Consider the following 72,089-nt stretch of genomic DNA (forward strand, 5'->3'; position numbering starts at 1 on the left):
GCAAGTATGAACCATGTTTAGCTGGGGCTTGTTTAGAAGGTTATGTCCCCACTGGTCCTACAGTGGCAGGTTTACATATATTATTCAACTACACCTGACCACAATTTCAAATGTTAGACTGATTTATGAATTTCATCATATTGAGAAAATCATCTAGTACTGCTAAAAGTTAACATGAATGTAGCAGGTTGCCATTTGCGCGGCATTAAGCAAACTAAGTGAATGAACCTATTTCAAAGTAGCTTGTCTTTATATAATTCAATTTACTGACAAATGCTGAGCAAATTAAGACACATTAGAAACATGCATTCTAAGGAGAAGTTTCAGCACAGGCAGATGTCAAGCTCATCTAACAGGCTGGTTTATGAATAACGTAGCTGAACAAGCTTTCATATCCTGCAGGTATTGTGGCCTCAGCACAAGCTGTCCAGGTTTAACAGGCTGGCTTTGTAATGTTTCTTCAGGAAAGCATCACATATAAAGAAAGCAGTGGATGAGGGAATGATGAATGAACGGATGCAGTGCTGCCTCTTCATCTTTATTAGTTCATATTAACTTGGTCAAAAACAATATTTCTTCAATGTGCCACTCAAAGACCATTCTATTTGTCTTTGTTGTGTTGTTTTGTATTTGTTGGTTCTTTAGTCATATCCTTGAATAATGATTTGATCTTCAAGCACTTGATGAATATATATTAATTTCAACTTGATTATGCAAATTGAAAACGTTTTAGTCCCTTACTTGGTGAGAAAATTGTCTGACCAATGCTCTGGCTGGCTCCAGCAGCACGACACTTATGATAATAATCATTATCATTCAGGTCAGAAATGGTTAGCAATCTATTCTTGACCATCATGTCAAGAAACACTACTTGTTTTCTTTCCTGTCAGTGACATGTATAAGTTTAAAAATCTGCCATGCCCCAAGAACAGAACTGGAAAATGGCATTAGTCCAGCAAAGTCCTGCAGCTTGGAAGAGGAAAAAGCTGTTTGTGATTACCCTAGAAGCAGTCCAGCAGTGTCTATTCAGCTTGGCCATAGCCATAGAACAGGTTTTGTGCAGTCAGAAGTCTGAATAAGGCAATCTTGGACTAGATGTCAATCAGTCCTTGCCCCTCTTCTGCCACAGACAGATAGAGGGCTGCTGCTCAAACTCAGTGTTGGTCAAACTACAAAAAGCTCAGGATGGTTCTTCATACTTCCTCTATTAGGCTTCTTGGTGAAGTTAGGGCTTAAAATCTGTGCTCCAAAGTTTAGGTACCCAAGTTGTTGGCAACCACGATTGCCACAAAAGACAACTGGAGCAGCATTAACTTCCACTTATACAACAAAGCACACACCTTCTCATTAACACCATCCTAATTATTTTGTCTGAAAGCTCTCAGAGCCAAAAATACTGCCCCACTTAGGTACGCTACACAGAATAGGCACTTCTTGATTCCTCCACTGTCCCGCCAAGAAATCTTCATACTTTATCTTATGCACCTGTTTAGATGAGAACATATCTTGCAGAAAATGAACATGCCATTAGTGGGTAATTATGATGTTTACCCTGTAAGAGGTCAGCAAAGATTGGTTGACACTGGACATAACAGACCACTGAGCCAACTTCCCAGCCTGCACTGTAAAGAATCAGTAGCTAGGCTGTACAGGTGTCTTGAGACAGGACAACCCTGTCTTATCCCACACTTTACAGAAGTTTGTCATCTTTGCCCATCTCAAGGTAGTGGTCATTCTGCCTCTTGCAAACTTCAGGCAGGTCACATGTTTCCTCTATGCCACGGACTTCTCTAGGATGAGAAAGGAAGAGCTTGTTGCATCCAAGTTCTTTAACTGGAGGAAGTGAGACTTGACAAGAGCTCCCTCCATTCCTTTTCATCTGCACTCACTGTTATTGCAGACCCTCATTCGTGTTGTCTGCTCATTGGGGATGTTTAACCTTAAATGTGTTCAACAGATTCTGGTGTGTGACAATACTGCTAAGGTACTGATGAGACTGTGGGTTGTATGTCTCTTGCATATACAGCACATCAGTTCTTTTTTCAGTAGAGATTTCAGAGATGAATGCCTTTTTGCACCTGATTCTACCAGCATTAGTGATCAAAGACCCTTTTTTGAGTCTCCATATAAGTAAGATAAGAAAAAAAAGAGGCAAGATGAAATCAGCAGAGAGCAGTAAAGAGTGAAGAGTACCATGTGACCCTGTTACTTAATCAGTGTAGTTTTTTTTCTTTTACATATCTTCCTTTTGTTATTTTTCTAAGAGTATTCTAATGTGCTTTTTGAGTAATTCTTTTCATCCACGAGGACAAACTGCAGTATTTCTTTAATACATCAACAGATCTTATCAGGTGGTGGAGTAGTTTGCATGTTCTCTCTATGCCTGTGTGGACATGCTGAGGTGTGTAATTATAAACTGTGTAACTGTGAGTGTTGCCCTGTGATAGACTGGAGGCCTGGCCAGGTGAACCCTGCCTTTGCCCTAAGTTAGCTGGATAGACTGCAACCCTACAAAGGGCAAAGTGGTGTATAGAAAATGGATGAATAGATCTGACAAACTGTCAGTATCACTGAAGCATTATTCATTCATTATTTTTAACAAGTTTTTAATATTTCTCATTCATAAACTCATTTATTCCACTTAAAGCTCAGAACTCTGTCACCAACAGATCTCCATGATGTGTTCCCTGGTTACTGGTCGTAGCCAGGAATTATCAGTTTCGCTCTAGTCTCTGAAGCCTGTTGCTTGTGAGGCAGGCTTTGTGCCTCCCCGTCTCTGGTTGTCACTGTCAGAATTTGAACTGGCTGCTGAGTGCGTGGCAGGCTCAATCACAGTACTGGTCACGGTCCCAGCCACTGTCAGCACCTGCTGTTACAACAAAAATCTTTGTGTTCCGCATCTGCACACTTGAAACATTTCACTGGCCCTGGTTTAACCATGAAAGAGCCACCACCATGCTTTCCACTCATGGACAATGTTTGTGTGGGCAAATCAAGGAATAAAAACATAACACATCATTCGACTAACAAAAGGCCCCAAGAGATCTTGCAGGAACATGCTTGTAGACAGATGGAGAATACAGAGGAAAATCGAAAAACGGGGACATAATGATCCAAAACTCTGTGCTGCTCACACATTTTACCACCATCACTCACTCTCACCCAGACACTGAGACAAGAGGAGAGGGGAGGGGAAAAGAAAGAAACTCTTAGCCACAAAAAAGTAGTTTTTGAAACCTCCACTGCTCAGCTGAACTTTTGTCACCTCGGCTGAGAGGTTTTTGTGTCTGAAGTAAATGTAAATCTGAAAGCACTGAAGTGGCAAATTTGAACTCTGGCTGATCTGAAAATTTGTTTGCAAGCTGATTACTTGTGTTTTAATCCCAACCGAGTTGTCTGTGTGATCTGACTGTGTGATTGTTCAAATACAACTACTCATAAGAATGATGGCCAGAACTATAGATTATTATTTGGATCTATCCAAACTATATTTGCATAGATCCATTCACTTAAAGGTTTTTCAGTATCTAAACATGTCAACATTGTAAAACAAAGGTGTGGACATCAAAACCATGAAATAACACCGATATGGAAATAAGTTGCCAACAGAAAGTGCAAACAAAGCAACATATGATTTAGATTTGTGAGCGTCTGCACTAACAGGGCTCAGCAGTCCTAGATGTCCACCATTGCCGCCTGGATTACAATGCATGTCCCTGCAGGTGGTGGTGCCACGGCTTCTTCATGATGAGCCCAACCAAGCTCCATGGGCTCAGGCTCGGCCATCAGATGCTTGCTGGCAAACCCTAGTCTCTCTTTTCTGGGCAACACTGAGCCACTCCTGGCTTTCTGATCCACTGAGATCTCTGAAAGGAGTCTCTGCTCCTTTGCATTGAAAGGAGTCAGCTGAGGTGGTTTGAGCATCTGATTAGAATGCCTCCTGAGCACCTTCCTTTGGAGGTTTTTCAGGCACATCCAACTGAGAGGAGATCCACGGTAGACACAGAACTCCCTGGAGGGATTACATCTCTCATCTGACTTGGAAACATCTTGGAATCCCCCCAGGAGGAACTAGAAAGCATCGCTGGAATCGCCTGCATCACCTGCTGCCACTAAGACCTCATCACGGATGAGCAGAAGAAAATGGGGACATGAACAGATATTTCAGTGTTGCATGTTTATGCATTGAGAGCACCTCTGCACACTCTCCATTCTCAACCTAGATTCAAGTGATGATATATTGTTGTTTGTCTTTACTGAGTTGAATGAATCTTAATACCCTAGCTGTATTACTACACTTTTTGAACAAGGACACTTGCCAACTCAACCACTGCAGAACACCATTAATGGTCTCGAACACATTAAAAGTCATGAAACTGAGAAAAGAGTGACCACTTTGAAGAATCTATAATATGAAACATTGTTTCCCTACATTAATCCAAATGCGTTGTGTCATAGTTTAAATGTCTTTAGTTTTAAACTGGAGAAATTAGTCAAAATGAAGTAAAAACCCTGAATGAGTAGGTGTGTGAACTTTTGTATGCAACTGTAAATGAAAGCGGAATGACCCTTTAAAACCTTTTAGTCTGTTATAAAATGCTGTTTTGATGTGCCAAGCACATTATCATCTGTGTGTTTGTGTGCAGTCTCAGTTGGACACCTGAGTCGTAATCCACACTGTACTGTACACTGGCAAACATTCACTGTGAAGGCAGGTTAGTGTGTTTTCTTGTATGCCTCCTCACAGAGTAATCCCACTCTTCCTTGTTGTTCTTCTTTTTTCAGCCTGCAGGCAGAACCCTGGTGTGTGTGTGTGTGTGTGTGTGTGTGTGTTCTTTATAAAACAAGTTCTTACGGTATAATAATAGTGTCTCAACCTCTATATTGCCTCGATTAGACAACCAATGAGAGACATTTAGAATATTTGCATCATCACTTCAAAAACTGAGTTGCTTTGCCATCCACTTATTCACCCCCAGTATTTGCTTTTTAGCAGTCAGGTTTATTGTGTGTGTGTGTGTGTGTGTGTGTGTGTGTGTGTGTGTGTGTGTGTGTGTGTGTGTGTGTGTGTGTGTGTGTGTGTGTGTGTGTGTGTGTGTGTGTGTGTGTGCGCGCCTTTGGTACTGAGCCAACTTTTGGCTTGTTCACACTATGAGTGTGTGTGCACATATAAGTGTGTTATCGCTTACCCACCAGCATGAATGTTCCTCCAGCTGACACAGTGTGGTAATAGAGTCATTTTGTTGTGTGCACACAAACACGAGTGAACCTTTATAGACACATGGGTAACACTTTATTAAATTAAATAGTTCACTTTTATTAATATAAAATATTTGAGGGAACCAAATTCTTGCTTCATTATTCCCTCGATGATGTGAGGCTTTACTAATTCTGAACTGAAAATGTCACACCTCTTGACCGTACAGAAGATGTGTACATCAAAGTATTATTTTCCAGTTTTCCTTGTTTCTTAGGTGTTTTCCTTATAAAACAAGCTGGTAGAGTATAAAAATAGTGTGTCTCAACCTCTATTTGGCAGCTTTAATGAGGAGCTCAGATATGAGTAGTGGTTGGGAGATGCTGTTGTATGTTCTTAGTCTGCCCATCCACTGGGAGCTGTCTTTTTTTACACTGCAGTTTTCTTTTTGTTGTTGATTTTAGTGGAGAGAAGGCATTGTTGTGCGTTCCCTCCAGAATTCAGCTGTGGTTTTAGTGCTCAGAGTGCCAACTGATACAAGTACAGAAATATGTCAGCTTTGAGCTTGTAGAGGACACAGGGGACTAAGTGGCCTGCAGTAGCTAACACTTTGATTAGAGTTGGAAGTCTATCCCTCAAATTTTTAAAACTTTAAAGTACATTGTTTGGGCAACAGGAAATAGTAAATGTCCAAAATTAGATTCACCACTAAAATTTTATTTAACTGACTGAAATAGTGCTATATTTCTGTACAAACTGGTGTTTTGGGCCTATTTTTGGTGCCCAGACTGCATACAACTACACATACACTATAACACAACACACAGCTCCATTCTACATATCTTACTTAGTCCACAATGTACCACTCCAGGATGTGCACACCTAAATAGGGTGTTTTTCTGCTGTTAATGAAAAGGTTGATTATGTATCCTAAAAATAATAACAACATTTATTATTAGGGACTTTTCAAAACACCCAAAGGCATCTTACAGTATCTAAAAACACAGTAATTAAATGGCCAAAAATAAAATCAAAGTGGATGCGACATGAGCAGAATGTATTTTTGTTATCATAAACATGCTGTTCTAAACAAGGGCCTTTCAAAATCTGTTTTGATGTGTACAATAAAATTCAGCTGGCAGACATGTTTGGCAGAATGTTCCAGAGTTTTAGTTGAAAGCAGCTGAAGGCTGGTGCACACTGTGCTGAGTCTAAAACGCTGGAAGGACAGCAGTGCAGCTGAGGAACATTGTAAGACATGGCAATGGGTGTAGGGAGAAGGTCTGAAAGCTATGGAGCAGCCAGATTATGGAGGACTTTGAATGTAAACAATACAACCTTGTCATATAACTGTTGGTGAACAAGGAGCTGAATGAGGCACAGCGAAGCACACTGATGAGACATGAGTATGTTGACACAAATAGAATTCTGACCAAACCGAGGAAGTCTCATCTCGTACTAAACATCATGTGATGAATGATTTAGAACAAATACACATACTTTCACACACCTAACAAACAGCAGAGGGCATAGTTTTAGGATTTGCAGGGTTGTTAACAACTCCTCCGCATAGCGATTTTCCCCTCTAAACAGATCACATGGTTTAATTTCAATAAATGATCCAATGTTTCAATATCTTAGCAAAAATCAAACAAGAAAAGGCCTCAGAGAGCATACTCCGCCAAGGCTGCTCAGTCGTTGTATGATTTCTGATGGATAAGTCCCGATAAGTCTTCAGTGGTGGATTTGTAATAGGATCGGAATCATGTGATCATCAGCAAGCAGCTGATGTATTGTTCATTTGTTGTCATAGTTACAGTGACGCTGTGCCGCTATCTCGCTATGATACAGAAATTTTTTACAAATCCGTGGATCCAGACTATAAGCCGCATCACTGCCAAAATCTAATCACTTGGTCCTTGTGTCATTTCTGACCTTCCCTGAAAATTTCATCCAAATCCATTGATCCGTTTTTGAGTAATGTTGCTAACAGACGGACAGACAGACAGACAGAAAAATGTACGCCAATCATCACATAACTGTGCCACGTTCCTTGGTGGAGTAAAAATGGAGACAAAGTGAAAATAGATCTGTGTAGCAGTTTGTCTGTTGCTTCTTTCCTCTCCAATTAATCATTTGACAGGAGATTTATCTATTATCAGTGTATATTAAACTGGATATAAAGAAGCTGTATTGGTACTTTTACTTCTGAATACTTCTCTCAGCATTGAGTTCACATTGTCTCACATGGGGAGACAGAGTTTTCTCCATTTCTGGCCCCACACTCTGGAACTCCCTACCCCAACCCATCCGTGACTGCACCGACCTGACCACTTTCAAATCACTCCTCAAGACCCACCTGTTCAGAACTGCTTTTATTACATAATACTAAATTATTTTTATGATGTGTTTTATGACTTGTTTTATGATGCTCCTCTATTTTAATGTTTGCTTATTTTATATGTAGCTATGTAAAGTGTCTTTGAGTGTTTTGAAAAACGCTATACAATTAAAATGCATTATTATTTATCATATTATGATTTGAGTGTTACTGATTAAAAACATTTAACTATTTCAATAATTTATGAGTTAATGCTCAACTGATAGAGACAGTAGTATATTATTCTGCAAATTCTTCTTCTGCCTACATTACCCACTATGCCTCTGAACCACCAGCAGCTCAGTCAGAGATTCAAGTGTTTGATGCTAGAGGTGGCTAATGTAGCCTGGAGCCTGCCACACAAATGAGCAGCAGCTACAGAGGTCTGATGAGATCAGTTCTTCTTTTAGCTCCACACTAATGGATTTCTTTCCTTTCCAGACTTGTAGTTTTCAGACATAACTGAATTTAAGTCAAAGGAGACCACTTAAAGACATTTATCAGCTCTCACTGGAGACACTATAGACTTAACACTGCATTTTCACATATGCAGTAAAGCTCCCCAACAGCTGCAGGCACTGTGGATGTGTAAAACCAACGTTGTTTCCCTTTAAGACTTTACTTCTGCTTGAAATGGATAAAGGTCCACAGAACAAAATAAAAGTGCTAATAAAAATCAGACTACTGTGCTGCCTTCATATTGCCCTTTAAAACCATAGTGACTTTAGTAATGACAATGATAAAACTGTTGTTTTATTTTACCACATTGTTAAAACCACTAATGCACACTTTACTTTAGCTAGAACTGTGCATTATTAGCTTGTGGCTAAATCTTCCATTTTTATCCAAGAAGCTATCTCTGACTTGAGCTTCCATTTTTATTTGATTTTGTTTCTTCTAATACTTTACTGAAAATCTCTCTTTAGTAATCATACATAGCAAATCAAACACACTATAAATTTGACATCTTGTAGTGTTAATTAATTGAAATTCTCATGGTGAATATGTATTTTATCATAACAATGTAATATGTGTCAGTACAGCAGCTGCAGCTGCTATGGTGTGGGGTGGAACGGGTTGACGTATACCTGACTTGGGAAGTTCTGTAGCTAAAATATTATGGGATTTGGATGCTCTTCATGTCTTGATTAAAGCTGGATTGAACACATTTAAATAAATACTAAAGGAACACTTCAGCTGGAGCAGCAGCAGCTCATGAAGCAGCAGCAGCTCATGAAGCATCAGCAGCGTGGAGCAGGTCCATATCCCTACAGTGTGACCGCAGCGAGCTGCTCACTGCTCACACAAAGGCTGATGCTAGTTGAGTTTAAGCCAGCTTTTTATGGCTCAGCGCAAAAGTGAAAGCTCCCGGGCATTTTGTCTCCATCCTGCCATCCTCTCATCAGCAGTAAAAGCCCTCCATTTACAGGACACAGAGCTGAGAGGGAATGCAGTGTGCCACAGGGCAGCGGTTACACAGACAGATTACCTGCAAATCCCACCCAGGGGAAACAGAGAGCAGCCACATCAGCAGACTGCACACACACACCTAGACACACACACACACGCACACACACACACACATTGAGGTAAGACTATGACCACACCAGGCCACAGAGAGCCAAGCCTCTTCATTCTTGATGCAGGAGTGAAGCAGGAGGTGCTGATGTGGACTGACTGGCAAATGTAAGATGTGATTGGACTACCAGTGGAGCAGAGAGTCCCCCTATAAGGTCAGGGAAGTAATGGAAAGTCATAATAATGATTGAGTCAAATGGCAAAGGTCCTAATGTTAGTGCTGGACCATCTGCATGCTAAAATCTGACTGGTAGTGGGACACATGGTCCCTTAATACTCAAGCTGCATTCGGAAACTTGTTGAAGCCACTATCACTAAGATCACGAGTGTAGAATTGTTATAAAAGGAGTCAGTCAAAGTCACAAATGTTACAGAGAATGATCATTAACTCTGGGTTCACATTAAACCAGTTACATTTCTTTTTTTATCATTCTGATGCTATACATAACATTATGACCACCTGCCTAATATTGTCTTGGTCCCCCTTTTGCTGTCAAAATCGACCAATTGATTCATGGACTCCACTAGAACCCTGAAGGTGTGCTGTGGTATCTGACACCAAGATGTTAGAAGCAGATCCTTTAAGTCCTGGAAGTTGTGAGGTGGGACCTCCATGGATCGGACTTGTTTGTCCAGCACATCCCACAGATGCTCCATTGGATTGAGATCTGGGGAATTTGGAGGCCAAATCAACACCTCAAACTCAGTGTTGTGCTCCTCAAACCATTCCTGAACCATTTTTACTTTGTGACACGGCACATTATCCTGCTGAAAGAGACCACAGCTGTCAGGGAATACAGTTTCCATGAAAGGATGTACATGGTCTGCTTAGGTAGGAGGCACGTGTCAAAATAACATCCACATGAATGGCAGGACCAGAGGTTTCCCAGCAGAACATTGCCCACTGCATCATACTGTCTCCGCTGGTTTTCCTTCTTCCCATAGTGCACTCTGGTGTCATGTGTTCCCCAGGTAAACAGCGCACACACACGAAGCGATCCACGTGATGTAAAAGAAAACATGATTCATCAGACCAGGCCACCTTCTTTCATTGCTTTGTGGTCCAGTTGTGATGCCTATTGTTGACGCTTTCAGTGGTCCACAGGGGTCAGCATCGGCACCCTGACTGGTCTGCAGCTATGCAGCTTCATACACAACAAACAGATGTATTCTGACACTTTTCTATCAGAACCAGCTTTAACTTCTCCAGCAATTTGAGCAACAGTAGCTCAGCTGTTGGATCGGATCACACAGGCCAGCCGTCACTTCCCACATGCATCAGTGAGCCTTGGCCACCCATGTACCTGTTGCTGTTTCACCACTGTTCCTTCCTTGGACCACTTTTGATAGATACTGACCACTGCAAACCAGGAACACTCCACAAGAGGTATAGTTTTGGAAGATGATCTGACCCAGTCTAACCATCACAATTTGGTCCTTGTCAAACTCATTCAAACCCTTACTCTTATCCATTTTTCCTGCTTCTAACACATCAACTTTGAGGACAAAATGTTCACTTGCTACCTAATATATCCAACCCACTAGCAGGTGCCATGATGAAAAGATAATCAGTGTTATTTATTTCACCTATCAGTGGTTATAATGTTACACTTGATTGATGTATGCTAAAGACTTACAGGTACAGACAGTTTAGGTGTACTAATTCTGTACACACATGTGCTTTACCCAAATGACCCAAATGTGTGATGACAATGTTCACAAAGGCATGACAAATAAGCAAACCTAACCATAATTTTCACTACTTCTAACAGAAAACTCAATTTTTTAATGAAACACTTTATACAAGCTCACATTCAGCACTCAAACCTGTGAATCTGAATTGATATGAAATGTGTTTTTCTTAGGACATAACATCAGTTTACTTTCTGAGTCACAGTTAACCTCAGTGTGTAGTATGGTTTCGATTTGAAGGCAACAGAAGTGCTGTTGTATTTGTGTGCTGCTATTAGTCAGCAGGGACAACTTCCAGGATGATCTGCAAGGTTCTGTTGAAGGAATCTGTGGAGACAAAGAAAACCATATAAAGATCTGTGAAGATAGCAACCGAATGAGAGAGTTATCAGGTAGGGAAAACTGAACAGTTTAAAAAGTCCACCAAATAGATTTTTAGAACTTACTGCTAACTGTTTTTAAGTGACTACATTTTCTTAATGAAATAATAACTTTAAAACTAATACATCTATTCTTTTTTTTATGTGCAACTGAATCTGACAGTCCAATGTATTAGTAACTGTTAGTGACGAGTTACCTAGAAACTGTTGAAGCCACTTTGGTCTGTGGTTGAAATGAATAAATATGTAATATGCTGGTATGCCAGTGAGAGAAATAGCAAATCCGATCCCTGTGTTGATGGGGTCAGAGTACAGAGACAGGAAGACCATGAAGAAACATGTGAGGCAGAACACCACTGGGATGAATATTGGGACCTGTGGACAAGTTAAGAGTGACATTATATACATTATGTACACATATAGAGCAGTCAAAGTGAACTGATTCACATTTTTTCTTTGAAAAATCTGAACAAACTGAAAATCAAAGTGCAATCGTGAAAGGCAAGTGCTGGGTACCGTGGTTAATAGTGCAATATAGATTTTGTGAGGATTTGGTGCAGCTACAGCTGTGTGCAGGTGTGGAGGCACTGACCTTAAAGGGTCGGGGGAGGTCAGGCTTTTTATATCGCAGGTAAATTAAACCCAGCACCACCACACCGATGAATAACCACCGCATGAAGCTCATGAAATTCAACAGGCTGTAGATGTCCCCAACAAACAGCTGGAGCATGGTCATAGGGTACTGCACACACACACACACACACACACACACACACACACACACACACAGAGAGAGAGAGAGAGAGACATATTAGACATAAAAGATGAAATATTAATTTCCCTGAGACTTTCCCGAGCCATAACCCTAAACACTGCTTGCCTTACTGGAACCTTAAACCTGTGTGACTGTAGATCAGTGTGTATGTGTTTATTTTATTGATGCTCACACATATGAAAGCACAAGTGTCTTCAGCCAACACCACTGACCAAGGTGCTGTGATGTTCACATAAGTTATAATGCTATTATTCAATAAGTAGAGTATAGAATCAGGAAGAAACCGCTCTTGCACAAAGGAAAGCTCTGTAGATGGAATAATAACTGTAGGTTTATGTTAACATCTTATTTGCAGCATGGCCACAGAAACTATGCTATGTTTGTGGTTGTCTGTCAGGTATTCATTGAAATACATTATCCAGTGAGCTTGGTCAGTATGTTGAACCACTTGTCAGCATGCAGTCATACAGATGTAACCGTTGTAACAATATTAGTGCTTCATGCTGCATTATGAGAAATGACTTGGCTTACAGAGCAAACAGCAGCAAACATACTGTGATGAGTGGTGATTTGTTTTAAAATGAGATTTTCTGTTAAATGTTATTTGCTGCTGTTGCAGTCAATGGTTGTTTCTAATGGGAGTTGTAGCGATTGTCCATATTCTAAAATAGACAATAGTTAACATGCAAGAGTTATTGACTGAGGTTTTTCCTGTGATTATTGCAGTAAACTGACCAGTATGAGGACAGCAGCCAGTGGAGTGTGTCTGCGGACGTGGATCATAGACAAAACCTCAGGGAGCTGTCCTTCACGTGAAGCCACGAAAAACATTCTGGTAAACACACACATGGGCACACAATCACACATAAACAAATCAACAGGGTGACGATAAAAACTGAGTTAATGTAGATTATTGACATATATGACTAAAACATGCTTATTTTTTGCTTGAATTACATTCCTCTAGTTTGAGTTCCAATAAAGAACCCATATTGTACTATTTATTCTTCCCATTCCTTTAGGCCAGGCTCATATTACAGGACTAATATTTTTTGAAATCAGGTTGAATTACACACATGGATACACCACCAAACTGGAAAATACTGGCGCTTCACACATTGTAGGATATTAATAAGATTTCGTTGCCAGAAGGAGCAGTCTGGGAGCAGTGCACCACCTCACATGGTCTCATGGGGAAACAGATGGAAACAAAGTACAGACTGCGGTGCAACAACTTGCTTTAAAGTTAATAATACTTTACAGGGAGAAATAAACAAAAGCAAAAGGCTAAATGAGTGTCTAAATAGCAAACATGTTTGATACAAATTGATTTGGTGCTAATGAGTCTTGGAGCAGGTCACGAGGTTTCAGACTGAATCTGTAAGCCCTTCACATGACCAAATGATCCGGGCTGAATAGCCAAGAGACTTTTTTGGGAAGGGATTCCTCAAAGAAAAGGGGCTGAAACTGAGGGTTTTGGATGGAGGCTGAGATGCGATGAACAATAATGAACTTGTCAATGAACATAACAGTTAACAATGTCTCAAGTTCACCATCTCAAAGACAAGCAAACAACAAATGGTCCCTTTCTCTGACAGTTTGCTGTATTTGGAGCTCTATTAAGCCTCTGTACTACCTGCACAGACATTTCCCATTAAAAGCCTTTCCATCTGGTCTATGTTACTGAGCAGCCTTTATTGCTCCTTAAGGCTATCATTTGAGATCCAACCATCATTTCAATATCAACTTATAATTTGAGAATTTGCAGTTTATTCAATAGTACAAATGAATCCTAATCTTTCCTTCTGCCACTACATTGCTTACTGTATTGTGTGTAGAATGTGCATAGTAAATATGTGCACAGGGTTTAGTCATTGCTATTTGAACATACATATTATAGGTATGAGACAAACATCAGTAAATCTGTACCTCGACAAGGCAAAGATGCTGCCATTCATGGAGCCATAGCAGGACAAGGCAACAAACACGGGCACTGCAATCGAGAAGTTCCCTAGGAGTTTCTCTGCAAATGTCTGAAGATAAGAGGGTGAAACAGAGAGTTAGACAGAGAGGGAGCACAGTGACAAAACAAGCTTGGCAAAAAATCCAAACATTGTAAGGTTTAGAAACATTTACAAACACAATTTCTGTTGTGTAAAATGGGGAAATATTTCAGATTATGGTCTATCTCTGGACTGAAACTAATTAGTGTCATTGACATTGTTAATTCCTTTTAGATGTCCTTGAGTTGACCATTCAGATAACACAATATGACTGTAACTGAAGTTTCCAGCAGAGCATTACTCACTAAGCAGCAGTGTGATATTGGGAAACCAGATATTAGAATGGGGCTGCAAAGTGGCTTGGTGGATGGCACATTCGCCTTGCAGCTAGAAGATTCATGTCCCGAAGTTCACGTCCCCGCTTTCCCAGGATCTTTCTGCATGGAGTTTGCATGTTCTCCCTGTGCATGTGTGGATTTTCTCCAGGTTCTCAGACTTCCTCCCACAGTCCAAAAACATGCCAATTGTCACTGGTGATTCTAAATTGTCCGTAGGTGTGAATGTAAGTGTGATTGTTTCTCTCTATATGTAGCCCTGTGATAGACTGTTACCTGTCCAGGTGTCCCCTGCCTTCACCCTAAGTCAGCTGGGATAGACTCCAGCCCCCTATGACCCTAATGAGGATTAAGCGGTGTATAGATAATGGATGGATGGATGGATGGATGGATGGATGGATGGATGGATGGATGGATGGATATTGGAATGAAGAGAAAGCATCAGGAGTCAGATTGTTATTCTGAACCAGGAGGATATTATCAGCTTCAAATCATGGCTGGACTGAACCGGGTAGAAGTGGCACTCCATTCTTTAGAGATATGCTCCACCCTCATTGCATCTTTTGTGCAGAAGGATTCATTCCACAGCCCAAACACACCTTGAAGCTTTGCCTTGAAAACCAAAAAAGACCAAGTCATGCTGACTGCCAAGGACTTTCACCCAGTCACCTGACTTCAGCCCACTGAACATTTTTGGTGCACTTGAAGACAGAAAGACAAACATCCCTGGTATGACAGGAAGCTCAATGGAACACTGCTACTGTTATTGAAGCAAGAAGAGGGTATACAAACACTGAAAGATTTTTGTTGCTTTTCACTGACATGTTGGCTTTGTCATTTAGATTGATGGGTTTTATATTTAACTTTAAATAAGTGCAAAATAGAAGGATCTTCACTGTTGGTCTAGATTTGCGGCCCCCAGTGTATTTCAGAGGTGCATCTATGAATACTTGGCAAGGTTCCTTCTTAATTTTTCAAAATAGCTGGTTGTTTTTGTCATATATGGGTTCAATGTCTGAGTGAAGACAGTATAATGTACCATTCTAAAGCAATAGTTTAACACTTTTTAATAATAGTGTTTTCACCTGCTTCCATCTTACATTTTAGATGGGCTACCTGTCATTACACTTGTTCCTGATGTGTCATTCACATTTGGCTTTTCTTTTTTTTCAGGAAGAAACACATTTTTTCAAAAATTATAAACTTTTTACTTATAAATTACAGCAACTGGACTTCATCTGAATGGAACAGTATGAAAGACTTACTGAATTGTGGTTCGCCTTGTTTTATTAGCTGTAGTTAGTTAGATGGAATTAAAGCGTTTGACAGGGCTGCTGGCAGTAATTGTCATAAATGGGTCATGCACAAGTGGGAGTAAAAGCTGATTATTATTCATGTAGCCATTCAGCATTCAGTGGTGATTAGTCACAGTCTATGCTTGCATGGACAAGCATGGACTGTGAGGGGGAAAAAAGGAATTTATCATGTACATGTGTATATGTAATTTTATACAAATGGAAACTGAAATTATGTTGTCACTTAAGATCATTTCTAGGCAACGAGTCTGTAATGATGCAATAGATCCAATTAGCTTTTTAGTATGCTTGACTTCAGTTTATAAATTTTGAATATTCTGAACATTGCACTAAGGTATTTAAAGGCAGAAGACAAATTTGATACAATATGCAATTCCAGCTGACAAAACAGGATTACTTTGGATTTAAATGCATTTCACACAACATTCTATGTTGCCATGATGACTGATCATCAATAACTAATAAATAAACAAATGATGCATTCTTTAAAAAAAATTTTAAAAATGCTGCATTTCTGACAATACCATATGAGAGAATGAACAACCTTGGCAGAGTATTGCACTCTGTGAGTGCTTTCTAGTTTATTTATTGTAATGTTATGTAGCATTTCTGTCACAACACAAGAATTGTTGCTAGTTTTTGGGATTGGCCCGAAGCTATTCCCTGACAAACAACACTGCAATAAAGCTTCATGAAGTCCAGTGTGGTGAAAACTTGCAGCCATTAAAGGATGTAACATACCTGACAGCTTATGGTACAAACTTGTATTGGTTCAGCCTGACAGATAAGTCTGACTTTGATCTCGAAGCCCAGGGGGCCATTTCTGAGAGCAATGGATTCATTTCCTGTTAGCGCAAGTTTGGTCCTATCAAATGCATCTTTCTGTATTCCAGCTTTGTTTTTAAAGCTTAATTATTTATCATTTATTCATATTAATGATTTTATTTTGATTAAAATTCTACTTTCAATGCAAAGTAAAGGGTGGTCCACCAACAGCATTTAAATCAACAGATCAGCACCTACGAGTCCTATAGTGATTGACTGTCATAGACAAAAACACAAAACGCATGGAAGTTAATTATATCTTCTGGTTCATTTTAAAGCTGTGAAATTTAACACAACATTTTAGTATAGGCCCGTATTTATTTATTTTGATTTACTTTTTCTCAATAAGTAAGTAAAACTGGCTATGTTTTGATGACTTGGAATACACACAAAAAAGAAAATAACCTATATGCTTTGCTTAAGTACTTTCCATCTGCATCACACTCCATCTACACTCTTACACTATTGAACACCTTTATAATTTCGGCAGTCTAAAATTACTAATTGTGCCTTGAGGTCGGCCTCTTTGAGACAAGTTCTAGACACCCGTTAAACTCTATAATTAGGTTTGAGTTGTAAACTTCTGCCCGCTGTCTGTGAGAAAGGAAGACTACAGTGTAATTCTTTTATCTCATCACAGCATTCTAAGGACAGATAAATGCTCTTAACACCTTTCTTAAGGCGCTTGTATCATTCATTGTGCAGAGTGTAATAAAACTAACTGCATTACAGAAGACAAGTGATCTCTTAGTGAATGAGTCTTGCCCAGCTATAGGCTTACAGTAGCACTGATAGCAGTCCTCAGTCTAACAAGAAGTGGTGGCTGTTATTGGGGAATGTCTGTGATGTGATTAGCATTAACAGGGCTGGACGGAAACAATTACATTAACAGCTGCTGGGAAGCTGCGCCGTCAGAGGCACTTCACTAATAATGACATGTTAAGTGCAGGAAGGTAACCGTGGTGTTCGCTTTGGGAGTAAACATCACGAACACCATAGAGGTGAGATGTCAAGTCAATGTTTCAAGCAGCGCACAACTTTGTGCTGCAAGGGAGCCAAGGTCAGCACTAAATGGGAAGAAGTCACCATCAAAAATATTTGCATTAAGAGGATATTTTGGAGTCAGAAAAAGGAAATGTACTGTGTTACTACAGTTTTGACAAGAAGTAGCTACTGACTTTATGCATTTATCAATGCCTCCTAATTTTGTCCTTAACTGCTGCTTCTGCTTGTATTGTAGCTAAAGGACTTCAAGCTGACATAAAATGAAAGACTTTTTATTACAGTGGTCTGACAAGCATCCACCATTTCTCATTTTTTCAAACAATATTTCTCTTTTTTCAAAATTTTATGTGGCCTTATAATACTTTTAGGTATACAGGAGGTCCTCGACTTACATTGGAGTTCCATTCCTACAGCCCGACGTGTCAATTTTCACCATAAATCAGAACTCCGGAGAAAAAGTAAACAAAGTCGTTCCATGTATCACAATATGATCAGTTCTTCATAAAAGTCATGAATACGAATGACTTTCATGCATGTATGAGTCATTTTGCAAGAATATAACAGAATGCGTTGCACTGTTTTTACGACTTGAGCGTTTTATTCTATCTAATTTCCCTTCCATGGAGATGGCTTTCCTTTTTTAAACATTTTCCTACCTTTATTAATCGCCAGAGGGAAATTCTGTTTTTCGGGTTCAGAGCGCAGGGTCAGCCATGGTACGGTGCCCCTGGGGCAGGAAGTTAACCCTTGCCTTGCTCAAGGGCCCAGCAGTGGACGCATTGGGGTTTGAACCTCTGACCTTCGGATCAGTAGTCCAGAACTTAACCGTTGCACCACCACTGCTCATCAGAAGAGCCATGTATGTATGAATCATTGTACTCTTCTGTACAGAACAAAATACACTTGGGAGCCATAATGAAGGGCAAAAAGTTAGTGAATGTAGCACAATCCAAGGTTGCATACAACGGGTGAACTAGTTCCACGTAACCAGTTCCACTTAACCAGTTCCAACGTAACGACGAAATGCTGCAGGTCGAGGATGTGGTAAACTGAGGACCCCCTGTATAGTTTTATTTAATGTTAAGCTGTAAACTTGTTAAAACAAAGGTTGTGATATCACTTCAACTGTTTGTGTGTTTACTCTGTTATACAGCCATAAATCTATGATAAATTCCACTAATTCATACATCTTATCTGTTTAAATGCATTCCATTTTAGTGAACCTGTTGTCTGGATGTCCTTGCCACATTCTTTGGGCCTGTCATTTAATGGCAATTACAAAACAGCTGTCAAAAGAGCTGTTCTGATTATTTAAAGGTTTGAGTGCCAAATGATTTATAATCATGCCACCTCTCAATCATCACTTTATTTCTGAGTCAACAATAAGAGTACTTCCTCTTGAGAAAAATCAAAAACACTGGAACTTAATGACAGTCAGTTGTTTTCCGTTTGCAACATGATAATGTTTACAATTGTGAACTATTGGCCTCATTGTAATGAAATTTAGTTAATTCAAGTTCCTGATCCACTGATTTAACTGCTTGTCTGGACCCTCAACAGGTCAACATTTATATTTGTTCAGTACTTTGGTTTATTACAGAATAACTGCAAAGCTAATGGCATAACATTCTTTTCTGTTGCATAGTTAGGGTCTTGCCTGGACACTAAAGCACGCACCATTTGTTAAGAATTCAGGAAACAAGCAGCTCAAGTAAGCAAAAGTAGAACCTAATGTATTATATCAATAGAGCAATCATCAAGATATTTAAAAATATGTATAAAAAGAAATGCTTATGAAATAGTTAAAAACATAGCTTGTTTCTCTAATAATTATTTTTGAATTAGCTGGCTAACAATAATTCTGTTTGGATTTGAAGTGTGTCTTTTTTTTCTTTTTAAATGATTATTTATCTGTTTGTAAAATTACTTCATCAGTACAAGTCAATGTGAACCATAACACACTTGATGTTTTGTTTTTTTTTCAGTATAGTTAGGGGGTAAAGTTGTTGTGTAGTGCTTTTGTCCACAGAACTAAGACTTTAAATGTCACATAGAAAATGTGAGTGATTGGAATATCTGGCTTTGTTCTGGGTTGCTCTGTCATTTTTGAGCAAGTTTTGGTGCCACTGGTTGGAAAGAAAGAGATAAAAGTTGCATTATGTACATCATAATCTCACAGTGTCACGAAGAAATGTTTGTTTTATTTTAAGAATAAAATGTTGCGTGTTATCATTAAATTACATGTTACACTACAAGGTACATGTTTTACAACTATTTTTCCAACCAGACAGCTGTCCTTATTCTACATATTGTACAGCTGTCTTTCCATTTTTGATTTGAGGTGTGCAGTGGGAAACTTAGAATAACAAAATTATAACATATCAAAGATTAATTTTAATGCAAGCATTAAAATGAAATACACTACAATCATCGCTAATTTTGTTTTCTCTGTTGTATTTAGGTTTTAATGTCTATGACAAAATAAAGTTGACAATTAATTCTTGACTGAATTGAAAATGTATTGTTGTTTTTACCTAATTTCTTGCTATACATTGAAAACGATTTAAAAATACATTTAAAGTAATGGTTATAAGTGACATTAAAATGTATCCCATTTAGTCCATCCGTGACCAGCAGCAAAAGATGTTTTTCTATCAGAGGTTCCAGGGACTTTAAATTCTCTTGGACTAACGTCCTGGAATATTCCCCGGGATAAAAATGCTTTATTTTTAAATTATTGTGCTCTGCGCTACATTGCAGATCTTATGTAGGCTACAGTTAACATAAGTTACAAACATACAAAACACAAGTTGTATTATATCAATAGAAAAAATACTGGGTGGCGTTGTTGGCAAAGGCTGAGAGTTGGATTGTTTTCGTGGGTGCGATGATTTTTTAGTTTTTTCATCTACTTACCACAGCAACAGCTTCTGAGGCCAGGAGCTCCTCAGCCGACATCACAGTGTAGTATGCCACATTGGTCAGCACATAGCAGGAAGTCACAACTGCCATGGAGATACAGATCGCTAATGGCACAGTCCTGAGGGCCGAAGGGACAATAACAGAAGCAGTGCACTGTCACTCGCTTGTATGGCTTATTCACCTTCCTCTCACCTCTATTGTTTATCTTATCTCAACCTTTTTCTATTTCTCTTCTCTCTTCAGAGTTAACAGGTTTCAGAAGGATGTATTTTAGCTCCTCTAATAAATGTGATTCAAATAATAGGGCCATCACTGCTGAGGCTGGGAATTAAACAGCACTGTAATGTCACACATGTTAATAAAAAGAAAATCACATAATCACTCTTCTGCTGCTCCCACTTTCACTTAAATACAAATACTGTGTTCCTTCATTATTTCATTATTTTTTTGTATTTTGTTGTTTTTCTTCTGTGGCTTTTTAATTTTTCTTAATAAAATCCTATGAGGAAGGGAAAGTATTGTGTCCATTCCACATGGAGGAAATGTAAATCATACTAAATTCATTAAGGCAAGAAGCACATAGAATAAGTTCTCCAGGCTGCAATTGTCCAGGAGACTGTTGCCACATTAGTTGCAGCATTTATTGCTGTTATTATGATTATTCAGAGGTCAAGGTGTAGAATACATTGTCAAAAAGTCTGCATTGCAGATACACACTGTCTAACATGCAAAGGTACATTTATTAGCACCCTGTTTTGGTGCTAGACCTTCATCAGGCAAGTAGATAAACTATTTCATCAGGCAAAGAGTTAAACTATTAGCCTGATATTCTTAGGATAAATTCTCCAATGAACATGGAGTTGGTGTGAGTCAGCCAGGACTTTTTTCTTTTATTGTGTTCCCTGTACTGAGTCTTGTTGCTGTTTGCTGTGAGTTGCATTAGTCCAGGCTAGAGAACAATGGCTCTGGATAAGTTCAGAGAAAATTTGTTGGCGAGCATTGGTTGAACTTTGGCAATACTCCTGTTGATGAGAAAAATACATTAGCAGGTTCTTCATTAATCTCTGGTCTGAACCAGAGTTGTCACGCTTGTGATATTAAATTTCACATTATTACACTGACCAATAAAATCATAAAGACCAAAGATAGTGACAAAGTTTGCAGCTAAATTACTAATAAAATGCATGAGTGCACAAATAGCAGAGGAGATAAAGTACCCAGTGGATTAGAACGCTTCTTGGCACATTTTTTTTAACTGTTTATTAATGAAAAAACAAACTCTGGAATTACTTTAGCTGTTCTAAATGCCCACTTAAGGTTTCTGATCTCTTATCTCTGTTTTCACATGCTACAGGCGCCAAAGATGTTTGTTAAAGGAGAAGTCTGGCGGCATCAGACAGCAACAGGATATGAACATTTAGATGCTAGATAATTAGTAACAATAACTGTGAAGTAGAAAACAATGTATATTTGTATGTAATTCTTTAACTTATATATTAACAAAGTGTTTAAATAGCTTCTGTGGTACCAAAAACATAATAGAATTTTCAGCAGCCCCATCTGGTCACCTCGATGAATAATTTCAGGAGGTGCTGTTGTAAAACTCTTAGCAGATTGGGAGGAGAACTCTATAGTTGGCAGTAATTCTCTGTGGCTTCATCACCATGAACAGCCTTTGTAACATGCAGGTAGTCATGTGAGCCATTGTTTATATAAAATACTGATTAGAGCTGCTTTCCTTGTGATATCTCAACTGCATTGTGTCCAGCTGCTAGAAACAATATTGTCCTTTAGGTTTCAAATTCATCACATGCACATAATTATTACCAGTACCATGAGCATGAGTTAAACTTACTTTTCAGGGTTGTCTATCTCCTCTGTTACAAAATTCAGGTAGAACCTAGAAAATGAAGCAGTTGTTATTAAAGCTCCAACAGTTAATGAACGGTAAGAATGCTAACTACAGTACATCTGAGGAACCAACAAAATGACATTGAACAAACTGAAACTGCTTAAGTTTAAGGACTGCTATAGATTTGTGTCAATGCGTATGTGGACAGTGACACAGTTTTTGTAATTCTGCCTGTGTGCATGCATGTGTGCATATGGACCATACCTACCACCCAGCGTATGCATACATCCCAGAGTAGAAGGCCAGTGGCATACCAGACAGCTTCACATTGCTCAGCTCGAAGGCATTCTCAAAGTTTCTGGTCTCTCCTGTAAACACACACATATCTCTTCTTATGCACTGTCTGAAGTACTATAATTGTTTCTAAATGAAGAGGGATTGTTGCCGCCATGGAACAATCAGTGCAAATAGTTCGAGACAAGACCAAGAGTAATAATAGCCATAATAGCCATAATAATAAAAGTACAATAACAATAAAACAGATGAATGGAGCAGCGCTCTGCCTTATTAACTCACGGAAATAGATTGTTCTCAGCAACACAGGTTCATATTAAGTCATTCCCAGATGTAATCAGTATTCTACTGTAATCACATTTATAATCAAAAACTGCTCAAACAAATAGGTAATGTTTATTGCCTTGTTCAGTGGCATAGATTATATGTGATGAACATTGTGTGTATGCAGAAGTAAACACAGGTAATACTAGGACCAAATGAGACAAGTGGACTAAGTGTAGCCGCTGACTTTGTGGTTTGAAAAACATGGAATCATGTTGGACCCAATTTATGGTCTGGATTAGTACTCCACCAACAAACGAGTTATGTGATGACCGGTGTACGTTTGCCTGTGTTCAACATTACTCAAAAACGGAACACAGGAGTCCTCGATTTACGCTGGAGTTCCATTCCTTTGGCCCAAGGTAAGTCGATTTTCGCCGTAAGTTGGAACCCCGGCGAAAATGTAAACAAAGCCGTTACGTGCATCACAATATCAATTGGTTCTTTGGAAAAGTAATGAATACCAGTGACTTTCATGCATGTATGAGTCATTTTACAAGACAATAACAGAATATAATATGCTTGGGAGCCAAAATGAAGAGCAAACAGTTAGCGAATGTAGCATAATCCAAGGTGGCGTACAACCGGAGAATGTAAACAAAGCCGTCTCATATCACCACGTGACGACATATTCGTCCGCTCTGCTCTGCAACTAGTTCCACATAGCCAGTTCCGACGAAACGCCATACGTTGAGGACGTCGTAAACCGAGGACCCCCTGTAACGGATTTGGATGAAATTTTCAGGGAAGGTCAGAAATGACACAAGAACCAAGTGATTAGATTTTGGCAGTGATGCAGCTTATAGTCTGGATCCATGGATTTGTTAAGGATTTCTGTATCCTTGTGAAATGGTGGCACAGCATCACTGTAACCATGACAACAAATAAACACTACGTCAGCTACCTGCTGACAATCACATGATTGCGATCCCACTACAAATCCACCGCTGCGGACTTATTGGGACTTATCTGTCAGAAGTTATATAAGGAACAACTGATTAAATTGTCGGGGTGTTTTCGAGTCCCATCAATTCCCGCCGCCCGCTACATATTTAGGTCACGTGATTTGCTATCTGTACATAACAGTGAAACAGCACAAACCCAAAGTATAGTTAATTAAAAGACTAAAAACTAAATTTCATGTCTATGAATCAGAATCTGCCAGTTTTGTTAATCTGATCTGGGATTTGCTAACTTCACCTTTGGAGAAGCAAGGAGTCACACAAAACAGCATAAACTGGGGTGATTTGTGCAGCTAGCACAAGTTCCCTGCAGCTTTTTGAAAAACATACAAACCAAAACAGATTTCTACATGAACTGTTTTAGATATATGTTTTCGGTCTGAGTGAAAGAAAACAGAAACTAGCCACCTGGAATGGACATTTTGCAAACTGCATAAGTGATCTCTATCTGTAGACATTTACCAGCCGACCTAATCATCCTGAATACTCATCTATGCATGCTGGTTTGTTGGCATGTGTGATTAGGACTTTCTCGACATTCAATTGCTAAATGCAATGGTGGATTTTAATGGGGGAGTAGATATTAACCAACAGAAGCAGAGGAGGAGACCAACAGATTTTAATGCGGGACCCATGGCTGCAGGGAAGACAGGAACTCCATCTCTGAACACCTGCTGTGAGACCATTGTGAAATGCTCAAGCTGTTGCTTGCTGTGAGCAGCTGTGTATCATGGCCTCTATGGCTTCAAGGTTATATTTGCAGTGCATGTTGTTGTGTGAGACAAAGGAAGTCATGTTAATTGTTTCAGCTGAGCGCTCTGTGTGAAGCCTGGAAATGTTCTTGAACGGCAGTTACATGAATGGAAAGCTAAACATCCCTTGGAGTCTGGACGGTGTTTGGAGCTCAGGTAAAGTGCTAATAGGGGATATTAGAAGCAATGATGATGATGATGATGATGATGATGATGATGATAATGACGATGTTTTACCTTTAAAGAGCTGGTACATTCCAGGCACAATAATGATGGCGATGGCCAACAGCTTGCTAAAGGTGAGGAGTATCTGAATCCTGGCTGTCCACGTCACACTTATACTGTTCAGATACATAACAGAAGCTGCAGAGAGAGAAAGTTGTCAACTATGACTGTGAACAACAGATTTTCTTTTTAAACATGCAAGTTAGCTACCCCATGCTTTCAAGTGTGCTATTTACATACACTACCATTCAAAAGTTTGGGGACCAGACATTTTCACGTTTTCCATGAAAACTCACACTTTTATCCATGTGCTAACATAACTGCACAAGGGTTTTCTAATCATCAATTAGCCTTTCAACACCATTAGCTAACACAATGTAGCATCAGAACACAGGAGTGATGGTTGCTGGAAATGTTCCTCTGTACCCCTATGGAGATATTCTATTAAAAATCAGCCATTTCCAGCTAGAATAGTCATTTACCACAATAACAATATCTACACTGGATTTCCAACCCTTCAATGCCATCTTCATTGAAAAAAAACTGCTTTCCTTTCAAAAAGAAGGACATTTCTAAGTGACCCCAAATGGCATACATGGATGAATACAGGATATAGGTATCGATTTATCCCTGATATTCACTGCTCACATACTTTTTTTGGGCAACTCCTTATTCTCCTTCATTTCTATAACAGAGCAAGTCCAAAGTACAAAGTTTTCATGACATAGCCCCATTAGGAAATATGGCAGATTAAAATTGAACTGAAACATCCTTTAACTCTGGGCTCCTCATGCTGTAAACTACTGGGAAAGCTTTTAACTAATATAGGGAAATCCAGCTTTTTTGTCTTGTCAGTATGTAAGGCTAGAAGACACATAATGAGTGGAATAAGCAGTCATTGCCATGGCTAAACTGCAGCGTACCAATGACAATCTCAGAAACACAGATTCTGTGTCATTATTCCTCTTCGAAATCAGTTCCTGGTTTAAACATGTATTAGTACTGGAATGTAAAAACGTACATTTACTCAAGTACTGCACTTAAGTACAGTTTTGACATACATGAACTGTGGAGAATCTTCATGTTTTGCTGCTTTCTCCCTCTACTCCACTATGGGTCAGGCAGACTTACTGAACTTTGTACTCCACGAACTTTATCTGACAGATTTAATTATTTTTAAGATTAAGATTGTACACAATAAATAAAATGACAAACTTTTTAAAAAGGAACACGTTGGTAAAGATTCCTCCAGTTGGTTCAAGTTTAAAAAACATTAAACATTGTTTGGCTGGGCTCACATTTCATATCTATGAGTTGCAAAGAGCTTCACCAAACAGTGATATTTCACTCTAAAGCTGCGGTTCTGGCTAACATGGTTTCTTTTTATGTGTTAATGATCTAATAATGTAACAATGGCAGACACATTATTATATCAGTTAGAGGGACAAAATCAGCTGGTTACAATCTAATTCTGGTTGCATTAGAACAACACACATATTTAAATCCCATACATTGTGCTGAAAAATTTGCTTGTAGCCAACAGCACTGAGTAAGCAGTCCAAGAAGTGGACGAACAGCCTTCAGGCACTATTTTTGCAGCATTCAGTTAAAACACCATAAAGTGCTTATGAATGAGGCTGTGGTTTGATTTTACTTGAGACTGTGTCTGTCCCTATCAGATTTTAGCTTTAAAGCAGCAACACTGGTGATTTCTGCCTCTCCCCGATCTGCTCAGCTCAGGCAATATTCACAGTAAGCTGTGTTAAACATCTTTTCACAGTTTCTGAACTGTCTGTTCCTGGTGTGCACTGTGTTCTTATTTGAAAGGATGTGTTTTGTAAAAAAAAAAAAAAAAAAAAAGAAAAGAAAAGAAATAGTAAATCTGGGTCTTTCTATGCCTCCTGTTGTCAAACAAGCTCCTATCACTGGTCATTTGCAAAGCAGGTTACAAGATCAACAAGATATCATCCTGACATATTACCAGACAGATATGGTAACATAACAGTAGTTCCGGTACGTACTTATGCCGATGGCAGTGGCCAGTTTGACAGCAATCGGAGGGATATCGCATGGCATGAACAAAGGCTCCAGGATGTACTGACCAAAGGCCAGAGAAATGACTGCCATTGCTGCAGGCCTGCAGGACACAGCACAAGTGTATCAGATGTGGTAATAACATGAATTGAATAAAATGTGGAGTGATTGTTGGTAACAAGCACAAAAAGGATTCTTACTCACCTCTTTTTAAACACATTTAGCTCATGTCTTATCAGTTTTATCGCACATTAACTGTATGAGTCAATCTTGACACTCATCAACTGGTTTCAGTGAAAAAAAGAAAAAGCTATGATAAACCCAGAGTATCACCAGAAAACTGCAGACACACACAGTTACAAACCAACTTGGTGGAGTATTTTGCAGCTACAGAGGAAATGCTGTGGACCAAAATCAGAGCTGAAAGTGGGTGAATATTGGACTTAGGATTCATTCATTAGATGACTCTAAATGAATGCTAATGTTGCTCTGCAGAATGTGTAAAATGTTAGCTGACAATATCACCATACCTACATCAGAAATGCTTTGTGTCTGTCAGCGTGTTTTGTCGTTCAGTTTCTCCAAAAGTTGATTACTGCAGCTTTAATATACTGTTTGCAGGACGAATGTAAATTTACTGTGCAAGTGCAAAACGTACAGCATACAATCCTAATAAGTTCATCATTTACATATTTCTCTGTTCAAATTGTGATCTTATAGGCATACTGAAAATACAACTATTTTTTGCAATGTTTTTTAAAATATTTACACAACGCAAAAATCTCCTTATAACAGTTGTTTTTTATTGAAGCCTAATGATTTGTTTTCTATATTGTTGATAATGATAAAATCATTTTCATTGTGGACTGTATGTGGACTACATGTGGACTGTATGTCACATTGTTGACTGTGTTTTATATGCAGCCATTTGCTAGAACAAACTAAGATTCTTACTTGGCTCATGTGAAGATAACTCAGCTATTTCCATGGCAACTGAGGATTGTCTGCTGATAAAGACTAGCATGTAGACATTGTTTAAAGATTATTTTTAGGTCAACTATTTCCTGTTGAGCCCAAAAGGTGCTACTTTATGATCTTGTCTGAACAATATAATTTACTATAAATCCTTGTTTCTCCATCCTACATAGGCCAGCATATGAAGGATAGAGTTCAGCTCTTTTTTACTTCAGAATGCTTTACAAGAAAAATGTTGCAACTTTGACACAGAAAGACCAGACTGTCATTAGCAGTAAAAATTTGCTAAAATATGTTTGTTTTTTCACACCAAACATATTCATAGTAACAGTAAATAAAATGAAGAAAACTGTTTTCACACACTACAGTTCTTTACGTTTTCTTACAGAAATAATTTGCGAATTTAAAACGCAAAAAGACCTGGACGTCCAAGGAAGACAACAGTGGTGGATGATCGCAGAATCATTTTGGTGAAGAGAAACCCCTTCACAACAGCCAACCAAGTTACAAACACTCTCCAGGAGGTAGGTGTGTCATTGTCCAAGTCTACCATAAAGAGAAGACTGCATTAGAGTCAATACAGAGGGTTCACTGCATGGTGCAAGCCACTCATAGGCCTCAAGAATAGAAAGGCGAGATTGGACTTTGCTAAAAAATCGTCTTAAAAAGTCAGCACAGTTCTGGAAGAACATTCATTGGACAGATGAAACCAAGGTCAACCTCTACCAGAATGATGGCAAGAAAAAAGTATGGAGAAAGCCTGGAACAGCTCATGATCCAAAGCATACCACAACATCTGTAAAACATGGCAGAGGCAGTGTGATGGCTTGGGCATGCATGGCTGCTAAGTGGCACTGGATCACTGGTGTTTATTGATGATGTGACACAGGACAGAACCAGCTGGATGAGTTCTGAGGTGTTCAGAGACATACTGCTGGCTCAAATCCAGCCAAATACAGCCAGACTGATTGTGCAGCGTTTCATAATACAGATGGACAACGACCCAAAACATACAGCCAAAGCAACCCAGGACTTTATTAAAGCAAACAAGTGGAATATTCTTGAAGTCAGTCACCTGATCTCAACCCAGCTGAGCATGCATTTCACCTGTTAAAGACTAAACTTCAGAAGAAAGGCCCACAAACAAGCAGCAACTGAAAACCGCTGTAGCAAAGGCCTGGCAGAGCATTAAAAAGGAGGAAACCCAGCTTCTGGTGATGTCCATGAGTTCATTCTAATACTCAGTTTTCAACTGAGTATTAGAAATGAACACTTTATTTTCAGTTGTTTAATTTGTCTAATTACTTTTGAGCCCCTGAAATAAAGGAATTGTGTTTTAAAAATGCTTCAGTTCCTCACATTTTTATGCAATCTTTCTGTTCAGCTCACTGAATTAAAGCTGAAAGTCTGCACTTCAATCACATCTGAATTGTTTAATTTAAAATTCATTGTGGTGCTGTACAGAACCAAAATTACAAAAACTTTGTCTCTGTCCAAATATTTATGGACCTAACTGTAGATAGATAGATAGATAGATAGATAGATAGATAGATAGATAGATAGATAGATAGATAGATAGATAGATAGATAGATAGATAGATAGATAGATAGATAGGTTTAGGGTTAGGTTAGGGTTACACCACCTTTTGAAACTATATCTTCAGTTGTAGCAGGTATTATGCTGCAGACGGGGGCATGTGTGTAACATCAGATAAACAGCTTTGTTGACAAACCATCCTATAATCACTTCCTGGTGTGGTGGACAGTCTGTAGACTTGGCTTTAATAAGAATGAATAAAAGTTGGCCAGTCCCACAGGCTCATCTTATGGCTCATCAGTATTTCCCTCTTCATTTCCCACAGCAGCCACTGAGCCACTGCAGCCAGGGAAATCTCTCTTTGTCCCTCTTATTCTTGTTTTCATTCTCTGCCTCTGTCTCTGTTCATTTCCCATGGTTTCCATTCAGTCCCTCTTGCCTGGGGGTAGCATAAAATTGGGCAGCTCAGGATAGCCACCAGACTGTTTGTATTGCTTCGCCTTGGCCATATACACATACAGCTGTGCATAGAGCATTTTCTCACCTCTCTTGTCTAAACTCAGTTTCCTATACAAGGTCACAGGCAGACCGGCAGAGACTTGTGTGGAAGTCTGTAAAAAACACAGTCTCAGGGCGTCCCAGTAGCTCATCTGGTTGAGCGGGCGACCCATAAACAGCCCATGGCCGTGGTTTGTTGCAGGTCCTCCCCCCACTCTTCTCCCCACTTTTATGTCTCTCTCCACTGTCCTATAGAATAAAGCCTAACAGGCCAAAAAGAATTAAAAAACACAATCTAACATCTTCTAAAACACACAGCTTTTGAGTCCAAGAGTGGGACAATAAAGTATATTGAATTGAACATGCCATATGTTTTGGTGCCTACCCTTGAGTCAGCTCTCACACTGCAGCCTTGAAAGGTGACTCTGAAAGGGTTGTAGGTTGTTCCTTCATGGAGGATGGCAACTGCAGTAAAAATGGACTTACATGGTCACAACTGATTTCTATGAAGATCTAAAAACAATTCAAAATGATGACAAAACTGTGCTGTGATACAGTCAAATACAAATGTTCTTTTTCCTAGTAAATTCATACAAATATGCCTTATTGATGTGATGTGTTGGAGTGCACAACTTGCACTACAAGAGGTCAGTTGCAACAGATGGAGGAGCAGACAGACAGCGTTTTCAGCCTGTTCATACTGAGTCTTTCAGGGTCAGTCAGCCCTAAAAGTGTTTGGTTGCCAACTTTAGCTTGCAGGAGTCTCTGAAGGCACCTCTAACATGTTTTGCCGCAACTGAGGAAATAAATTCATGACGTCTAAAAAGGATTTCATGCAATCTCCCTGCATCTTTACTGCAGAAATGAAGCAGGAACAAAGTCTATCAAACAGCCAAGAATTACAGCCGTCACCGAGGACAAGCTCAAACTGACAGTCTGATAAATGTTAACCGTCAGAGAAAATGATTCTCAGCATCAAGAGCCTGACAGGAGAGAATAAGTCTGTGACTGATAGACAAGATACACTAATGTTCTGTCACGTATACACTTTCACATATTACTGCATGCAGTGTTTCATTTATATAAGAGGAGAGGCTTTGATGATGTGGACTGTCTCCCTCTTAGATAAATGGTGTCTCAGGAAAATGTTCCAAAATGACCATGTAATGCTTTCCTTTCTTCAAAAGTCTTTCTCGAAAGGCAGAAAACAGCAAATTGTCTTATTGCCAAGCCCAAAGGTATTCCCACTTACTTGGTGAAAAGATGAATACTTCTGATAGCAGTACACACATTTAACTAAAGAATGCTATATAGCCTGAGGGTTTATTTAGGAGGAATCATTCAGGTTTTTCTTATTTCATGCATTCAGCAGCAGAACAACACAATAAAGGTCCAAGGTATTTCATTCCTGCAAGGCTTGTCGAAAAATTTTCTTTACAAATACCCTCTCACTGTAAAATATAATATAATGTTGGGAAGGTATTAAGGTATGATTACATAGATACCACACAGGCCAAGTTTTTTTTTCTTCTTACGTAGTCTTTGTCCAGGAGCTTTCTAATAGAGTTCAGAAAAGTCAAATATTCACCAAAAAAAGGGGGAAAAAAGCTGTTTTAACATATGTATGCTGTTGTGCTATTTAAGCTACATTTATTTTGGCATTTGGGAGGCAACAGACCTGTAATCCCAGTTGACAGGTACACAGCACATAAACTTGTGCGTGTTTATGTGTGTGTCCATCAGACCATTAAGTGACGCTTTCATTTGGATGTGTGTTCATGGTAAACAGTCTATGCCAGGGTCTACAGAGTGCTTTGCGATGTGCTTCACATTTGCCACACTCATAGACTGATGGCAGCAGAACCAACATGCAGGCTGCTGCAATCAAGGGCCACTTGGGGTTTGGTTTCCTGCCAAGGGACACTGTGAGGACATGTGGTCGGGATCGGGATCAAACTACCAGCCCTATGACTGGTGGAGAACCTCCAACCTGATTCACGGCCATCCTGTCCACCTGAGTCTAATGTTCACTCTCTTTTAGCTCTGTTTTGATCTTCACAAACTCCTGATCTTTTTCTTTAGCTGCTAAGTTCTTCATTATATGTTCACCAGTTTATTTAAATATATACATTGGGTTCATCAGAGCTTTTAGAAAACAGCTGCTTGGTGTTGCTGGAAATAACAATTCTCTATGAAATTTCTACAGCAAGCAACATCTTTAACATTTCACAAAATGACATGAGTCATCAATACAGAAATTACAATTAGTACAGCTTTAAGTTTAAAATTAGCTTTAAGAGACTATTATACTTACCTTATAGCAATGAGATCTGCCCATAGTCTTACGAAAGCCATCTGAGGTCCAAACGCCTCCATTATATATGTGTAATGTCCACCAGACTTCTTAATACAAGTCCCCAGCTCAGCGTAGGACAGCGCTCCTGTAGTGACAGAGGTGACATATTCGATCTGGCTCTGAAACAAGACGGTAGTTACAGAACAGTCCCAGGGCTGTTAAACTGGCTCAGCTATATCTATAGAAAAGTACAGTCTCTCCCTGGGGCACATGATCTCCAAAATATATTACTGTTGGGGCCTCGCTGGATCTAGATCCATAACCTAAGAAAGTGAGATTTATGTGGACCAATTTTAATTACAAATTTAGGCAACAGGAATTAAGGAGAAAAGGGAAGGAGTTAAGGGAGGGTATTCAAGGATAATGTGCTTAAGGCTTTCATTACGGCATGAAAACTAAAGGATTTAAGGATACTACTACAATATACATACATGCTACAGTATACAGATGGGCACAGCACTGCTTCAGCATGGCCTCCTACAGCACTGGTATATCAATTGTGACTACTAGAAATTGCATTATATACTACTTTAATGTTTTTTTAATTATGTTGTGGCAACAAATGTAATCAATGGTGACATTATGTTCAGTGGGAAAGGTTTTATGAGTAAATGAAGCTCTACATTTATGAAGTGAAGCAGAGCTGCAGGGAGATTGTTGATGAACAAAGACTAAAGTTCATATCTCTGTCTGTGGTTTTGGCAACAAAAGCACTTTGGTTGAGGTTGAAAAAAGCTGAACGTAAATAAACACATTGTGTCACAAGTTACTTTGGACTTTCTCTGTATTAAAGCAAACCACCGTCTTTCCCCAACCTTATCCATGAGCTAACAGAGTCCAAACAAATCCAAAAGACGGTTAAATAATGCTGCAGTCACTTCCAGTGGGTACTCTACCACAACATCAGATAATTAGGCTCATTTGGAACTCTGATTGATTAAAAAAAAAAAAAAAAAAAAAAACCTGCCTCTACATTGACAGAAAAATCAAAGAGGATCTGAAGATGCAAAGACATTTATTTCATATTTAAAAAGTGATGAGTGAAAAAATCTATGAAAATGAGGTGAATATTTCAGTCAAAGAACCATTTTCAGCCTAATTTAAAAATTATGCAACTTCAGAGCAGTGGTTCTCAAACATTTGAACAACCTGCAAACCCTGTCTGTGATGTTGTAAAGTAGCTTTTATTAACTATAGTTAGATTCACCTCAGATTCAAGAAAAAAAAATCTTCTGAGGCTGTAGTAGGATTAGAATATCCTCCTCATATATTTACAGTCAGTGGTGGAAGACCTAGTCAAATCCAGTACCTGTGAATATGAAAACTGATCCTCTAGTAAACACATCACTCTCTGTGTTGTACTGTTATATATGACATTTTTGGAATAATATTACTGTTGCATTAAGGTATATGTTGCATTTTACTGCTGTAGATGTTTATCATTAGCAGCTCAATGTTATTTGCTTTGTATACTGTTGTGTAGTTTAATCTACAGAAATGCATTCATCATATGTTGTAAGATCATGAAATAAGTGTTCTTAGTTTTTCATTGTAGCGTCACTGTACTGTAAAAAGCACATTTCCAGAAAGTCAACTTTTTAAGCTTTATGACATTTTCAGCTAATTCAAGAGAGTTTTAACTTGAAGAATTTGGAGACATTAGACAGGAAGTGTATAAACAGTTGCAATCAAAAGTTTAACTAGTAACTAAAGTTCTCAGACAAATGTACTGAAGTAGAAAGTTGTCCAAAGCAGAAAAACTGAAGTAAAGTAAATGTACAAGATGGCTACACTAAAGTGCAATACTTGAGTAAGTGCATTCAGTTATATTACACCACTAATTAGTCGTAATTTTTACTGCTTGCTCTGAGGGTCATTACTTCTGACTGTTATGGCAAATCAATGAGTCAATCAACTGGTTGGAGAGCAAGTCTGTTTTTCTTCCTACTTCACAGCACAGTACTCTTAATCCAGGGTATTAATTATTAAAATTAGCAATTCAATTTAAGGATGACATTTTGGAGCTCCTTCATTCCTTTAGCTTCCCCATGGACAAGAAGAAAAACTACAACTCTTAATCCTTCAGTTTTCATGTTGTGAAAAGAAACAATTAGGACTGCTAGTCAATAAAAATAGAGTTCTAGAGGGTTTTGTTTGCCGTTGTCTTCATGTGACGTAAATTTCATCATCTTACCAAGTGCACAAGACTCTATGCTGACCACTCTGCAGGTGTCTGCAATGGAAAAATTTGCATCCATGCATGACTATGGTGCACAGGCAGTAGTACGTATGGTTGGAAAGAGTGTATGAACATATACGTAAATGAGTCTTCGAAGCACATTCCAAGCAGACAAGAAAGTAGTATAATAATAACGATACATTTGCAGTGTCCATGTGCGCATCCACAAGGCAATAAAATCAAGGTTCCCGTATTCTTGGCAAAGAACATAAACCGGATTTTTTCACAATGTAATCAACATGGAGTACATCTCTTCTCAGATATGGAAAGTGATCTGTGGTTGGAAACCACGACAGTATCTGCTAATGAACGAATGGCTCTTGGCATACAGATATTTAGACCTATGAGACATCTATATCACAGTGCTCTGCAGAGGTATCTGCCACTCTACAGAAATCTTCTATTTTTTCATATTTGTCACACTTAAATGTTTCAGATCATCAAACAAATTTTAATGTGAGACAAAGATAACCCAAGAAAACACAAAATGCAGTTTATAAATGATGATTCTATTTATTGAAGGAAAAATGCTGTCCAGCCCATCTTGTCCTATGTGAAAAAGTAACAGCAATATATCAAAAGACCAAATTCATTTGGCAGTTGGGTTTAGTTTCACCTTCCACACCCACATATGATTACTGCCAGACTTGTTGAACCAAAACATCACTAAATAGAACCTGTCTGGTATCATGAAGTAGCTAAAGGGTCTCAAAAAGCAGCACATGATGCCACATTCTAAAGAGATTCAAGAACAGATGAGAAACAAAGTCATTGACATTCATCAGTCTGGAGGGTTACAAAGCCATTGCTGAGGCTCTGGTACTCCAGAGAACAACAATGATAGACATTATCCACAAATGGAGGAAATATGGAACAGTGGTGAACTAGGGCTGGGCGATATGGCCTAAAAAAAAATCTCCAATTTTTTCACAAAAAATCCCGATTCACGATTTATCCGATTTTTTTTTTTTTTTTTACCCCCTACCTAATCTCTGCAGCCGGAGTCCAGTCTACTTCATGCAAATGAGCTGCAGCTCTCTCCGGGTAAGCACACTGGATCGCAGCTGGAAATGCGCCGCATGCTGGTCCAGTTGCGGTGCGTTTCCAGCTGCGATCCGGTGTGTTTACACGGAGAAGGCTGCAGCTCATTTGCATAAAGTAGACTGGACTTCTACTTTATGCAAATTGCGGCGTGCGGAGATTCCACGCATCCAAAGTTGTTTAAATCAATCCAACTGCATGAGCATGAGCCACCTCACTGGAGTCGAAGTGGCTCATGGTAACGATCACCATTAGCATACGAGGGCTCAGTGAAACTCGCATTTCAACGACCCTCATTGTCACTCCCTGGCTCCCAACGACCATCGTTGAGGAGCCAGGTGGGCCTTGGCAATGGTCGTCGGAATGTGAATAACACTGACCACACCTCACAGAGGTTATAAGCTGAGGCAACATCAACCACCACCAGAACTGAAGAAGCTTCTTGGATGAGAGGTGAAACGTCTTCAAGGAACCTTCTTAAAGTCCAGTTGGATTGATTTAAACAACTTTGGATTACCATGACCTGGATGAATGAGAAACTACACAGACATATTCCACGCATCGTGAGACTGTCCTCAAACTTCTAAACTAGGCGTCAGTGACCTAAAACAAGGACAGATTCAGATGCTGCACAGATTATTTCTGCCTCAAATGCTTTCAGAAATACTTTTCGCTGACGTGTTTTTTGAAATAAAAGGGAAAGTTTGCGGCCGAGCCGCTGTGTTTATCCGACTTGTCTGCCAGACCGTCCAGCTGAAAGCTCGGTCACATGACCACGTAGCAGCCTGCTGTTGCTCAGTGCTGTCATGTGACCATGTTGTGGTCCGCTAGTGACCGCCGTCCGTGTGATTTTCAGATGTGGTGCGTTGCCGTGCGGGAAAATCGCATCTAGTGGACACGTGCCTTTAGATCTGCGCAGCTCACTGCCATGTTGTTTGTGTATGAAGCGCGGGGGGGAGGGGGGCGCGCACTCTGAACTACGGAAGCCCAGCGGGAAGGCGTTGGTGGCGGATGTTGATGAGAAAATCGATTTTCATAAAAACAAATCGACATTAAGTACAAACTCGAATTAATCGATAAAATTGATTTATCGCCCAGCCCTATGGTGAACCTTCCCAGGAGTGGACCAACGACCAACATTTCTCCAAGAGCACGTCAGCATCTAATCCACGAGGTCACAAAAGAACCCAGATGAACATCAAAAGAGCTGCAGACCTCACTGGCCTCAGTTAAGGTCAACACACATGACTGGACAACTTGTCATCATTGATGGAGCCATGTATTCTGCTCTCTATCAGAAAATCCTTCTGGAGAATATATATCCATCAGTTAATAACTTGAAGCTCAAGCATGAATGGTTTATGCAGCAAGACAATGACTCAGCGCACACAAGAAAGTCCACCTCTAAGTGGCTCAAAAAGAACAATATTATGGTTGTGGAGTGGCCGAGTCAAAGTCTGCACTGGGATCTGCAAATATACAAAATAAAAATTTTGTGTAAGGGGGCAAACACTTTTACACAGCACTGTGTGTGATGCAATAAGCAACAAAACCCTAGAATTCTCCTTGATGGGTAGAGTTCTCAGAGAGAATCAGAAACTTATTTTAAAGACAAATGTAGACATATGAGAACACTTTGAAAAGTTTGCAGCCTGACCCAAAAACAAGGGTATAACTCTAATTTTGGGGTAGAATTTTATACTGTAAAGACTTATATCATTGTCCACAAAAACTGAAATGTTTGTTTTCATTTCTCTGCAGGTAGAGGAAAGCTTTAAGCTGACATGCTCCAGGTCAAAGCACCCATCCACACAGCACAGGTGGCAGTCAGCACTGCGATGCCAGGTCAATAAGGTGCATAAAGCAACAGTTCAAAGCCACAATTTACTGCTTCTGCCACATGTGCTGTGTGTACAGACACATTGTCCTGAAGCAACAACATTCCAGCTTGAAGCTTTGCCCCATCTACTTACTCTACATTTGTCTTATAAAAAAGCACTGCTATCTCCAGCCTCTGCCCTGTCTGCATCCTCAGATGGATTCAGTCTCCTGGTCACTGTAAATACATTCATGGGGGTGTCCAGGATTCCCTATGGCCCCAAACATCTCTTCATTAGCAGCAGCTTTATCATTCACAAACATAGAGACTCACAAAGTAAGCACTACACTAACCTGGAACACTACCTGCCCTCCATGCCTCAGCTCGCTTGTAGCAATATAAGTCAAGGTAATGAAGGTATCAGAAGCAGGTTTTCACACATGGCCCTTCTAAAGGTCAGATACTCATGGTTACATAATAATGCTGTTGACTGGGTTCATCAAATTACCAAACGACAACTCTAAATGAATATGAGGTTGTTGTAGACCTTGTCGGTGTGGGACTCCGGGGCAATTGGCTGATAATCTGAGCTTACTCATCATCTTTGCCATGGGCTACAGATGCTTCAATGATGACTGTACCTAAGAACAGCCATGCCTTGTTTTTATTCCTCTATGTTCAGCCCCAACTTGACTTTTATTTTTTTTATGTGAAATTGATTCAGTGTGCTAATTTCTATAGCCTGAAATAACAACATATCAGTGTTTTTTATATTAATAGGGCAGTAATTTACTTTATCTAATGATAAAGTTATGTATTTGCATTTGAAAATACATGATTTTACCAAATGTTAAAGACATTGCTGGTTAATTATTACACTTACGACTGGAGAGAGAATGATTTACTTGTGAGTTAATAATGTACTATGATGGTCATCAGGTGCCATGATATAAAACAGGAATAACTGGCCTTAAATAACCTTCTTTTCAAATATTAAATTCCTTCACACTTTCTACAGTTACATTTGTCAGACATAATATGTGTGACTCGCACTGCCACAGAATGTGAACACACTGGTAATGGTCACAAAAGAAACAAGAAAAGCACTCAGAGAGCGCAGTACTCCTCCAAGGCTGTTCATTCCCTCATATGGCATTGTCAGAAATGCAGCATTGTTTGTAGAAATGCAGCATTTGTTTATTAGTTACTGATGATCAGAAATCACGGCAACATAGAAAGTATCCATTTAATATAGATGTGCCCACAAACAAAATGACCTTACACTTAGCACAGGCGTGTGTTATGCATGTGTACGTTATGTACGGATGCCAAATCGCGTGACCTGAATATGTAGCAGGCAGCGGGAATTGATGGGACTCAGAAACACTCCCACAATGAAATCAGCTGTTCCTTGTATGATTTCTGATGGATAAGTTCCGATAAGTCCGCAGCGATGGATTGGTAGTAGGATCACAATCATGTGATCGTCAGCTGGCTCCTGACGTAGTGTTCACTTGTTGTCATGGTTACAGTGACGCTGTGCCGCTATCTTGCGATGATACAGAAATCTTTAACAAATCCGTGGATCTAGACTATAAGCTGCATCACTGCTAAAATCTAATGACTTGGCCCTTGTGTCATTTCTGACCTTCCCTGAAAATTTCATCCAAATCCGTTAGTCCATTTTTGAGTAATGTTGCTAACAGGCAGGCAAACATACACTGATCGTCAGATAATTGTAACAAATGCAACACCGGCAAGAGCATGTTTTACCAACCCTCTTGCTTTTGAATCCCAAAACGGATCAACTTGTCATACTTTGCCCCATACATTGTGATTTCTTAATCTCGAACTTTAAGCTTTAGAAAAAGCAAGCCCCTGCATGTCTAAAGACAAACTGTAGGAACAGACTTTGAGCATACTAGTGGAAACCAGATGTTGATATGTATATGCAGCCAACACTGATTTGTGTCCATGAAACATGATTTTTAGATAGAAGAACGTAGAAGCAGTATTGATAGCTGCTAATATATATTATGTTGTTTAAAATTTATTATTAGCATTATTTGTAGGCTTTATCTTTATTTGTTCTACATTTGCTCTCATGAGATTTGAAATCTGTGTGCAGCCAGTAAACACATTTCTGAAGTTCCATTTCCACCAGCCTCTTTCTCATTCAATGTAGGTGTTCTCAGATCAGAAAATACACAGGTGATAAATGTCTGAAGCAACTCACCAAAGAGTGACAGCACACCACAGGCGATCCATACTATCAGGGACATTCCAATACTACCCGAGTACCTCAGGATTCCCTTTGGCGAGATGAAGATCCCAGCCCCGATGATGGTCCCGACGATGATGGAGATCCCTCGGAGCAGGGTCACCTTCTTCCCCAGTCCCACTTTTCTGTTGTCCTCATCCTGCAGTTTTGTAACTGGATCAGTCCCATTTTGTGAAACTTTGTGTCCATTTGCTGCCACTGTCTCATCATTGTGAGTCGATGAAGACCTTTTGGTCATCTTTTGAAACACAGCCTAACACACACAGACGCTTTCTTGCTTTCCTTTTTTTCTGGTGGAGTGTTATAAACCTATGATCTCTCCTAAAGTTGAGCCTGAGTGCACTCAGTCTGTGAGGATAGACAAAGTTACAAAACTCAAAACTCAGTGCAGTGAGGACAGCCTCTCTCTCTCCTCTCTCTCTCTCTCTCTCTCTCTCTCTCTCTCTCTCTGTCTCTTATTGTCATTCATGCCCTGCTCACTATTAAACTCTGGGTGTCTGCTTTTCACCTCTCTGACATCAGCAAGCTTTTCCTTTTTTTTCTCCTTGTTTGTCTTTCCTGGTTACTCTGGTCTGAAGCGCTGTCTCATCCTGTGCTAGGGTTTCTGTAGTCCCTCCCTCTTGCTTCTGTGTTCTTCTCTAAAACCAGCTGTGGTTCACTAAGGTGAGGAGTTGTACTGTTTGTAGTCATGACACAGCAACATGTTTTCAAAGCCACTTCAAACTTCTTGGTCGCTATTCCATCTCCAGATTGTACTTTGTCCATTTTCCGAATTTCAACATGAAAGCAAAGCTGAACAAGCTTGGATGGGAGAGACTTCTTACAGTCTACTACTTAAGATTGTGGTGGAGTGTGTAAAAAATAAAAATAAAAAAACATAGCAAAGCGTTGGCAAACACTTAAGAGCTGTTTAAAAAAGATCTAACACACACATGCATGCACATGCACAGACACACACACAGACACACACACTCACAGTTGTCTCTCTACATTTATTGGTGTAATTGTCAGTAAGAAATGTCCTTACAGTGCTAAAATTATGCACAGACAAATACACATTAGACCTCTTTCTATGTGATAACGTTGAAGTACACTTGCATTTATTACAAATGCAGTGCCTATGCTTCTCAAGGTAATAATAATGTTTTCCTCTGCAGATTAATTGTTATGTTATTTAAGGACAGGTCTCTCTTGAGAATGAGACTCAGTGTCTCAATGAGACTACCTGTATAAATAAAGGCTAAATAAAAAAAAAAAATTAAAGGTGTGCTGTGGAGTTTTTACAAGGTTCACTTGTGGTGTCACTAACTCAAATTTGCTGTATTTGTTCAGCAAGTTATCTTCTTCAGAAAACATCTGCAACACTAAATCTTTTGATCTCTTCAATGAATCTCATGTTAAATTGATTTAACTTTTCCCTGATTGACCACTGAATAGTTGTATGATGACCTGAGGAAACATCATCAAGTAATCATTCTTGGCTGACAACCAGAAGACAACTGGTGAGAGGCTTACAGAAGTACCTCATCAAATTCTTGTGATTCTCCTCTCAAAATAGTCTCCAACAAATGGACTGTTACCTGTGCTTTGAGTAACATTTGCTGGCATCTAAATTGCCCCACTCACTATGTATTTGAGTAATTTTTAAGGTCAGGTAATTGGCCTGAACCTCACAGGCAATTCGGAAAGTACTGAGAGAAAGACTAAGACATTGTTGGTTTTGGTCTTTTTGTGGAATTTGGTGACATTAAATAAAATGTACATGTTTTTTCTTTTTCTTTTTTTATAAAAGAGCTCACAAGAAAGTCATACAGTGGAATTAGTTGGGACTATTTTCAGCAGAGGATTGATCTCCATTTGCTGATCTAGTGAGTATCTCTGGGAGAAGGGTGGCAATCCAGCCATTGTATGTTGCTCATCCAAATTCAAGCATCAGGTTAAGCAGGTTAGTCCAAACTTCTCTCTCTCCTCTAGCGTTTTAAAGCCTCCGAGCCAGGCCAAAATAAACTTGAATAAGGCCAGAAAGCATCCTGATCTAATCCAGGGCACCAAATCTTTTCAGATGCGTAAATTCCTTTGCTAAGCCACGATATGGAGGAAAGTTATTTTGGCTGCTTGTATTCCTAATCTCATTCTTTTGATCAATACTGAACCTCTTTACCAATAGGTGAGGGTTGGACTGGTGATCAACTGGAAAATCAGATGCCTTCTGGTTTAGTGTGGTCTTCACCAAACAGTACAAAGCCCACATCGCAGCTGATTCCACACCAATCCAGTGGTCAACCCTCTCACATATTATTACACATACACACTCTACAGTGTGGCAGTGAAGGAACTGTCACACGGTGCAACAGCGTGGCTTAATGATAACACCTTTAAAAGATTGCTTAGCCATTTTTTTCCTCTTGTATCCTAGTTAATAGCTCCAGTTGTGTCTGCTGTGGTTTTGAGGTTTTACTTGTGAAATCTCTGTCAGCAGCAAGGAAATTAAAAGGGAAGCTGACAATCTGAAAGGACATGAAAACTGCTGACAGTAGGTAAAACCAATTGATGATTAATATGTAAAAACATATAAAATGGCTATGTTAGAGAGAGGATTTTTATCTACAAACCCTCAAATCTCATTCCACATTTATGTCTGTAACTACATAAGACAATCCAGTTACTAAATGATCTTACATATATATTCCATTCAGATACCTTCATTGTCACTCTATGTACAAAGAGATTCTGTGTGTAGAACCAAGCTACAAAGAGGAATCCAAGGAAAATATGTTACATTTAAGAAGAACCAAAAATATAAAATGAAAAGACAAATAGGTATATGAAAAGATGTAGGGCATTCTGCATACCTGGTGTGTACATGGGTCATGTACTTGGACATGTCTGGATGTAAAACTGATATGTACTTTTGAATGGAGCTTAAATTTTAACATGCCAGTGCAGTCAGTAAACACTTAGTGCAAAATATTAGGAGTAATATAGTGCAAATACATAAAATAACAGCAGCATATCAGTATAAAGTCACCTGGTTTCAGGTAATATGCACCTTTAAAATGCAGCAAACTTCTAGTTGGATTCCCTAATTTCTGCTGAAGACTTTAAAAAATTTTTATCTGATATTTTTATATGACTCTTGGGTTTTTATTAATTATCATGATCATCTTTGTTTCATTGTGCTATTTTCCTGGAAACAACAGCCAAGATCTAGCTTTCAATTGTTTACATTCCAATGTACGGATCTGAGTGAATATTGCCAATGTTAAACTTATCACAGAGGGTAATACAGAATAGATATCTAGATAATTATTGTTGTAACTGGCACTACAAGTTTGGAGCCCTAAGCAGTTACTTTCCTACCCTAATGATAGAGAAGTCAATTTCTGCAAAGTCAGCCATGCTGATAATTCCGAACTTTGTTAGCAGTGTCTCTCTGGGGAGGAATTATGTACAAAGGTTAATATAAGTTAGCAGATTGGTTGTCGGCATGTCCACAGTTTGATGTTTGCATGCAAATCTAATCTATGGGCAACAAAGTCACATGTAAAGTGAAGGTTGCCAAATCCAAGATCAAACAAGTGATAACACAACTTTGGAATCTGTTTACAAGTAATATCACAAAGATATTGAGATGGAGATGGCAGGTGTGAATGTCATTGCAGCTTTAATTTCTAGGCTATAATTACCCAGGTTTGTGGTGTTGGTGCAGACAGCTGTGCTTGTTCTACCTATTCAGCATCTAAATGGATGCTGGAAGGTGGTGGAGAGCAGAGGGGACAGATTTTTAGTAAGCTGTCTGAGTGGAAAAACAGTTGTCCAGAAGAAAAATCAAGGAACATGAACAGAAATGACCCAAACTTTCATGAATCTTACATGCTTGATCAAAATTACATATTTGTGTTTAATTAGATAAATGATTCAGCGCACTGTGAGACAGAGAGTCCAGCTAACTGTAAAAGCAGTTTCCAATGTCAGTGATAAGTAAGATATGGCTTATGACAAAAAAGAAAAAAAGAAAATATAATCTGAATGAACAGCATACAGGGGGAAATCTGCAGATTTATACCCGTGATTGTTGCACCTTTTTATAGGACACAAACTTTGACAAAGTGCATGACAAATAATTGCTCCATGGCATTCTTCCTGGAAGGGGTTTCATTGCAAAACTCTCCAGTGTTACACCCATTTCCTGAAACTTGCTGAGCACTCTGTTGTGTAATGAACTCAGTATTTATCACTGTGTGGCTGTCCTGGAATCTCTGGTGTGTCCTTATATAGTGATGTATGACTTTGGCCTTAAATTCCCTTCAGTGTCTTTATCTCAAACTTAGTTTGGCAAACTGTTTGCCCCATTTTCACCTCACCAGCAGACTGTTGCTTTTCTGCTACACTTGTTCTGCCAGGCATGAGAGGAGGAATGTGCAGGAGCTGTGTGTGCTTGCCCATCAGCAGTATGCAGACTGGGCTGACTTCCAATTATGTAACTATAATTAAAGGACCATAATTGAGGCTACTGTGGTCCCTGGAAAACCCAGAACCCTGAGAAATGGAAGAAAAGTGTCCCAGTTCCAAAGAAACACCAGGGTATTGGCAGAAATATTTCTATGGCTACAGGCAGGACTAGCAAAGGTTCAAATGGCAGTTACAGTGACATTAAGTCAATATTGTCCATGAGGGTCAAATAGACAACAAACAAACAACAAACCCACAGAAGCACATCCATGACATCAGCTCTCTTGTCAAAGGCCAATAGCTGTGTCATGGAACAGTTTCCTATTTATACATCACATTTAGCCAACAAGTTAAAGGATTATATAGGTAACTTGCCTCCCTTTTAAATGACTCATATTATTGTACTAGTGACAGGAGATGTGCCACAGATAAACTGATAAAACCGCTGTTAAACAACTAAGCCTTTTACAGTGTGGCAGTGCTACAGTTAAGGATTAGCCTCAGTTTAGGCACAAAGCCTTGATTTAGTTTCAGACACTGATTTTGGTTTCTGTTTGTCTCCATCTAGTAGATACTGAAGAACATAAGCTCATTTTTATTTTTCCACCACCATTATTTTAAAGCTTACTAAACTCGATGAATGTAAAATGATCTCTGGTTTGGTCCCTACTACCTCCTAAGAAAAGTATCCCACACTTTTGTTACTGGTTGCAAATTCTGTATCAGGTGTATGGGTGAATGAGAACGACTAAAAACTGGAAAAAAAGAGATTGTGTTCATTTGAAGCATATACCCTTTAATGTCAATCTCCACATGCAAATACTAACAACTGTATATGATAAGCAGCATAAAGTTCTTCAGTCAGTAGAACATCCGAAAGTTAATAGCACAACTTCTTGACAACTTCTTTCATGACCACTACCGAGGGAAACACTATCAGTGGGACAAATCCTAATCTTAATCATGCAAATTCAGTCACAACTTAGTAAAATTTGACACGGTCATGTGAAACATCATTCCAGACACAATCTATCATTACCCCAGATGTGCATTGTCTACAAATCCATCTAAAATGACAGAAATTAGATGCTGCAGGAGTTTCTGGGAGTCAGCAGTTGTTTTTTTGTTTTGTTTTGTTTTGTTTTTTTCAGTACATCCATGGACACCCTCAAAAGACTGCAAATAGCTAATTCTGCAAAGTTTCAATGGGACCAGTTTCAAAACTGCAAAGACACACTTGCAAATACTAGTGTCTACCTGTAGCTGACATTGCAACATTAGTCACTTGGTGGCTCAATCTGTCTTTCAATTCCCAAATAGTATTATAGTATATAATAGCTGATGTTTGTATCGTTCCATTAAATTAACAGAACATGTGTAACCCATTTTGTGTTTGCACTGAGCTTGAGTAAAGTACAATGATTGGCAGCTCTACATATTGTGAAAAGACTTTATTTACTCATTTCATTTCCAAAGTTCCTTTGGATTCCCTTTCAGCAAGCATTGGGAAGGAACAACAACAACAACAAAAATAACTAACAGAACTAGGCTCAGGGAGAGCCCTCAACCAGTTGGAGTGAGTCCAGACTTGATTTTAATGACAGGACGGGAAAGGAGTTCTCACAAAACTGCGGGTAATAGAGGCTGTAATCTGCTTCAAATAAATTATAAATAAAATCATTGACCAGAGCAGTTCATGTCAAAACAACTTTACTTACTCCAAATATACAAATCCAGCCTTACTTGGTCCTAAGATGCTGTACAAAGACAGCTATGTTTGATTTTCATTTGAAAAAGGTAGAAATATGTAAAACAGCTGTTATATCTTTACATTTTGCTACACAATGAGAGGAGAATGCACCAGTGAACAAACAAGATTGTATGAGCACACCTAAAGGAAAAGCAGCCTCACAAATATTTTTAATTTCACCTTTTGGAATATAAAAAGGTCTGTTTCACCTCTCTGATGTAAGATGTGACTACATTAACTTGACTGCCCAAAAGAAAGCAACATTTCATAATCAGATCGCATCTTTGTTCAGTATATTTCTCCTGGACATAACTGAGCTTGATGTAACATCAAAATGATATTTTGACCACTGATTAGTTTCACTGAAACCAGCTGTTGTGGTTAGAGTTCCCCCTATTGCATGTTTATTTTTACTTGTGTTCTCGCCTTCTGCTAAGTAGGTGTGGTGGGCCTAAAGGTGGCAGCTCAGCTCTTCGGTGGTGGTTTTCCCTCACGTCCTTTTGCTCCTTTTTTGCAGTGTTTCTTGGACAGTGTGCAGTGTCACATGGTGTCATTCAGGATCCAATCCCCCTCCTGTTGTTCAGTGCTGTTGCTGTAAGTCCCAGTCCTGCTTCTAGTTTGCTCTCCTTCCTCTCCTCTTCAGACCAGCTTCGGTGTCTGAAGCATGATTCACATATGACAGATTAAAGTAGAAGTAATTCATCCACTGAGTTTTAATGGATCCTTGGATAGAAAAAATGGGTTTGGAATTATTGATAATTGAGTACTAACCCATAAACTACAACACTAAACAAAAACTGAAGAACAGAGGTGGGAACATTTATCTTTGAATTCCTCGCTATAGGTGATCACTTTGAGATTACATGTGGTTTCACCCATCTTTAACATGAACATTTTCAATTAGTGCTGCTTTAAATACACAACCTGAAATTGTAATTTTTTTGAAACCATTGAAACCTTCTTTAATGCCAATATTATTTTAAGTCAGAGAACAAATGAGCATAAGATCCATGCTTGCATTTGCCATAAGGCTCCTGTGGGCTTTTGAAAGCTACATAGACTATTTCTACAATGTCTGAAAATGAAAAAAATAATAGCACAATAATAAAACAAGAAAAGCACTCAGAGAGTGCAGTACTCCGCCAAGGCTGTTCAGTTTACGTATCATGTCCGACAGACAAAATCTTTAATAAAAAATGACCTTGCGCTGAGCACAAGCATGTGTTATGCATGTGCATGTTATGTATGAATACCAAATTGTGTGTAAATTAGTCTTATAAAAGTCTGTTAATCAGTTCATCACTTTTGGCAAACCTTTGTTTTGCTACTGTTAAAATAACCGTTCCTTCCATGCTTTTATTTTGAAGACACATTTTTAATGTTACAGGCTTTTATTTTGTCATCATTCCAGCAGCACAGGAAGTGATTCTCTAAGAAGCGGTTTCTTGACATGATGAAGACGCTGCCAAAAAGTCAGAAAATTCAAATAAAGATGAAAGAAAATGGTTGCTGTCTAGCAAAGGATGCGTCTAAACTTAGAAGCACTTAGCTGCAATGGGAACAAGCTCTTACTGTGAAGGAATGAGTGAAGGACAGAAAAATGTGTGCTCAAAATAAGGCTGACGGCTGAACTTAACATGTCTGGCTGGGGTTTGCTACATTGCGTGTCCTAAAAATGTAGCAGGCGGCAGGAATTGATGGGACTCAGAAACAGCCCACAGTTTAATCATATGTTCCTTGTATGATTTCCAACTGATGAATCACAGTCAGTTTGTAGTTGGATCGCAATCATGTGATCGTCAGTGGGTAATTGACACAGTGTTCACATCATAGTTACAGCGACGCCGTGCCGGCTGCTATATCTCCCAATGGGAAATCTTTAACAAAGCTGTAGATCCAGACTATAAGCTGCATCACTGCCAAAATCTAATCACTTGGTCCTTGTGTCATTTCTGACCTTCTCTGAAAATTTTATCCAAATCTGTTGCTCTGTTTTTGAGAAATGTTTCACACAGACAGACAGACAGATTCACAGACAAACCTACACCGATCGTTACATAACTCCGCCGTTCCGTGGCAGAGTAATAATAATTTTGCTGTAATTATTTTTATCCTCTACCTTTTCAAGTCTTCCAGGGCCTGCTACCAAGAAGTATCACCAAGTCATGGTGCTGCCACCACCATGCTTTACAGTGGGAACAAACACAACTTAATGTCTAGTCTGATGGCCAAAACGTTAAATTTCAGTCTCATTACGCCAAAGAACCATCTTTAAGTTTACTTCAGAATCTCCCACATACTTTATGGTAAATTTTAGCCATAAACTGATGTGAGCTTTATTCAACAGTAGCTTTCTCTCAAGTAAAGAACTCAGGCAACAGTTGTATGCACAATCCCCATTACAGCCACTGAAGTGTGGAACTCTTTCAGGAGTCATGGATGCCTTGGTGGCCTTCCTCACTAGTCGTTTTCTTGCTCAGTTTTTGAGGATGGCCTGCTCTGGACACATTTACATGTGCTATGTTCCTTCCATTGCTAAAGGATGGATTTAACTGTCATCTACGAGATATTCAATGACAGAGATTTTCTTGTATCTATCCCCTGATTTATGCTTTTAATAATATTTTCACAGAGTTGCTTGGAACGTTCTTTTGACTTCATAGTGTAGTTATAGCCAATAGTACTGATTCATTCAGTACAATCACTGAGACACATTCACTGCACTCAGATGAACTCCATTGCAGTGACTGTGTGACTTCTAGCACTCACTGGCTACACCTGTATTGACTTACATCACTTTAAAGGGGTTGAATACCTTGCAATCACATATTTTACATTTCATGCTTTATTTAATTAACGATACTTTGTTGAAATCTGTTGTCACTTTGACATGAAAGAAAAACTTCATTCTGTTGTCGTCATTAAAGGCCAAATTAAATTGTCCACAATTAAATTTTGAAAAGTAATAAGTGAGGAAAACTTACAAGGTGGTTGAAAACTTTTTATAAATTTTTTATGTGAGAATACCCAATATTTTGCTTTTTTGCTTATTTAAAGCCCAGAGTTGCAGCTTATGGTTGGCTCCATCTTTTACTTGTGGAACCACATGCAAAGTGTTCCCCTTCATGCTCTGGAAATGCATACTGAGTTACCTCCGAGTGCTGAGCAAACTTTGATCTGTTTATGTATGGGATGCTAACAGTGAAAGTATCCTAATCAAGTTCAAAGCTTTAATTTATGAAAATATTGCTGACAGTGTCATTGTTCACTCTTCACTGTCAATCATAGCTGTCAATCTGTTATCACCTGAAAGACATAAAGCCTTCTCTAAACATTAAAAATCTCATCAGTGGAAAAAAGATGACCAACTGCACACTTACTATTGAATTTAGCAAGTGACACTGTAATGGCATCTGACTTTTAAAGGAAGTCAGTCGAAGCCAGCATCCAGTTTTTTGTGGCATTGCACTGTAAGGTACTTTTGCAGTGACTTCAGTCTCAAACTATGGGGTTGCTGCTTTGTTACCATAGCTCTTCAGCTTTATTGACAGGGCAGTGGTGAGAAAGAGACAGGTAAGTGGGGAAGAATGGAGGAAGGACCTGCAGCAAAGTGCCATGAGTTGGATTCGAACCTGTGGCTGCTGTGTCAAGGACTATAGACCATGTTTATGGGTCGCCTGCGCAACACGATGAGCTACTGGGGCCTTTCAGTGGTTTTAATGTTGTAGTTGACCAGTGTAAGGAGGAGTTGCTCAATGTAGCTGTCAAAGGAAGACTGCCACTGGTGACAAACACCATAAAGGATAGAGGGGGGACAGGGGTTTTGTAGCTTTTGTTTTCACTATGTAGGACAAAAAGTCTCTATGAAGATTGGATACGCTCACCCCTCCAGCTCAATACACTTGTCAGGACAAATGTTTGAAGGCAGGCCAGACAGACATGCTTAAAGGCAGGAGAGAGGGAACCAAAAAAGAAAGGAAAAAAAGGCACAGAGAATTAATTTCTTTTCACTCCGACAGCCTCTCCACTTACCCAGGCCGAATGAGAAGGCAGATCAAACCAAGGACACACAAACACTTACAGTCTTTCATGTCTTAGAGGCAGACCCCATTCTCCACAAACTACCCAACACAAATTGTACATTACTCTTCTCACCCTCACCCCTTCCATCCTCAGCTCATGAATCCATGAAGACGTTTGTGCAGAAGGGCCCCAAATGTTCAGCATTCATGCAGAGAGGGACCACACAGCTTGATTACCCGGCAAGAACTGACTGCCTGCAGGTTTCTGCACATAGCAACGTGAGTAATGATCAAGATGATGAAAACTGCATTTCTACAACTAGCTATAGGCTCATCAAATCTAACTAATGAATTTCAAATTTTTAGTGTTACCAATAGAATTAATCAATAAAGAGATTTTTAAAGACAAAAATCAGAGCAGCTAGTTTCAGTTCACAAGCTGCTTGTATGACAACTTGCCCCACATCCCACATTTACATGAACAGAATAACTCAGAAATGGCAGAGTTTGAAAATAGTTTTGGCTGAAACATTATGTTTAGCAGCTGTAAGAATTTTACATTTGCAAACACTGCCATTCAAAAGTTTGGGGTCACTTAGAAATATCCTTATTTTTGAAAGAAAAGCAGTTTTTTTCAATGAAGATAACATTAAATAAATGATAAATCCAGTCTAGACATTGTTAATGTGGTAAATGTGGTTTCTAGCTGGAAATGGCTGATTTTAATATGGAATATCTCCATAGGGGTACAGAGGAACATTTCCAGTAACCATCACTCCTGTGTTCTAATGCTACATTGTGTTAGCTAATGGTGTTGAGAGGTTAACTGATGATTAGAAAACCTTTGTGCAGTTATGTTAGCACATGAATAAAAGTGTGAGTTTTCATGGAAAACATGAAATTATCTGGATGACCCCAAGCTTTTGAACAGTGGTGTATGTGGATAAATAGGGCTCAATGAGTTAAATAAGACACAACAGTTATGACTAAAAAACCCACACAGAGCTCATTGCAGCTCAGCATTTTAGATACATGAAGCCTTCAGTTTGTTTTATTGAGAGAAACTATTCTAAATTCTGATGTGACTTGAAATGTGATGTTTGATAATATGTGATACAAAACATGTATATGTGATTTTGTGTTTATTTTTCATAATAGTTGAATAAGCTATGTTTTTCTTATGTAGCACTATTTTTTATATTAGTAATTACAAATAAAAGTGTGTGAATTGATCCTTAAGTACAGAATTACATAATTAAGGAAAAATTGAGAAAAAGAAAAGTTGTGAATTTTTTTTAAGAAGATGATTAGGGAAAACTGATATTTACATTTGGTTTATTTGAACAAATTAAACTATATGAAGTATTTTATCTATACATTTACAGTATCTCACGTAGGATTTGCATTATACATCTAACATTGTAAGTCGGAAAGCCTTCGTCTGCTAATTGAGTTCATGATCTGTCATCTAGAATAATAGAACACCATGTTGACACGTTAAAAAGTTTTAAAAAATCACACACATTTATAGAATCTTTGAATATTCAGCTACTTAATTTAGTACTTTGTAGAAGTCTCTTTGATCGCAGTTACACCACTATGAAACATTGGGTATGTTATTATGTGGAAAACAAAAGCTTAATCCTGTTTATTTCATATTTGAATTTCTTCAAATTATTTTACTTCTGCTTTGACAGTTTAGCCTCCCTTCATTTTCTCAACCAGCTTCATTAGGTTGTCACCTTTTTGAACAGTCTTGAAAGAGGTTCCTACACATGTTGAATACTTAATAACTGGCATTAGCCTCCTCACCGTGTTCCTTAGTGCGAGTCCACAGACCCCATCATAGAAAGGTCTTGAGCAGTATGAAATGCAGAGCAGCTGATAAATTAAGAGTTTTGAAGCTCAGCCGACTCTTCATCGTGACAGACTGCTAGAGCCTTTTTCTTTTTTGCCATTCTAAACGTGTTTGTTCATCGTTTTTGCTAAAATGATTACTTCAGTGTTTCACAATGCAGAAATTCCAACAAAAAAATGAAGGAGTCTCTACATATATTAGTTCTTTGCAATTTATAACAACTGTTCATCTGGCCTATTTTACCCTGGTGGTGTATTGCTGGAGAGCCAGGGAAGTGCAGTGTTGAGTTTGAAGTTGTTTTGATAAGCAGTTCTCATATTTTAGCTGAGAAGCCTTTGGCTACACTCTGGATGAAAACTAAGCAGCAGGTCATAGGTTAGGTTTAAAGTGAAAACCTTTTTTTGTTGTCCTGTCATGTGAAAACCTGGGAAGGGTCAAAGAGAAAACCTGCAAAGAACACAAACCTCAGCCGCCTTTTATGTGTGTATTCATAGCACTTGCTGTGGCAGCAGGTATTTGTACGGAATGTAGAGTAATGCAGCAGCAATGAAAACATGTCATAACCAGTTAGGAGGAGCTGTAGTACATTAATGCACCTACACATTTTTTCCCTTCCCATTTGTCACTCCCTCTGTTACGCTGTGCTGATGTTACATACTGAAGGCCAACATTATACACATCAAAGGACAGTATAGTGGCATTACTGCTTGATATGACACAGACTTTTCGAACTTCAAATAAAATGTACGGTGATTGAGTGTGAGATGAAGTCCTCATGATGAACTGTAGATATGTTCATGTTTTGTAGTTGATGAAAGCTTCTGTCCATCCGTCCATCCGTCCGTCCATCCATCCATCCATCCATCTATCCAGCCGTCCATCCATCCATCCATCCATCCATCCAGCCGTCCATCTATCCATCCATCCATCCATCCAGTCGTCCATCTATCCATCCATCCGTATGTTCCTCCATCTGTCCATCAGTCCTTCCGTCCATCCATCCATCAATCCATCCATCAATCCATCCATCCACCCATCTACTTACCCTGGTTATCCTCTCAGGTCTATCCCAGCCTGCAAGAAATGCAAAAAAGTGGGTGTGTTGTATATGTTCTACCTGTTTTATTTGTTTCCTCTTAGCCTCAGCTAAGAGCAGTGGGCTTTTCCAGTATTACCTGTATATATATATATATATATATATATATATACATAACACATATAAAGTCCGGGAGCTCCTTACCCTCTGAGTTTGGAAAGCAACACCAGTTTGTGTGGGATATTCATATGTTGGATGCCAATAGTATACATCATACTAGACAGCGATACTGTTGTGTCACACAGCACACGCTTGATTCTGGAATTCTGGCATGCTATCTAAAACTGTAGTGACAACTTGCCAAGTCATAAAAATTAGGGACTTTCTTAACAAAAGTGTAGCAGGATTTCTGTTTTGTGCTTGGATGGTTTCTATCCTCTATATGTAGTCTCTCACATAAAATAGCAACTCTATTATATCTGAGGTGAACTAACAGTAACTGGACAGTAACTTTGTGTAAAGCTCAGGTTATGTGATATGTACCAGTCAAATGGGACTCCACAACTATAGCTTCTTAGTTATGTCAAGAGAGCAGCCCGTGCTGCTGCTGTGGGCCATTTGTTTTGATGCTCTAATCAGTGGGGGATTCCTAATATATTAACCTGCTGCTTCAGCAAGCTGAGAGGAGGAGAAAGAAAGAAAGAAAGAAAGAAAGAAAGAAAGAAAGAAAAGAAATGTGAGAATGTTGTTAACTTTGCACCTTGTTGGCTGTCAGCTTCGGGCTCCTTTTGTATTATTAGGTATTAATCTAGCACCCACTTCCAAGAGTATGGTTGGTCTTGGGGGGAGAGGGCCTGTTGGCACCACCACGCTCTCACCTGTAAATGGAGAGGACCTATGAAATATACATCATTACTGTGGGCTTCACAAAGAGGCCTGGCTTCTGTAGCTGCCTGGCCAAGCAGGAAAGACAGTAATGACTGCTTTGGAGTGAAGCAACACAATGTTCAGCCAACACAGTGAAACATGTGAAAACAGACAAATAACTTATTCTGGAGACAAGCAATAAACATTATGTTCTTCCCAATGAAAGATGCCAAAGACACTTCACATATTCTCTTATAAAATGTTTAATAGTGATCTGTGGCTGGCCAGTATTACAAAGACATTATTAAATCACATTGCAATTTCTTTTGTGTTTGCATGTGTAACAAAGTGCATATAAGTAGTGTATTTAAGGATGAACCTAGCAAGGCATAACGCCATACTTCAGAGCTGGTTTAAATTTGCCTCCAGTTTTTTTCTGTGGAGCCAGAACCTTAAAATATTAAGTGCAGGGTGACATTCTGGAAACACACACTACATGGCTGTGAAGCAACACTGGGTTACTGGAAACACTGACTCACCCAAATAGGGGTTAACATGGCCTATTCTAGTGACATTGTGCTAACATAGCAGGTATCAGAGAAAAGTGCAAATATTAAACACAAACAGAGGCTTCAAAAGTCAAAGACAGGACAAGTCCAATCACTAGGAACACAATATTAGAATTTCTTAATTTTTACAACGGAGAACTACTTTATTGAAGAAATATACACAAAGGCACATGGAAGAGTTTTATAGCTTCTATCTGACTGAATTTGGATGCTTTCACCGAATAAAATATCTAGTAAGCATTGAGAGACCACAGTGATCCTTTAGCGGAGGGTATTTTTTAACATTTTAGTTGAGTAATGTTGACTTCATATCCTCATCAGCTGCACACTTGCTGATTTTGGCATAGTGCAGCTGTATTTAAAACTCTACAACCAAATTTATTTATTGACAATCAATATATAGCCATAAAAAAGTTGTTACAAACTTGTATCTTGTATTATTGCACTGCACATACTGATTTTCCAATGGATATGGTCAGTCGCTGTGTTTTTGTCCTTTTTTGCAAGTTAATTATATGTTTAGAAGACTAATTTCATTAGTAAGTTTATGATGTTATACATACAAGATAAGTTCACAAACAATTGTAGAGGTGCAACAAATAATAAAGAGAAATCAATGACCAGAACTCGTCGTCATCCTTGTATGCAGTCTGTGGATGAGAGCAGTGCACTGGGCTAAATGTCCTTGTAATTTTGTTGTTAGGGAAGCTAAATTGAACTTGAGGCCATGCCCACAGCTTGGAGTTTTTCTGTCTTGTGAATATCAAACAAAAGGTAAAGAGTACCGACCCGGCATTACCAACCAATTAAGAAAGGACAAAATGGTCACAATTGAAAGTTTAGGATTTATTTACGATGTTGCTGTTCTCTATCAACATGGTCAGACAGAGTGTCAGTAAGATCCTCCCTTGAGAATACAGAAGAAAGGCAGTAAATATGTGAGAGAGAAACAGAGACAGAGCAATCAGCCATCAGAGGGAGACAGCAGGTGTTCGATGAAAGAATATACTGTAGGGCTAATCCTGCAGTAGGGCGGCTGACATGGCTTCCTTGATCCCACTTTAATTGAAGCAGCTTCTTTTATTTTTTTCAGTACCATTCTTTGTCTTTTATTCAAGGGGAGCTAGCGGGCACACTTGTGGCTTTATCACAGAAGCTATTAGGCTCAGCTGTGATGTAATGATATACATACATATACATATGCAACATAACAGTGGCAACACTATGAGTGGTGACAACAATAAGGTGGCCACAACAAATATTTAAACATTTCTATGACTGCATCAGTCTTTTTCAAATGGCAGTGATATATCATTGACTTTTCAAATCAGCTTAAAATATTATAAATATTAACAAATTGTGCTGTTATTTTGTTTATTCTTTACAAGCAGCAGTTTCCAACACCTGCTTCATCTCTGACTTGACTTCTGATCTTGACCTGCTATTCTCCCCTGCCTGCCTGATGTCGCTGTTGAACGTTCACAGCAGGCATTTTGACTTGACATTGTAGAAAAGCACAGCACTTAATATAACATAACAAAAGATTTTGGCAATTGTGGCTAAATATCCTTTTTTTTCACCTAACCAAAGGGCTTTCCTCCAGAAGGCCTTTTGTTTGTCCATGTAATCAGCAGCAAGCAACTCAACCTTTAAGGTGCTGCTTCTCCAGGAAGGGCTTCCATATTGCACAGCGGTCTGTCAACCCATAGTGATGTAAAACATACTTGACTATGGACACTGGCAACTGTATTCCAGCAGCTCCTAATTCAGTGATTGATTCACCTGATTTTTGGTGATTCTTGTGTCTCAGCTCCAGATGATATTTTGTGTTTTCTTCCTGATGGTGGCGGTGACACAATTGTACCATGAACTTTATACTTACAAACAACTGTTTAAACAGTTGTTTGTAAGTATAAAGTTCATGGTACAATTGTGATTTTGGGATCTGTGGCTGCTTTGAACTGCCTCCAAGTGACTTTCCTGACTTGTTCAAGTCTGTGAACAAGTTAACTGGTCTGCTGTTTCAGGTCTTTGCTGAGTAGTCAATCATAATCACTCTCATGAAGTTAAGAGGCCATGCTACTAAGAAAGTTAGACTATCACAACTGTCTGCATCAGCAAAACTGATACTTTAAGTTGTATATGTATTTTTGCCTCAGCTGATTTTTCCATATTTCCAGAAGACGTATAATGGGAATATGGATCAATGAAAAGCTTTCGTTTAATGCACATATCTCTCATTTAGTTAAGAACCTCAAATTGAAGATTGGCTTTTCACGTTCTGTGGAAAGAAAAAACTCATGGAAACCACCTTTCTATCTGTGATTGATTGTGGTGATCTACTGTACAGCCATGCAGCCTCCTCCACCTTAAAGAGACTTGATTCAGTGGATCATGCTTCACTGCATTTCATTTCCAATGCTAAATCTCTACCTCACCATCGTGTTCTCTATGATCTTGTTGGCTGGACATCACTCAGCATTCATAGACAACAGAACTGGTTCATGTTCATCTATAAGGCTCTGCTGGGCAAACTCCCACAATACCTCAGCACCCTTCTCACTTTCAGTTCTACTAGTTACCATCTGCATGTCCAAGTAGTTGCTTTTGAATGTTCCCCGGGTTCTAACAGATTTTGGCAAATAGCATTCTCCCATCATGCACCATGGTCATAGAATCTTCAAAAAACTCTTAAACTAGAAACATTCACATCCATTAATGAGTTTAAGAATATCATAAAGAATACAGTGAAGGAGGAATGTCAATGTTTTTCTTAAGAGGTCACTGTCCTTGAATAGCTGCCAATCTGTTTAACTGTCTTACTGTCTACTGTTTATTTGTGTATCATTTATCTGATTTATATAAATTTTACATTGTGTATGGCTGCTTCCTTGGTCAGCCCTCCCTTGTAAAATAGATCTCTAATCTCAGTTGGACTTCCTGGTTAAATAAAGGTAAATAAATACATAAATAATAAATTTTCAAAAAGAACCAAAATGCATGATTTTTTTTTGTCACAAAGACAGATGTTTTTTTTTTCTTAAAGATTCCATCATAGAAAATTAAAAGCTGTAGGAACCATAGAAACTCAGGACTGCCATGATACAAATGATCTTTACAAGTGTTGTTTGCAACTGTATATAAAGAAACTGAGCAGGCTAATTCCTGTCAAACTATATAACAACATTAATATATAGTCACTGCAGAAAGAAAGACACCATATTAGCTTTCACTATTGATAGGTCAAATATCTAGACAGCTGGGGCTTCACATCTGTGCAATATTCTCACATCACACTCACGAAGTTCTGTGCTGTTAAATACTTAACAACTGAAGAAGACCTTTTCTATTGTTACCAATAGGCTAGAACAGTGATGTTTTGTATACATTTTATGATCTATGTTGAGCTTCTTTGACTGACAAACATCACCCCACAACATTTATTCTGTTAACACAATAAACCTTCAAACTCAGATATAAACTAAATCTGTCCAATGTAAAATTAAATAAACAAACTAATTTAAATAGGTTTCTATTGAATGTCATATTATTCAATCAACATCTAAACCAATCAACTGTTAGAGGAGGTGAGAGCCAGGCATTTCCTCAGGCCTCTCGTCAAGACATACTCATCTCAAGCCTAAAGACTAAGAGCCTTGCAGATTTCAACATGCTGTTGCTTCTGTAGCTCCATAGTGAAACTGCCAGCACACACCTATCAGTAGCTAAAGGAACGTGTACATGTACATGTCTATTGCAATGCTGCACTCTGTTAGTGCAGAGCAGGAACAGAATCAGAACTTTTTTATTGCATCTCATATATAATACACTGATCAAGTATAACATGTCCCCTTTATGCTGCTAAAACTTGTCTGACCCAGGGGGGTATAGACACAGGACCTCTGAGATGTCCTGTGGCACCAGGATGGTGGCAGTGAATTCTGTAGGTCCTGTGGGTTGCAGGGTGGGACCTACTTAGATCAGGCCTATTCTGGCACATCCCACAGATGCTCAATAAGATCTTGATCTGAGGAGTGTGGAACATGGATGAACACCTTAGCTCTGTTGTGTTCCCCAGATCACTCCTGAGCAGTTTTTGTGGTGAGTCGCAGTGCCTTAATCCTGCTGAGGGTGGCAACTGGCATCTAAGACTGCTGTTTCCACGGGGGTTGGGGGTCTGGGGGGTTGCTTGACCTGTAATATTCAGTTCGGTGGTACATGTCAAACATCCACATGAATGTCAGGACTCAAGGTTTCCCAGCAGAACATTGCATTAAAACAAGATGATCGATGTTATTCACTTCACCTGTCAGTGGTCAGAATGTTGTGGCTGATCGCTGTATATCCTACATGATTCTTTTGACATCAAACTAATAGAAAATTCAAATCTGATACAAGATACTCCTGCAACTCTACAACTGTCATTAGATCCTACTTGTTCATGGAAAACAAAAAGCATTTACACGGTAATATGTACATGGCAGCGATTTCAAAATGTTCAAAAGCATCCTCTCTGCAGATACTTTAAGAGGAAGGAAAGAGGAACGACCTCCCAATACCCACAGTGAGTTCAGATAAATAACACTACATGTTAACAAAGCAACCTGTGTCTGTTAACTACAATGTATGCTGAGGGCTGAATGGGTTGCTGGTGCTGAGCAGTCTGACAGCCTGTTTCATACAAGATGAAACTTCTGCTGATACTTCTGGCCCCCACCTCTAAATAACTCTCTCCACAACCCATGTAGGATTGATAAACCATGTTACAATTACAGTTGTGAGCATTAATAGCAAGGGACACACAGAGAGAGAGAGAGACAGAGAGAAAGCATTTAGGTGACAGAGTCAGTGTCCACAGGGAGGAAGCAGTTATTAAAGTGTGAGAACACAATGAGAGAAGGAGCAGATAATAAAGTGCCATACCAAGGAGACTGTCCACATATACACTTAGTCTGTCTGAGGATGAACAGGATTAAATAAATCCTGACCTGTGAACATCCACAGTTCAGTTCATCCTTTATTGGCATGTGCTGTCCAGTTTTGTAACACAGACTGATGACATTCTTTGGGTGCAGAAGCGATGGCTTAAGGTGCAAAGGCCACCAGCTGAACTTCCTGACTCGGACCTCGTGGCTGAGGAGATGTACTGTAATCCTTCCTGTGCCTTAGCAGCTACATATGAGATTCTGTCACTGAAGTCTCTCTGAACAGTGTTATCTCAGTGCAAAGTCCACTGGAGATCTGACCTGATAAAAATGTTGACTCGTCTGAGTTGTGGGCACAAAGTAATAAGCTTAATGAGTCGGGGAGGGTGGTGCTACCATTTTTTAGAGCCTGGGTCTTGCCGATCGGGCAACATATAGGCTGCCCAACCTTACTGCTAAAGGTTGCATGGGGCTGAACACAGATTTAGAGGATTACTTGCAGACATTAGGCAGGGCTGAGAAGTGATTTTGCAGTCAAATTTTTGGGATTTAAAAAAAAAAATTCAATCTTTATTTTCCTTTGTTTTTGTTTCTTTATCAGTACAGTCACACAGAACAGGTTTCTAGTTTTAAGATAGATTTGAGAGTAAAACTATAGACACTGCATTAAAAAATGTTTTGTTGCAAGTAAAATAAGTTGCTAATTAGAATGTGAATCTGGTCATTTTGTTTGCTTTCAGGCACAATCTTGTGGCCACGATTTATACTGAAATATAAAAGACACTTCAAAACTGGCCAGTCTTGATGTGATTGTTTCCTTTGATAACCACTAATTGGTGCTAAGTGTAAAGCACTTTCCTGTCTTTTTATTTTTCACTGTCTGTAGAGTCATTTTAACAGGACATCCACTGCACCTCTGATTAGTAGCATCTGCCTCATCTCCACCATTCTCCACGCCATACACCACCTCTGCCTGCCTCATCCTTCTCTGCTTCCCCTCACACCTGCAGTCAGCTAGACGCTATGTTCAGCAGACACAAAAGACTGCACATCATGACAAACGCACTATCCTCACCACAAAACATGGTGGTGGCAGTATCATGATGTAGGGATGCTTCTCAGCAGCAGGCCCTGGAAGCTTTGTAAAGGCAGAGGGTAAAATAAATGCAAACAAGACAAGGTCAATGTTCTGATGCAGTGGAGTCTGAGCAAAAACCATGATACAATTGAGATTTTGTGGGTCTTTAGAAGGGGCTGTTCACTCATGATGCTCATACAATCTGACAAAGCTTGAGCAGTTTTGCAAGGAAGAAGTATCCGGGTGTGCAAGCCTGGCTGAGACCTATTGACAAAATCTCAATGCAAATTGCAGCCAATGCAAATTGTACATCTACTAAATACTGACTTAAACAAGGCGAATACTTATGCAATCATTTATTTTGAGTTTTATATTTAGAATTAATTAAAATTACTTTTTTTACTGTTTTCACTTTGATATGAAAGGTAAATTCTTGTAAACAAAGCCAGACTATATTAAACACATTACAGGCACTGTAAATGCCAGGACCCATAGATCAGATATTAATCTTGTTTTCCATAGTGTTGTGTCTGAACTGTGGAGATCAAAGGAAGTGGAAATCTTTCTGTCTTGGTGGAACATCCTGTCTGACTTGTAATATCCAGATGCAACTCACATTAACAGATGTAAATGTGATATGTGTCATTCTGTAAGGAATGAAGAAATGACATATTTTCTGATATAATTTGAAGATTTTGAGACAAAAGCCAACCTTCCCTTTCTTCTGTAACCCTCTCTAGTTCTGGAAACTTCACTGAATGCAAAACCTGCTGAACTCACCCTTTGCTTTCCAACTGCATCAAGTATTTATCTATCTATCTGACATTGACATTTCTTGCAATGATGGAATGTTTCATATTATAGCATGCAAAATTACAAAGAATGTTTTTTTCAGGCCTTAAACTATAATTCACAGACATCTGACAGCCTTGTCTCCTCCTCAGAAGATATCTCCTCACTCCAAGCATGACTCCATGCTTCACTGAGGCAAAGGATTTCAATAAACAAAGACAAGCCTCTCTGAAAATACCAAGATAATGAGAAATTCAAATAAACACAGTGGAGGAAAAAGTCAATGCTCTGAGGATGTGAGGGAGTAGAAGAGAATCACACATGCATTAACACCAAGGTCATTTATTAAGCCCACGGCACTGAGTCTACCACAACAGCATTCAGAGGGAAACTAAAAATCTAATTTTCTATGCATCTCATAAGTAGCAGAGCGACCACACTCACTTATCATTCTCTGTTGTGCTTTCTTCCTCTGTTTTCATTCTTTCTCTGCTAGTTTCAGTAATTGCTAAGACCTCCGGCATGGAGTGTATTAGGACATCATCTGGAGTGGCAGAGCTTTTTCATGTAGTTGTATTCTTTCAACAGCCACTGTGTGCAGCTCACACATACTTGGATGTTTTCATGGTTAGGGGGGTTATTAAGGTTGTTTGTATGTATGAATAAATAGAACTTCAATCCGTCACAAAAATTAACTTCATTTAAAAACTTTAAATTTGACAATTTTCATGACATTGAAAAGGAATTAATGTGAGTGCTCAGAGTTTCTACACATTAGAACTTGTGCTGAAGTGGCTTTCATGAATATGGTTTAAAATTGCCTTGGAGTCCTGCAGCTAATTAGGTGACACCAAGATTAGGACTCATTGAGTTATATATAAGCAAATGCTGTTGGTGTAATATTTAGAATGTGAAAAAATGATACTAAAATAATCCCAAATTCTTACTTTACTGAGTTACTGACAGTAAAAAGCATATGGCTGAGACTGAGCAAAAACAAAAGGGTGGTTGGGCTCTAATTTGTCTGATGGGTGAACAGGCTGCCACCAGCATTCAGCACAGAACAAAAAATGAAGATGCTTGGAAAGTTAGCCAGAGAATTTCATGAGAGCATTCATCTATACAGTTCCCCAATCACTCCTTGATAGCACCTATATTCATAAAATCGTCCTTTACAGTTGACTTGACCACCAGCAACAGGAAACTTGACGTAAAAACTTCTCAGCTCACAAGTGACTCTGCAGAGTGTGAAATATTCTGCATACAGTTGTTTAATTTTTACCACATAAATCACAATGAAAGATTTCAGATGGCATAATCTCAATGATGAGAGTTAGAGAAAGTGGATAAAGATCTTCATCTTGGAGACAGAGATGAAAGCCTAGACTCTAATAACAATATTATCTCCAGTCTATTTTCTTTGGCATCCCAAATCTATTTTAAAATGTATGTCAAACTGATTCAGTGGATCAGTCCAATCAAAAAGCACTCATCTGGCTGGCCTCTGTAGCAGTCCATGCATCCCCACACACATTGCTAAGCAAAAGTAACACCTGAAACCCTGCATTTAAGGATTCATTTCAGGATTTCATTTATTTTCCACAGAAGAATGCACATTAAAATATTTGCTAATGAGGACTTTAAAGAAATGCTGATGTCTAAATAGAACATCATGGTGGCCAACCAAGCCAAGGAGGCTTATTGGCATTGCATTGCTGACAAAGTATATTTGTATAAATGGTGTTCTTCTGGTATGTTTTTTTTTTTGTTCAATTTTTTGTGTTATGGTCTCTTGTTTGATTTACAATACAATTAAGATATAGGCCACATGTCTGAAAAGGATGTATTACCTAAGGTTGATTATTGTGAATCTTCACCCTAAAACATTTACATTATAGGGCTACCTGTATAAATGTAATGTTCTAACAGCGAGCCTCAATCACAAACCATTCTTAAGAAGACACCCTAACGAAAACCTTCTTACAAAACTTTTGAAAGATTTTGACAGGGTTGTCTTACTTGGGATTTGTTTGGTAAAATAATCTAATTTCTTCAACACTAGACTACCAGGAGCTGTCGTCCTGAAGCTTTGCAATACTATGGAGCCAGCACTGATGAGCCATGATAGAGGGTCTAACCCTATTCCACATTTGATGCAGGTAGGAGAGTCATTTGAGAGAAAGTACCATCCCACAAGTCATAAAAGGAATACATCAACTGGCCACACAACACAAACTCCCTGTATACAGCACAAGAACAGGTCTTAGTCAACTGAGAATTCTGTTCTATTGCTGGTTCTACCCAAAAACACCAGTGCAATAGGTTGCAGATATGTGCACATTAAAGCACCCTCTTTACATCAGTTTCATCTTATCTATAACTGCAAATTAATCTGTGACATCCAGGAGCACCTTCTGAATGCAGAGCTAACAACTCTGTAGATATGTACCTCGAACAAGGACCTGCCAGAGCTGCATGGCTCATTGGTAAGTAACTCAGATTAATTATAAATTCCAGCAAGAGGGGGCTCTGTTCATGTAATGAATGAATGAATTTATCAGTGGATTGAGGATATGCCCTGGGTCTCTAGTTAATGACACCACTCACCAACTCAGTGCCTCAGCAGGAGGTGTCCCTCAGTCAGCAGCAGGAGTAGTCGCTCCCCCAATGTGGGAACATCAATGCCATCTTAAATAGTGTAAATAAGAAGAACAGCTGAAAAATGTTGTTTTATTCTTGCAAAACCATCAGAGAAACTATAAGCTTTTTTTTGTTTTGTTTTTGTATTTGTCTTTGGTTTTTAGGACAAAAATGAAGTGGTGTGTCTGACACAACATCACCTTGAAACACAATACATCACTTCACCTTCAGCCAACACCACAACAAAAAGACATGCATCCTCATCCACTTCCCAGATTGAACAACAGATTTTTTTTTGTCCAAGTTTAACAGCAATGAATCTCCCATTTGCAAATAAACTGAACTATTTTTTTAAAAAACTTAAAATGTATATAAAATTTATATAATGAAAGAAACACATCACTTAGATAAAAACAAATAAAAAAACAAGCATAAACAATGCATATCTTCATTTTTTGTTAAATTTTTATTAATACATGGGTGTATTGCTGCAGGAAGTGTATTTTTTTGTTTGAATTATGCATTGATCAGTTCATATTGAAAGAGTAAGAGCTTGGCAGTTGGGTAACATATTTTAAAGACTTGGAGATGCTGAGAGCAGACAGTTCTAAACCTGATGGCATCTCAGTGTCTGTCTTAATGTACATGCACATATTTATTGCTTCAACTGCACAGTTTAAAATAATTTTATGTAGTTCACGTCTGTCTTATGTACAGTTGAGGGGGTTGCTATTGATCTGCTCCAGCTATCAGCATGCTCATCATCTGACTCTCAGGTAGAGGTAAATGTAGAGTTTCTTTTAAAAAAATGCCACAAAGAACAATGTAATGTTGTGGAGTACCATATATGCTGCCATCTCCTCACATGCCATTTGAATTTCATTTGATCCCTTGTTTGTGGGTCAGGATTGAGGGTCATCAGGTTATTCAGTCATGGGAACCTCGGTCTCCATGCAACAAGCCATCAAAATTTTCTTTTAATGATAGAAAGGATTGAAATTTTCATAATACAGCATCATGTGGTTAAGAGTGGTGGTTGTTTTACCTTGTAGGTGTCTGTCTAAGAGTAGTTTCCCAACAAATGTGTGAAAAAGAAAAGCACCCAGAGAGCACAGTACTCCACCAAGGCTGCTCATTCCCCCATATGGCATTCTCAGAAATGCAGCATTTTTTTTTATACGTGATTGATTATCAGAAATCACAGTAACATAGAATGTGTCTTTTTAATGTAGATGTACCCACAAACAAAATGACCTTGAGCTGAGCACAGACTATGCATGTGTACATTATGTATGAATACCAAATCGCATGACCTAAATATGTAGCGAATGGCGGGAATTGATGGGACTCAGAAACACCCCCACAATTTAATCAGTTCTTCCTTGCATCATTGCCGACGGATAAGTCCTGATAAGTCCTCAGTGGTGGATTTGTAGTAGGATCACAATCATGTGATCGCCAGCAGGCAGCTGATGTAGTGTTTACAGGCTATAAACTGCATCACTGCCAAAATCTAATCACTTGGTCCTTGTGTCATTTCTGACCTTCTCTGAAAATTTCATCCAAATCTGTTAGTCTGTATTTGTGTAATGTTGCTAATAAATAGATTCACAGAAGGACAAATGTACGCCGATCGTCACATAACTCCGCCGCGTTCCTTGGCAGAGTAATTATGCATTGACCCAGATCACATTGCCTTCTGACTGGTCACCAATAAATTGTGTGTACCTGTCATTTGACACACGATTTACAGCCATTTTAACACACTATCAATGTAAGAAAATCACCATCTAATGTGACTGTAAACATCTTAATACATTCTGTATATAAGTTGAAGTTTAAAAACAAAATAATGTTGAAAAAATAATCTTGTAATTAGTGTAGTTTGTCCCTCATCACCTGTTTGGGTTGGTCCTTTCCATCTTCATACAGCCAGTTTTCAGTGTCCTCCAGCTTTAATGACAAAGCATCTCGGTCAGATTCACTGACAAACTTCTCCAGCATCCCGTGTAGTTTGTCCCTCATGTCATACACATACTCCTCATCATTGTTCTTGGCGTCATTCCTCTCTTTCTCCTTTGCATAATAAAAATAGGCCAAGTATTTTTATATCGCATATTACCTGTGATCTAACAGAAAGCGTCTTTGATCAAGAGAACACTTGATGGCCTGGGAATACAACAAATGCATCCTACAGTTTAGTGGAAACGACTAACATCTTGTAAACTGTACAACATCCAGCATTCCTGCTCAGATCTTCAGCATCACTGACACATGCATTAAGTGTCTGTTGGCAAAATAACTCAAAGGAAGGCACACTGACTATTCAACAGTGAGGGACTCTCCTGGGAATCACTGGAGATGTCTGGCCCTGGAACCTAGCACTTTTAATGAATTCCCTCACAGAAGAATCAGTATCTTTCATAAACAACATAATCGGTGTAGGCTGGAGGATTTTGTTGGTCCACGAACACTTACAAACTTTGACTCTCTGTCTTGAGGAGAAAAAGATGAGGTTTTATTTTAGTATACACGTTTCACTTGAAATTTTAGTCTTCAACATAAACATATCTATGTTTAATTTGATTGTCTCTTATCTGTCTTACAGCTGGGGAAACACTAAAATTAAATGTTTTGATGAAAAAACTAAAACAAGACTTTAATCAGCATTCTATAATTTGTTTTCTCTCACTGATTTGTTGCCTATGTGACTCAAAAGGAGAAGTCCTTGATGTGATGTTTTATTCACAAGTTTCAGATCAAAATGCTTGATGTCTGTCCTTTCATCTTCCTCTGAGAATCTCTGTAATGTGTTCAGCAGTATTGGCTGACACAACAAACTCAACACACCGCTTCACAAAATACACTGAAAATAAGGCCAGTTCAATGAATATCAAATCATGAAATCAGATCTGTAGCCGACTTTACATAAAATTAGTTTTTTAATGACACCTGATAAGATGAAAGCCAAAAAAAATTTAAAAAAATCATTCTAAGAATCAGTTATCCAAGTCTTGTTTAAACTTCAGATTATACTACTTTGACTTTTAAACACAATCTGACAAACCACTGGTTTCTATAACAAAGTTTTGTATGCTGTTTGCAACTTTTAGCATGTGCATAATTGCCTGTTGCTGTTGAAGAGCTGTGTGGAACCACCTGGGCAGTGAGAGGAAGCCTCGGTGGGTTAAGTAGAGAAAAACATTCCATCCAGTAATGTTTTTCTTTATTTCAGTCTACTGTCAGTTTTGTGGTAGTTGGATTTGTATTAGAGAAGAGTTTCCATGGACAGCCACTGCAGGATGCAACATAGCTGGTTCCAAACTGCCCTATATAGCAACCATCAAGTTGCAGTTTGTGTGTTAATTAATTTACAATTCACTAATATTAATATGGAAATTGAGAAAAATTAAAGTTAATCTTTAAAGGGGACACATGCACCTTACATCACTGCATGATTTACAATTCAAAAACTGTCATTTTCCTCATACTGGAACTTTTTGCAGCCCCTCAAATGAGCCTCTGTCAAACAGGTGAAGTTACCGCCACTTTATTCTCATTGCTGCTCTTTAGCAGACTTCTGGAGGTTCTGGAGTCAAATAATTAAAAAAAATAAAAAGAAACAGTAGTGGGGTTTTACTTATTTAAAATGTCAATTCGTGTGTGAGCCTGAATTCAGTTGAAAATATGCAAGTGGACAATGTCAACAGCATGCTAAAAAACAAAGACTATAAAACCAACGGCTGTTTGTGGGCATGAGTTCACTTAGTCACAGATTCCCACACGTTACCGTGTCATCACAATTCAAACATGACTTTTTACAACACGGTCAAAATTGTGACCAAAAGAGACTAATTCCCCCTTAGGTCATTTGTGTATGTAACTTATTATTAACTATCATTAGTGACCAAAGTGACAAATAGTAGCTGTGTAAGGCAGCATCGGCAGCTTCAGCAGCAGATCCTTACAGCCTATATATATATGGATGGAGACGACATTACATCAGATCAGACTTCAGCACACCTTGTCACCAGCTTGTTGTTTGGACCACTGTCAGCAGGACATCCCAGTAACTTACTAGGAGCATGTCACCAGCCTTGCTGTTTCAGAGATGCTCCAAACTAGATAATGGGCCATAATGATATTAGCATTTGTCAAAGTTTACCACTTCCCCCACATCCAAACACTGGCAATGAGAACCAACCTTTCACCATCTAATACATCACAGGCCTGGAAATGTAGTGTTAGAAGAAGATAAAAACATTATTCAGTTTATCTGTGAGTGGTCATAATGTTTTGGCTCATCAAGTGGCACCACACTCTAATAGTTACAGGAATTTTGATGGACGCATAAAAAGAAGTTAGGTGACAAAGTTACCAAGAGAGGAGGTTTAGGATGGATTGAAGAATCAAGAAAACCTTCGACTTTCACACAAGGCACTGCTGTTCCTGTGTCTGGTGTTAACTTCTTCTGACCTAGCAAACTGCTAATTTTAAAGCAAACAATATCCTGTCCATAAACCTAACCAAACTGTTACCATATAGCATTATAAAAGGGTTAGTTATTTATCTTTGAACAATGTTTCTTAACTCATCTGTGACATTTCTATTGCAGCCTGTGTGATGAATTCTTCACTTTTACTTTTTTCACAGTTCACAATTGAGAATGTCATTTGTTTCTCATGAAAGTTTAGATTTCTCTGTTCTTCACAGACGCTGCCATATTATGCCTGCAGTAGCCTCACTTCGGCTGCTCATTCTGTAAGACATAATGGTATAGCTGCACCACACTGTCATTCTGCTATAGAGGGAACAAAACATTCTAACTTGTTTGTAGTGTTTTAAACCCATCACAGTCATTGTGGGCGTGGCTAAGTTAAAGATTCAACTTTAGTGTTCATCCAAAATACTGATTGTGGAATTGCTATGGTGGTAATTTCGCATGGAGAGACAAGAAATGTGACATAACTGGATAAGGCACTAAAAAAATACTTTCAGTACAAATTCTCTGCAAAGCTTTACATTTTCAGTGTGGCCCAGAGGTGATTGTTGTTGTTCTAGCACAGAAAACAGTAACACACACATAGTCAACACAAGGACAAAGCCACCTGAAATGAGTGACAAACGGCACCAGCCAGACTATGCCTGAATCAAATGATCCTATCAAATTATACTTTGAATTTAGGAGTAATAAAATCCTTTAATTTTGTCCCAGAATCAGCATATTATCATAAGCAGGGGAGACATTGCCAGGAAGTGGGCCTCTGTGGTGGGATGAGGTTGAAAGTGAAGCAATGTGTTTCCTTGGCCTTTTAACAGACCTTGAACTTTCAAGCTTAATATCAGAGAAATCCAAAGGTTTTTTTTCTCATTCATTTATACAATCTCAAAAATGATTTGTGTTTTATCTCACAAAAGTATAATTTCTGCTGCTACATGATGCACCCATCACTCTGGAAGGAAATCTGGACTCATTAGATCACATGACCTTCTTCCATTGCTCCAGAGTCCAATCTTTTTTGTTCCATAGCAAACTTAAGCCTTGTTTTCTGATCAGCTTCACTGATCTGTAGCGGAACTACAAAAATAGTTAAGTTTGCACTTGTTAATAAAGGGGCGCCATCCTCAATTTATCTGAGGAAATTATTAGTTTAAACAAAATCTATTAAATTCACCTCAATTTCCACACAAAGAAATGCATGAGACCGTGAATTGGTCTAAATGAAAAAACATTTATTAACTATTCTACTAAAGCAATACAGTTGAGCTATATACAGTGAAAAATATAGTGTGTGTGTGTGTGTGTGTGTGTGTGTGTAGTGAATGTGTGAAATCACATTAACAGGCTAAAAGAAGAGGATTATGGTGGAAGGAAGGTAGATAGCAAACGATCTAACACAGTGAATGTACGATCTGGGTTATGATCAACACGCTTCAGAGCAAATAAATTTAACTATCGTCAAGTTATTGCAACATCAACTCAATCAGGAGCAGATAGAAGAGGTTTTCTTTTTCCTACTTTGTTTAACGCTGATCGGTTTGGGAGTCTCCGTGGCTGGAACCCAGTGAGAGGCCGGAAACTTCCTCATGACGGATCCAAGCTGTCACTCCTGAAGCGTTGTGTGGTTGCTAGGCAACGAGTTCTGCCATTGGAGCTGCCAGCGGAGTGTCGGAGGTCTGCCAGCAGACATCTGATGTTGGACCGCAGATGGCGTGTCGGTAGGCAGCCGGTGTTCAGTGCGCAGTCTACGCAGTCTTCGGGGTTGATGAAAAATAACTTCTTTAACGGTGGATCTCATTATGTTTTCTGTTGGCGTTAGACAGGTAATACAAAAGGATTGTGAAACCTGAGAGTGGAGGCATGGTGGAATTTAGAAAAAGGAAAAAAAATATTATTTCTTATTGGCTTGTCAAAAAGAAGACTAAAGCATATAAGCTCAGGCTTAAAACGAGAGGAGAAGAGAAGAGCGTGAACAAAGGCAGTGTCCGGGTTTTATTGTGGAAGTTAGTCCTGGGCATGGAAAGAGAAACTTTCCACGACTTTTGGTAGTCTGATTACTCTGTCTTTGTTCTCAGACGGAGGAAAAACTGCATTTGTTAAATTGAATTAAAACATATGATATGCGCAACATGGAATGAAAAAGCAAGGATAACATGATCTATCAAATAAAATAGGCTACACTAGGCACAGAAACTAGATGTAAAATATGCTTTAGATGTTAAGAGTATATGCTATTGTGAGGATATGTGTTACATTTAATGTGTACAGTCACGAACAGTTACACTTTTAATAGATGAGGATACAGTGATTATTCCTGATTTCATCCCGACATCGCCGGGCTATCCAATGTCGCTATGTGGCACTGTGGGTCCATGCAAGAAATGTGATTATTCCAGTAAAACCTTAACTTTGTCCCCATATCACCAACAGATGTGAATTTTGAACTGGTGGTAAAGGAACTCCTTATTGTGACTTTGGTATGCATAAAAACACAAAACAGACATCAGAAAACAGTTATTGAGTCCATGTACGTTTCAGTGTACAATGTGAGTCTTCCTCCAGGCCATCGGTTGGTATGACACTGGTTTTTATTATTAGTTGCCCTCCTTGCAGGGGAGGCTAGGGTATCTGCATTCCTAAGAAGGAGGGGGTTCAAAATGAATAAAGTGGAGATCAGGAACCTTCACAACTACAGGAGAATCACTGGGTCTCTGAAGTTGTGGACTTCCCAAAGTGTTAATGTCTTGCATAAAGCTTCATCCCTCCACAGAAGGTCTGAGATTCACACTCATGCTGAAAATAAATGAATGTAGCACAATTTGCTCACAATGATTGTAGATGGTGAGGGTGAATCAAAGCGGTCCTGCTGTAATTCAACTCTGACACTAGTGGAGTTTGTTCCTGAGAATGGGAGGGTTCCCCCCCTGTGCAATATCCAAGGTGGCAGTTTTATGTGGGCTCTACATCCACAACCTAAATAAAAAGGGTTTGTTACCTGGTGTGATCTCTTCCTTGGCATTCCAAAGAAAGCCAAGCCATGTCCACTACAGCTCAGTGGTTTTCTTAGAGCTACAGATGTTTAGTCCCAATCCTTTGAGTTCCCTTCACATTGCGGATGTGGAAATGTTCTTACTTTCACTATTAAACATAGCCGTGAGTTCTACTGTTGATTCCTTATGATATGATTTCACCAAATTGTTTAAGTGATCTCCAATCACAATCATCCACAAGTTTGTTCCAACCACATTTGTTCCTGGAAGATGATGGTTCTCCACTATCCTTCAGGTTTTAATAATGCGTTGGACAGTTCTTAACCTGATTTTAGTAGTTTCAGAAATCTCCTTAGTTGTTTTCTTTGCTTGATGCAGGCCAATAATTTGACCCTTCTGAGACAGATTAACATCCTTTCCATGACCACAGGATTCCGACATAGTTGTTTAAGAAATGAGAAGCTACTCACTGCATCAGCTAGGGTTAAAGTTGTTGCAGCTGAAATGTATTCATCACTGCAGTAATTATCCAATGGAAGGCCCCTACCTGTTTGCTTAGTTAAATCCAGGTGGCTACTCTTTTTTGGACAGGCAGTGTATTTGCTTTGCGGTTATAGCAATTCTGATCACTTCATTTCTGAATGACTCTATCATCTTTCATCTCTCAATGTAAAAACTGTACTAAGAAAGCTAAACAAGGTTTAGTGTGGCCATCTGAATTTCCATGGACATAAGATAAGATAAAACATGGGGCATGGGGCTAATTCATGTTCAATTCTGCCAAGAGTTGCTTATTTCTTTTCACTCTTTACCAGGAGCTAACTAAAATCTGATGCTGTAGAAATACTGCAAAACAACATAGGCTGCATTTTCATGATCAGTAAACAGCTGAATGCATCTAGAACACAGTGAGCTGCTGTTATAGCCACATCCATCTTAGTATTCATGAATATTGCTCCCAGTGAAATGTAATCCATCATCTGGTGTGTGCAGTGCTGGCTTTGGTGATGGA

The 72,089-nt window shown here is 39.0% G+C and overlaps 1 protein-coding gene across 1 annotated transcript; it reads right to left on the minus strand.

Annotated features, from left to right (window-relative positions):
* Positions 1-10,712: 10,712 nt before the first annotated feature.
* slc7a11 (solute carrier family 7 member 11) lies at positions 10,713-40,041 on the minus strand. Its single transcript, XM_023276030.3, has 12 exons — positions 39,553-40,041; positions 32,176-32,302; positions 26,839-26,954; positions 24,830-24,955; positions 22,529-22,628; positions 22,264-22,308; positions 20,403-20,526; positions 13,932-14,035; positions 12,738-12,834; positions 11,820-11,969; positions 11,425-11,602; positions 10,713-11,174 (listed from the first exon to the last, which is right to left on the minus strand). Exons 1-12 carry the CDS (start codon positions 39,833-39,835, stop codon positions 11,122-11,124), a joined length of 1,503 nt encoding a protein of 500 aa, XP_023131798.1. The 5' UTR covers positions 39,836-40,041; the 3' UTR covers positions 10,713-11,121.
* Between the last annotated feature and the right edge of the window lie 32,048 nt (positions 40,042-72,089).

The sequence above is a fragment of the Amphiprion ocellaris genome, chromosome 13, assembly GCF_022539595.1.
Source record: "Amphiprion ocellaris isolate individual 3 ecotype Okinawa chromosome 13, ASM2253959v1, whole genome shotgun sequence".
Taxonomy (NCBI): Eukaryota; Metazoa; Chordata; class Actinopteri; family Pomacentridae; genus Amphiprion; species Amphiprion ocellaris.

What these genes read in the sequence shown, in the direction of transcription:
- slc7a11 (XM_023276030.3), bottom strand. Translation starts at nt 39,835, where the DNA reads ATGACCAAAAGGTCTTCATCGACTCACAATGATGAGACAGTGGCAGCA. An exon ending in AATGTACCAGCTCTTTAAAG is followed by an intron (nt 22,629 to 24,829) that starts GTAAAACATCGT and finishes GTGTGTTTACAG; the next exon opens with GAGAGACCAGAAACTTTGAG. An exon ending in CCTCAGAAGCTGTTGCTGTG is followed by an intron (nt 14,036 to 20,402) that starts GTAAGTAGATGA and finishes TCTTATCTTCAG; the next exon opens with ACATTTGCAGAGAAACTCCT.